Source organism: Gossypium arboreum, chromosome 6, assembly GCF_025698485.1.
Source record: "Gossypium arboreum isolate Shixiya-1 chromosome 6, ASM2569848v2, whole genome shotgun sequence".
In the NCBI taxonomy this organism is placed as follows: domain Eukaryota; kingdom Viridiplantae; phylum Streptophyta; class Magnoliopsida; order Malvales; family Malvaceae; genus Gossypium; species Gossypium arboreum.
In genome coordinates this window covers 122105210-122177298 of record NC_069075.1, presented here as the reverse complement: position 1 = coordinate 122177298, position 72089 = coordinate 122105210, and the positions used below count along the sequence as shown (strand labels likewise).

Genomic DNA, 72089 nt, shown 5'->3' with positions numbered 1-72089 from the left:
ATGCCCGAGGAAATACAACAATACAAATTATAAACCAGTTAGACTATCAATGCTTCTATCTAACATCAAGATTAGAAAACATTCCCATATAACAAGAATTTCTTCAAAAGATCAACAGCCATAGAAATTTTTCTAAGAACGGATAAATACATAGAAACTCAGAATAAACTGTTAAATCTGTTCAGCTGTAACTGTCACACTCAGATATTACACATTTCAATTATCATTTCCCACAACTAGTTCTGCCATCACAAATTTCATGTTAAACCTTTCACTAAAGAAGACCAGTTCGGAATAAATTTTGATTTACACTTTTCTTGACCTTGTACTTGAGTAATTCAATTTACCAAAGTAAATTCATTCTCTAACTGGGACAGTGCATAGCTCCAATAATCTTTATGTCAACCTGATACTTTTCTAGCTCTGACTTTACTTATCAACTCATTCTCAATCTCTAATCATACTTATAATTATTCTATCATTGAACTCATTGGTTTTTCAATCGGGAACTTATTTAGTACAAATCTCATGAAATTCCATTATAAGCATCACTTCGATAAGGGGGAGGGGTTGTAAGGCCTCTGACTCGACTTTCTTATATATATACATATGACACAGCTTTCATCATAATAGCAACATCGTCAAAATCATGTCATTTATTTTAGGCAACACAACATTCATGTTGGTTTACACCAATTTTCCAATTATCCCATTCAACTTGTCAAGTAAGCCAAGTGCACTACATCATATGAGCATTAAGCAAATACAGATATTTATCACAACATAAACTTTCATATCACGTGTTATCACATATATATCATAAACTTTTATTCATACTTTTCTGAATTGAGACTTATCATAATCATAATTTTACTCAAATACCTTCAATCACCTTGAACATGGTCGGTGCAGCTCGGTTGGAGAGTACCTTTTGTCTAAATAAGACGGTGCTCTTACGCGTCGGGAGACATCACACTATCATGGATCTGTGGCATGTATAACTAGACTTTTACACATGCTAAGTTAGTCTGAGAACCGAATAAACCATAGCTCTAATACCACCAAATGTAACACCCCTTACCCGTATCCAAGGCCGGAACAGGGTACGAGGCATTACCAGACTTAACCATACACATAGATGAAAGCCGGGCCATAAAATTTCATTTAATTCAAAACTTTTTGAACACATGTATAGACTCATATTTAAAGACATATAACGTGGCATAAATGAGCACTTACACATCCATAATCATGCAATAACATGTCATTCAATTTAAACATATTTGCTTACCATACTGTATATAATATACAATCTTACATTAACTAGAACTAGACATGCTAAATCTTATTCTCATTTTATACCATCATAATATAGTTACCAATTTGTCCATTAAACATCCATATTCAAGGCAACATTACTCATATCTATTTAATTCATGATCCACTGGCCTACATTTAACTTACCTAATGTATTACCAATCATGCATAACAAACAAAGCTAACTATATCATCACATCAAAACATAGGACATGGCATGATTAATTAAACTTTAAACCATAATGGATAAGGACCACAACTCATGATCACATGCGATAACTCAATGCAGACTAATACGTATGGTCAAAGCCATAATAATAATACATATCATAAACCAACTTCCTATACATGTCACTCACTTGATATTTCTAATATTTGAATTAATTCTCCAAAAAATAATAGTTTGAAAGTGTGGTGTTGCCGCCAACGATCTCCAACCCCGAGCCGACTTGCCAATACTAAAGAAATGGAGAGGATGGGTAAGCTTTACGCTTAGTAAGTCCATATGAAATTAATAAGAAACTACTAACATGCTTTTCAAGATAAAACACTATAATTGTACAATTACACATGTTCAGGTTAAGTTGTTTTTTCGAGTTACAATTACTAAATCATTCATATCTGGAGCTACAAAAATAAAAATTTAGTTTTGTTAATTTTACTTGAAACTAGACTCATAGACCTTTCTCCCATAAAATTTTAAGAATTTTTAGTTTAGCCAATTAGCACAATTTATTCATTAAAGTTTTCACGATTTTGCTGTCCAATAGTTCTGACCTCTCTTCATTGAAAATTATTTATCTCATATTTCGGGACTCGGATGATATTCTCATTCATTCCTACTGAAAGTAGACTCATTTAGGATTCTATTCATATAAATTATAACTCATAATTATTTTTTTACAATTTTTAATGATTTTTCCAAGTCAGAATAGGGGATCTCAAATTTCTTTTGAAACTGTCTCACAAAAATTAGAATATCACATAATATAGAACTCTTTTGCTAACCCTGTTTCTTTTATATGAAAATAGACTCATTAATATTTAATTTCATAAATTTTTTGAAATTATAATTCAACTTACGCAATTTTTGGTGAATTTTCAAAGTCACGCAACTGCTGCTGTCCAACACTGTTTTACTACTAAAATTCACTCTTACATAATTTCACTTAATCCATTTTGTCTTATCGAAGTTCACTCAAATATCGAGCACATTGCTCATAATTTTCATAAACTTATACCTGCACTTATTCATCATATAATCATGTTCACATGTACTTTTACTTAATCGATTTTCCCGTTGAACTATTCTTAATAATAACTGATACTCAGTTGTCTGCACATTTTGTCACACTTGTAGACAAGGTTATCTGGTACGCATAGCAGCCTGCACTTAGTACTACACATGCGACCAATTATCCGGTACATGTAATAGCCTGTACTTAGTACTACACACGTGATCGAAGTTATCGAGTACGAATAGTAGCCTGCACTTAGTACTACACATGCGACCAATTATCTGGTACACATAGTAGCCTATACTTAGTACTACACACGTGACCTCACAATAGATCATTCGTATCGTTTCTATTCCGAAGGCTCAACCAGGAAATTCCTCACTTTCCAACATGTTACAAATTTATTCATAGTCTTTTTTCAATTTGCAATTTATAACAAATAATCATTCCATAGGCAGCCACATTTCATATGATAACAAAATATAATAAAATAAAAAGAATCGATAAATTATTTACGTACAAACTTGTCGAAACCTCATCAGGTACAACTGTGTAGCAATTCATACAGCCCATCTAATAGTAATTTAACATTCAATTCATGTAACAATAATTTATCATTCAATTTCACATGACACAACAAGCATCACATTTTCCATATCATATAAACCATCCATCAACTTCTCCTAAACATATTAAATCATACAATTTATGCCATAACAATAGAAAATTACAATTCAAGTATGGTATTGCATTATTATTAACACACGAACTTACCTTATATACGAAAATGGCCATTTTTACCATTTTGTCCATAACTTGGTATTTTGCCGATTTTAGCCTGAATTTCAATTTTCCTTGCTCTATCATTAAAATTATAGCCTAATTAGGACTCAAATTATTCAAATTGACCCAAAATCATATTTTGGAAAAATTACAATTTTGCCCCTAAATTTTGTCAAAATTACATTTGTGCCCCTAGGCTCGTAAATTAAACTTCATTCTATTTCTTATGTTTTATGACATGCTGACCATTTTTCCCTTCTATAGAAACATCAAATTCACACTCTAACATGTACTTATGAACATTAGGTATTTTTACCGATTATGTCGTTTTACTCGTTTTCACGTAAAATCGCTTAGTAAAAGTTGTTTAACACAATTTTAGGCTTCATATTCTACCATAAAACATCAAAATAAACACATTTCACCTATGGGTATTTTTCCAAATATAAACCCTAGGTTAAATTATTTCTAGAATAAGCTTAACTAAGTTATCGGAATTTTAAAAATGTAAAGAACTTTAAAAACAGGGCTAATGAGCACTTACAATCGAGCTTGGAATAACCTTAACCATAGATTCTGCTGGTAGAAACAGTTGAATGAAGAAGATGATAGCTAATTTGGCTTATTTTCTTTTTTAATTCTTTTAATTATTAGTTTACCAAAATACCCCTAACTTAAAAATATTTTATTACACCCATTTCATGTCTATTTTTTGTCTAGAAATTGACTAATGGTCTAATTACCATTTAAGGACCCTGAATTTAAAATTTCATTACAATTGGACACCTCTAGTATGTAGAAATCAACTTTTACACTTTTTACGATTTAGTCCTTTTGACTAAATTAAGTGCCCGAATGTCAAAATTTTCGAATGAAATTTTCACAAAATTATTCCGTGAAATCGTAGACCATAAACATATAATAAAAAATAAAATTTTCATCGTCGGATTTGTGGTCCCGAAATCACTGTTCCGACTGGGCCCAAAATCAGGGTGTTACATACAATACATAGAGGAAGAGCGAGAAGACGATATTCACACTAATATCGAGGAGATGGCTGAAAATCAAAATAATCTGCTACCTCATGTGGTTGCTGCAAATCCAATAGATCAGAATTCTGCTCCTCATACTTTAACAAGAATTGAATCGAGTATAGTCAGGCCTACTGTTGCTGTAAATAATTTTGAACTGAAACCTAACACGATTCAAATGATACAACAGTTTGTTCAGTTTGATGGTTTACAGGACGAAGATCCAAACACTCATTTAGCAAATTTCCTGAAATTCTGCGATACTTTTAAGATCAATGGTGTTTCTGATGATGCCATTCACCTTCAGTTATTTCCCTTTTCATTAAAGAATAAAGCTAAACAGTGGTTGAACTTGTTACCTCGAGGGTCAATCACCACTTGGGAACAAATGACCGAAAAATTTTTACTTAAATATTTTTCGTCGGCTAAAACGACTAAATTAAGGAATTATATCTCTTCTTTTGTGCAGATGGATTTAGAAACACTTGATGATGTATGGGAGAGATACAAGGATCTATTGAGAAGGTGTCCTCACCATGGGTTGCCTCTTTGGCTACAAGTTCAAACTTTCCACAATGGTTTGAATCCCTTAACTAGACAAATGATCAACGCAGCTGCCGGTGGAACCATCAATAATAAGACACCTGAAAAAGCTTATGAGTTCATAGAAGAGATGTCACTGAATAATTATCAGTGGCAAGTCATGAGGACAAATCTGACAAAAGCAGCCAGCGTTTTTAACGTCGATTAGGTTGCTATACTTTCAAATTAGGTAGAACTTTTTAATAGAAAAATTTATGGTTTACTTGGTTCTACGCAGGTTCATCTAGTAATGTAGTGCGATGCAAGTGGAGGCGGAACGAGCAATCCAGAATATCCACCCTACAGCCCCAACATGGAGAATGAGAAAATGAATTATATGGGTTATAATCCTCGACCTCAACATAATCCTTACAGTAACACTTACAATGCAGGTTGGAGGAACCACCCAAATTTCTCATGGGGAGGCCAAGGAAATCAGAAACCACCACCTCTTCCAGGCTTCCAACAACAACCTTACCAGCAAGAGAAAAAGCCGAACCTTGAGGAGATAATGACAAAGTTTATTTCAGTGGCAGAAACCTATTTTCAAAACACCAAAACTGCACTAAAGAATCAACAAGCGTCGATTTAAAGTCTTCAAACTCAAATAGGGCAGCTTGCTAAGTTGATCTCTGAATGACCACAAGGTGGTCTACCAAGTAACACTGAAACTAACCCAAGGGAGCAACTTCATGCCATTACTGTGCACAATAATGAAGGGTTAGTTGAAGATGAACTGAAACCGAGGCAAGACAATGTGGTAGATTAAGGTAAGGTTGATGTAAGCAATAATAAATAGAAACTGGTAAGCAAAGAGTATAAACCTCATGTGCCATACCCCAATGCGACAAAGAAAGACCACACGGACGAACAATTCTGTAAATTCCTTAGATTATTAAAAAAAATTACATATTAACTTACCGTTTATTGAAGCTCTTTCGCAGATGTCAAACGCAGTGAAATTTTTAAAGGAGATCTTGGTTAATAAATGCAGGTTAGATGATACGTCGCATGTAGAAATAAACACAGTTTGCTCAGCCATTCTACAGAATAGGCTACCCAACAAGTTGAAGGATCTAAGGAGTTTTACGATTCCTTACTTAATTGGTAGTTTAACTGTTAACAATGCTTTGGCTGATTTAGAGGCAAGTATTAATGTCATGCCCTATAAAATGTTTAAACAACTAGGACTTGGGAAACCCAAACAAACTAGGATGAGCATTCAATTGGCAGATAAAACAATTAGATTTCCTAAGGGTAATATTAAAGACGTGCTTGTCAAAATTGATAAATTTATATTCCAAGTTGACTTTGTTGTTCTAGACATGGACGAAGATACTGACGTACCTTTAATTTTCAGAAGGCCCTTTTTAGCAACGGCTAGAACTATCATTGATGTTGGCACAGGTGAATTGATACTTCGTGTAGGTGATGACACGATTACTCTCCAAGCTCGTGATTCGACTAAATCATCTAGTAAGCAAAGTAGCTATACAAGTTCTATTGATATAAATAGCATTTTGGCTTAAACTTCTTTTCAAGAAACCCCTAGGAAGAACGTGATGGAGCCACATCCTAGTCCATGTGACAAAAAAGAACGAGTCATGAGGAACGAAGATTACAAATTGATGAACTAGATGAATGGCGGACACATGTCAAGGAGAAACCAAAAGTACACGAGGAATCAAAGCTACGCCATGATGAGCGTAGGAATGAAATAAAGTAATTTAAGGTTATGGACAAAGTATTATTAGATGAAAAGAACCCTCGAATTGCTACTTCTGAGCATAATACAAACGGAGCAACCCCCCTCACGATACTAAATATCTTCCCACATGGTACAGTCGAGGTAACACATACTGAATTCGAAACTTTCAAGGTAAACAATACTCGACTCAGACCTTATTTTGATAGATTTGATAGCAAAGGTGAGGAGTTTCAACTCCTTAAGCCACTGTGACCACACGAAATTGAGACAACTCGAGCTTAGACTTTAAATAAGCGCTTCTCGGGAAGCAACCCGAGCACTAACACTACTAACCCGTTTATTTTTTTCTATTTTTTGTGTTTTTATGTAGGAACAGTGACCCACACGGCTTGGACACACGGGCGTGTCCTTAGCCGTGTAGAAACAGGGCTTAATTCACTCAAAATCAACATACATGGGCAAAAAGAGGCCACACGAGCGTGCGACACGGCCGTGTGCTGGGCACACGGGTGTGTCTCAGGTCGTGTGAAAACTGGAGCTAAATTTTCAAATTTTAAATAAGTCAGGGAGCTACACGGGCAAGGCACACGGGCAAGGCACACGGTCGTGTGTTCAGACACACGGGCGTGTGGGAAACCACACGGACATGGGAGAAGCGAACAATATTGCATACGACCGTGCGATACGACCATGTGAACCACATGACCTAGGCACACGGGCGTGTCCCAGGCCGTGTGACGAATGGGCATTAAATTTTCGTGACAAACATGGGCTAAACTCTATCCACACAGGCGTGTGACACGGCCGTGTGGCCCAACACAGGCCTTGCACGACCGTGTCCCCTTTAAAATGCCCAACCCTAACTTTATTTTTGTCTTCTTCTTCTTCAATCTTTCCCCCAAACCCTAACCGTCACAGCTTCTCACCGTCTGTCCCCTATTCCGGCCACCATTACCGCTGGCCAACGCTCTCTTCTCCCTTTATCCCACGTACGCATCTTCCCCTTCACCTCCCCCTTGTGCACAAAACCCCAACCCCCTTCAAACCAGACCCCCCTCGCCCGACTCTTCTTCCTCTCACCCTCACAAATCCAACCCCAACTAGACCCCACCGTTTCGCCGTCAACCCGTGACACTCCAACCACCATCACTATCACCGTCCGTCCCTTATTATTTTTTATCTCTTGTTTTATTATTATTATTAGAATTATTATTATGTTATGCATTTTATTTATTCATATTTATCTTTTATTTAGGTTTTTCTCTTTAATTTAGTTTTGCTTTATCATGTCGTTGAGTTGATGTTTATGTTGCTGCAGATTAGTTTAGGTTAATTCTATTAAGTCTAAATTACTGCTGCTATTCTCTTAGAAGCTCCATATTTAGTTTATCATGTTAGTCATATCTGTCTCCTGCCAAATCGTATAGTCTACTATTCGTTCTTTTGATTACTTCATCACTCATTATCATCCTTTAAATATAGTTGAAGATTTAATTAGCAACTACTTATTTAGATCCATAATTTGTTTACATTGTTATTCATTCTTTACTTGCTATTTTATTGTCTAGTTGTTTTCTCATTTGGATTCTTTTACTCTTACAGGCTTATAATGATGAACACACAAGGCAAGAAGACTGTCGTCCCAGCTTCGAAAAAACAGAAGGGTCCCGGTGCAACCTCCTCGAGCGCCTCAACTGAAGCTCGTCATCCGCTGCTTCAATTCTCGTCAAGGCCACAGGACGACTTGTTTCAACTTTTGCGCGTGAGACTGGTAGAAGTGGGTCGCTGTATAGATTGGACCGCATTGGAACAGGTCAGATTAGCTAATGAGGTTCGTGCTTTTATTACCACTGCCCCGTGGAAACGGTTCTTTGTAATTATCGAGCCCACTTATTCAGAGCTTACCTTGGAGTTTTGCACTACTTTCCATCTACAGCATGTGATGACTACCCATGACGAGGCCGGTACTATCACTTTCTGACTTGGCTGCTTAGTATGACATATGAGCGTCCCTGAGTTTGGCACAGCTTTGGGCATCTACACTAATGAGTTTATAGGTTCCAATAACTTTCTTCGCCTCCACCGTCACATCTATCACTCATCTTCGTGCTGTTGGACCGATCTCACAGGTAGTCAGATCTGTTATGACGCGAGTCGCTCAAAGGCGACATCTCTTTCTCTGGCTTTACGATACATCCACGCCTTATTAACTCACACGTTGACTGGCAGAGAGAGAGTACAGGAGTTGTAAGCACTACTGATGCATACTATCTTTGGAGCATGGCGACTGGTCACATCTTTGATTTGGCATACTTCATAGCGCTTGCTTTTCGCCATCAAAAGGACCGCCATAGGAGGGGTCCCATCTGTCTTGGTCCCTACGTAACTCGTCTCGCTCGACACTTCAGCCTCTTTGACACTCCAAAGATGTCATTGACACTCACACTAGTAGGCTAGATGGCTCCTCAGGAAATTTCTAGTATGATCCACATGAGGATGATAGAACGACACCGTGGATTCGACCCTCCTCAGTACATACATGTTCACTCTGATGACTAGGATGAGCCAGATGACATTACTGATGATGTCCCTCCACCTCATGAGGACCCACACCCACCGCCACCATCGAGTCATCGACCTCCTGCTGCCACTTTGACCGATTTATCCGAGCGACTCACTCACTTCAAGCAACAGTGTTTTGCGAGGTTCAATAGTATCAAAGAGACTCTGCAACAGATTTGCCAGCATTTCCTCATCACACCTCCATCACCACCACCTCAAGATTCATCTTTCGATGCGGACTTTTGAGTCCATTTATTTTTTTTCTTTTTTTTTCTTAAGACTTATGTTTTATATTTTGAATTATGTTTATCTTTATGGTTATTATCAAGTAATCCCTTAATTCTCTTCCACAGTTGTGTTTATTTTCTTATTAGTAACTTAGAATCATGCCTTTCATTAGCCTTATCTACAACTCTAGCTTTCACTATTCCAAGGATTTCATCCAAAATTTAGGGCAGTTTCGCTTCTCTCCCTCTCTTCTGATATTATGGTTATATAATTATTATCTATCTTCGTACATTGAGGACAATGTATATCTTAAGTGTCCTTGAATTTTTATCTTGTTCTCAAATAATTTTCTCATATTATTATTAGAGTGAATTCTGATTGATTTATGATATTTATTAATATGTTTAAATTTAATCATAGGGAATTATGCATTGATTGTTTAAACTTTAAAGGCATTAGAGAATCAAGCATGATAAGTTGACTTTTGAGAATTAAAATTGCTAGGTTATTTCCCTGAATTGAGGTATTATCTTGAAGTTTTGAATTCACAGGATTGACATCAAATACCCATAATTTTCATGAGATTTTTGAGTCTTTTAGAGCATATATCTTTCTTGCTCACTGATCTTATTTATAAGTGTGTCAACATTAATTTGCTACTCTAGAACTTGCATCGATTATACATATCGAGACCACACCTTTGATTTGATATATTAAAATGATAAAGGCACTTAGGTTTTAACCCATTTACTCCACAAAAAGCTTACCTACATAATTGACTCCTAGTGAACCCATTTGAGCCTTAACCATTGTTTCTTGATTTTCCCCTTAATGCTAACCCACAACTTAACCCTTTTTGATTCGTTAAGAATTTCCCTTTTTATTGATTCCCTTTTTTTCTAGATTTGAATTGATTAGTTACTGAACTATGTTCGTACATTTCAGTTGCTGAATTATTCCTTATAATGTACTTTCCATTTTTGTACTTGTAATTGTTCTTAAAAAAAACTCGTATATTTATTGTCATATTATAAAGAGCTTGGATAAGTTAAAATTATTATAGTAAGAAAAAGCTCACTTCATTAGTTCCAGATAGCTTTAATTTTGGCACTTGTTTTTAATTTAGTAATTTGCTTTAATATTCTAAGTTTCGTAACTTATTAAATTAATCTCGATTCTAACCCTTTTTTTTAGAATCTATCCACACCTTTAACCCAAGCCCCATTACAACCCTGTTAAAGACCTTTTAATTCGTGTATCATCTTAATTATAGTGGTGGAGATTTGATTTTCATGCAAGCCTATGGTAATAACTTTTCATTTTTGACTATTGAGTGCTTAATTATTGAACCTTAAATACTTCGAGTGATTTGAGTGAATCTTTAATAAGAATGTCAACTCTTGTCAATTTGGAATTAAAGGTGATTACTTAGATAAAGGGGGATACCTATGATTTTATGATAGAAATGCTCAACTTGGATTGTTTGAAACTTTGATGTCCTTTAAGTAGAATTCTCAATATGTGATTATCTGTGAATTACTTTGAAACATTATTGATGAGAATTATAAGTTGAGAAGGATTTATTTTAATTGAGAGTTGAGGATTTTGCTTGAAGACAAGCAAATGCTTAAGTGTGGGGATATTTGATAAACCATAATATATACATATTTTTTACCCCATGTTTAACATATTTATAGATGATTTTTTTCCTTAGTTTCATTGAATTCGATGCTCCTAATCCCTTAAATTTATGTTTTATACTTAGGTGAGCATACGAAGGCGAAAAGAGTAAGAAACGAGCCAAAAATGGACAAAATGGGCCAATTCTGTGTTTCACACTGTCTAAGCACTTCCACACGGATAAGCTACACGCCCGTGTGAGGCACACGGGCAGGCTACACGTCCGTATGTAATGGGTGAGTCGGCTAAAAACCAACTCAAAATTACAAACAGCTGGAGCACATTAACATGGGCGTGCCACACGACCGTGTCCCTGTCGAGCCCAAGTCTAATTCTACTCGAAAAAGGCTAATTTTGAGGGTTTTGAAGCATTCCAAAGGCTATATAAACACCCTAGAAGAGGATTAAAAGGGGGATGCAGAGTAGAAGGTAGAAAATACTCAAGGATAGCCATCGGAATCAACTCAGAAGCAAGATCTACTTCAAGACTGAAGATCTCCATTCAATTTTCTTAGAAGTTCTTTGGTTTCTTTATGTTTTATTGTTTTCCCAATTTTGAGATGTTTTCCATTATTATGAACTAAACTCCCTAAATACTAAGGGAGATAAAACCTAAGACGAATCTTATTACTATTTGAATTATATGATAAATACTTGTTCTTATTCTTAATTGTGAGTTCTAATTCTTGCTTTAATATTCCAGGATATTAATTCAGGTTTTTCATGTGCTTATTCAGTGGAGCAAAAGTCCCTATTTAAGAGTAGATCATTCATAATTAAGCAGAGTTGCATGCAATCCTAGAGATAGGATGACATAAATCTGCCGGATTAGAGTCAAATCTAATAAGGGAATCCATAGATCAAGTTAATACGATAATAGGGGTTTTAATTAGAAAGAGATTTCGAGTAATCAATCTAGAGTCAGTTGTTTTTAGTCTCGAGAGAGATAATAACATAAACTAGGGATTTCTACGAATTAAGTCAAGTGAATAAATTGTCTAATTCAAAAGTAATAAGTGAAGTCTAGGTGAATTCTTCCTTGGGTATTGTCTTCTCCATCGGTTTTTCTAAAAAGTATTTTCCAACTTTAATCTCTGTCGTAATATTAGTTAATTAGATAATTAGTTTTAGTTTAAAAACATCCTTTAATTCTTAGGTTAGATAATAAAAAAGATAGTAATTACTAGTACTTTTAGTCTTCATGGATGCGATATTCCCAGTCTCACCATAACTATACTACTGTTCGATGATGCGCTTGCCTTAGTCGAATTTTGTTAGTTAGTTTAGCGACCATCAGTCATTGCAAAGTTTTCAACAATAAGTGTACAAGATGAGCACTCCTGCATACATGAATGTTGTTAAACAAAATCTCCTGACTATTTTATAAAAGAGTAGATTTAAAAGCATATATTAAAAGGAGGGAGGGAGCTTCACAAGAAACACACATGGAAAATAACAAAAACCAACTTATTTTAACCTATAAATTACATGGTGTGAGGATATATAAAAATATAATTCACACAATAATTTACTTGCATTTTTAAGGTGCTTAAATATGTAATATAATTCACACAATAATTTACCCTATGTTGATTATTTTTATAAATTGCTTATTAGATGTGTCTCCATTGATCAATATTCATGAAGATCCCTAGGCTACTTGTGAACTTACTAGAACTAGGATGCGTGTGATCATTAGAAATAGGAGTAAGACTCAGCTTTTATAAAACCATCGACCATATGAAGGTTCTCTTGGTTCAAGTGAATCCTAGATTAGACATGACAACTAGTTGCTATTGTCTATACTTATAAAAAAATGATTAATTGAAAACTGGATGCAAAAACTAAATCTAGGTTCAACTATTAAGCTGCATTTGTAATGCATAATGTTAAATTAAAAAAGGATTAAGGAAATACAAACCGTATTGTGTCTAATATGTAGTAAGATAGGAGAACTTTTTTCATTTAACCATTTGTATATGCTACAATCTGGTAAGAATAAGGGTATTAAGACAGCAGTTTATGGTAATAATACAAAGTTCTATAGAAATAAGAAAATTCATAGTTGCTAACCAAAACAAAAAACATGAAAAACCTCACATACTTGCTAACTAGTTATATAAAATTGACATCAGCAGCAACCCATAGTTAGGAAAGCATGCAAATTCATAATCTAAATCCAAAAATCTGAATTCCATGTCAGTTAATGAAAAAAGCACATATGAACTACCCAAATTAAAATGTAATAGAAAATTCACAGAGGCTGGCGAGTGAGTGGCTGCTAGGTAAAGTGGCTAGGCGTCGATTGCTCGGTTATAGCCTCTGAGAAAAGGGGGGCAGAATGGATTTTAGGGTTTCAAAAAATCAAATAATGTGGATGGTATATCTTTAGAGCAGAACTGAGAGGCGTCGGAAGTCCAGGAAGTTAAAGGAAAAACATGAGAAAGAAAGCAAAGAAAAATCATGACGTGTAATTTCGGATTGAGAAAGAAAACAGGTAAATCGGAGGCAATGCTATCGAAAATGAAAAATGATCATTGATTTCTTTGTGAAAATAGTGTCGTTTCAATAAAAATTAAATAAATTAGTAGCGTTTATAGAAAAAAATCCGCTATTGTTTTACCTTTTGTGGTGTTTTCGGTCCAAACGCCACTAAAAACACCGCTAAAAGCTTAATTTGCTATAGTGGAGCTATTGCTGTTTTCTCTACAAGCAATCCTTAATGACATGCTCTAGCAACTTCTTTCTTTTTAACAATCAGCGGATTCAAAAATTTAAAACAAAAAACATACCATTTGTTGAGCCTGGCCTTTCCAAGAAAACAACCCTTCAAAGATCATAAAAGCTTTAATACTAATTGTTGGCAATTTGGAAGAGCAAAGAAAGAAAAACAGACATAGAACAAGGCAGCAAGATGCAAAAAAATATTTTTACTTGCTCACAAATGTGCAGCAAGGGAGCTTATGGCTTTTAGCTCATTTTGCTCACTCATTCAATAAGAAAACAATACATTTATAGTCAAATACATCACCAAATACTACCTACTACCACTAAGTAGCCTAGTAACTTGATAAATATTACTTGTACACACAAACAAGCCACCTAAAACTATTCATTCAACACCTAAACATATCAAGTTGTCATCAGCTTGCTCATTTTCAATAAGTTTAATTACAATGTAACTAAACAAAAACCTTGTTATTAAAGCAAGGATACGTGATTCAGCATGTTTACAAGCTGCATGCACTTCAACCAAAAATATCACGGCAGCATGATTGACCAATTTTCAACACCTACCAACAATAAAAGAAACCATCGAACCATATTTTTGGAATGTATGGTAGTATTTTAGTTTATAAGTGTCTTTTGATTGTTTGATTAAGCCATGATATAATAGTAAAAGCTTTCAGTTTAAATGAAATCTTAATTTACATGGGATTTTAGGGTATTCACTACCCCGACAATCATTAATTCCTTTGTTTCAGGTGCTTTTTAAATAAGTAAATGGCTAACCATGAAATGTGTTTCATTTCCGTAAGTGGTCGAACTCCCAACCACAGACATCAATCCATGATTGAACTAGATTGAATCCTAAATTTAATCTAGAGATAGTCCTTATCCGTCCACTTATATAAAATATCTTTTTCATTGTGATAATGTTTATATTGAAGGGAAAGAATGAGATGCTTGTTTAATAATTTGATTTAAGCTTATATTCTTCTAAAAAAGGGACTTGATACTGAATTTCATAACCAATGATTTCTAAGGAAAGAGAAAAGATTGAATTGCCTTTATTATTTGCATTATTTTAAGTTGAGTTGAAAAATAGAAGTTGACATTATTTTAGGGTGGGTTTGGATGGGCAACGCGTTTACCTGTGATTAGTATAAAAATAGCGGTGGTGGTGAGATTAGATACTATAATAATACTGTAGTGTGAGACAAAAAATAAGCTAAATGCACTGCAACGCATCCCACCACCCATCCAAATCCACCCTTAATATATTAAATAAACAAATAAAAGCTTCACTTCTTGTATAAAAAAGAAATCTTGAATTTTCTTTTAACACATTTCCTCCCATTAATCCAGAATTGATGTTAATAGGTGGGTGTGAGCAAAATAAGGCTGGCATTGGATGAAATATAATAGAACATTTTCATAGAATGTTCAAATAATTTCAAAAAAACAAAATGTAACAATCAAGTGGAAGCTCATACAGTTGTCAAATTTATACAAATATACACAAATTAATATGTTGAACCAATTCAGCGCCCTTACAAGCAGAAAATACAGATTACAGAGTCATTACTCAAACTAATCATCAACTTGCTATTCCTATCGTTCAAATCCATTTTTGAGTTAATAGACAAATGGATGTTGCTGGCACACGAAACAAAGTTAGGAATTGATGTGGGTAGGTGAGGTCAACATAGATTATCAATCGTGCAACAAGAAATCTTACCGTATATTAATCTTACCATAGATTATCAAATTGTTTCAATTGATGTTAATAGATTTTCTTTTTCCTTTCAATTGTTGCAACTTCAATATACAAAATAAATTTTAAGTCTTTATGTTGACGAGTGTAGAATGAATCTGAATCAGAACTAGAACCATATCCATATTGCCAAAAACGAATGATGTATTTCCTGGTAATTTATAACCATACATAATTTCACTGTATTTTTAATATCAAAGAATAAGCATGAAAAATAATCCCAGAGCATTTACAATTTTCGATTTGGAAATCAACACACACACAGTCCCCTTAGAAGGAGGAGATTACATTTTTGGGGCCTAATCCTTCCCCATTCTCAATCGTTCATAATCCTCTTAAAGGTTACAAAAGCTGCAAGGGTTTCCTTTTTTCATTCAAAAAAAGAAAAAGAAGGAACCCCTGGGTTTGTGTTTCAACAGGAATTTTATGTCTTATAACAAAGCAAGTACATCTGCTGTTTTAACAACTGAGAGCTTGCCATTTCAACCATCTGACGAGGAATTCAAAAAAGTACATATCAGCCCCATGTGGAAACTGACAGGATCACAAAATGTAATAAAAGAGTGGATAAAATGGTATTACCTCAAAACCAATCTTTTGGTACAGTTCAAGAGCAGGTTCATTGTTTCTATGAACATGCACATAAACCAGTTCCACACCTGCAACCAAATGACCAACTTAGAAGGAGAGTTTTCCCACTGATTTGGATCAGATTATGTGATTCTAAAGGACAAGCTAGTGATTTTACCTTCTGATCTCGCTGATTCAATAACAAAATACAACATATTGCTAGCAATGCTTTGTCGACGGGCTGATTTTGCTACACATAGGTTGGAAACATAAATATATCTATTCAGGTTAGTTCTGCTGATGCTGCAGAACAGATGCTTTTCACGTTCCTGCAAGAGGTTAGGTTCACAATTATCTTAACATATAACCTATTTATTTAGATCAATGAAGGAATAGTAAATATAAAAAGAATGTGCACTGTACCCCGGGAAAAGACTCTCCATGCAACAAATGCCGAATGCTGAAATCAAGGGTTCCGACCACACTTTTCAGCACCGTGCGCTTGACATTTCTCTCCTCCTTCCTGACCTGATAATTTGATTTCAAAGCATTGTTAGGACTCTTCATCTAAAGAAAACAACACATGAACTGTATGTAATATCCCAGTAATGAAGAAAAACAGAGAAGCAGAAGCTATAAATTAATGTAATTCCCCACCCAAAAGGGATAACAAACACATGAAAAGGAATAAGAATCTGGAAAAAGAGACGTGCTGTAAAAACATCATACCGTGACAACACAGGTATATGTCTGCCCATGTTGCCCACTGTATCGCCTTTTTATGGCATTGAACTCCTACAAGGTAAGCAAACTTTTTAAGCATATATTTAACCAATTTCCATATGTATGATTTATGAGCAACTACGAGAAGCAGAGTCATTCTCTCCTACCTGCTCAGCAAATTTCCTTTTGAAGTTATCAACGTATCTGTACAATTAGGAATAGCTAAAATCAGGTGTATCCACTACCCATATCGCGATATCCACTCATACACATTAGCAGGAAAGAAAAGCATCAATTCATGAATGCTGCATTCACTAAGAGGAGTGAGAATTGAATCCAAAGTCCATTGTCAACATCTTAATAGAATTATCTTCTTTCAATCCAGATAGACCTCCAACAGTAAACCTTTGAAACAATTCAATTCACCAATTACATATTTCTAAAATTAGGTCAAATTTTTGTTTTTTTTTTTTTTGCATAAACGAGCCACATCTTCTGCGTCTTTATCTCTCTATTCCATAAATAGGTACTAAATAAGGCCTCAATGTCAATGATTCATTTCTTTAGATAAGTCAAAAAAACAAAAAACAAATGGGTGCTCGTTCACTTCAAGAAAATAAAAGAAGAATAATTTAAAAAATTCCAATCTCTACCTTTCACCTGGTCGATCCTCCCAGTGAGTTTCAGCTCTAAGCCATGCCGCTGTCTATCACAAAATGAGAACAAAATCATCAGCACCAAAAGGGTCCATTTGATAAAATATAAAAAAAATGAAAGGGAAGAAAAAGAATACAAGGTCAGGTTTAGGAAAGGCGTGTATGTATACCCATAATTCTTCATCAAGAACGGCCTCTCTTGCAACGAATTTTCCAAATTCCAATCTGCTATCTTGGTTCAGCTCCTGATCCGACGGTTGCAGACGGTCAAACCTTAGGTTAGACGGCCTCGGGTTTTCAAGCTGAGGAATTGAAGACGTTTGCAGCTTTATAGAAGATTCTTCCTTTGGAACCTTTTCGGTTGATTTAGAATCCATTTTCCTAATCAATTATCCAAAACAAGTCATTAAATTTATAAAAAGGTACGATACCGAAACATAAAAAAAAAATGAAAACCCTAAACTCGTTCTTTTAATTAAAAAAGAAAAAAAGCAAATAAACCAGCTTCAAAAGCTAACTTTTCCTGGAGAATAAGAAGAAAAAAACTCACATAAATGGAGAAAGGGAAAGTCTTTGAAATTTGTGGCGGGGTCTGGATCCATTGGTAGAGAAAGTCAAGAATTCTGTTCTGTAAATCGAAATGGTTGACATGGTAGCTAGATTCTTTTTCCCGGAAAATTTCTATTTTCTTTCTTTACTTGAAAGAGGAAAAAGGGAAAAGAAAATCCCAACTGAAATGACAGACTTGCTTTGGAGTATATATATTTGAAGTACGGATAACGTAATGGAATTAGAAGTTTAAAAATCAAAATAGGAAAACTGAAGTGAAAAGGAATCACAACCTATTATATTATAAATATAATTATACAGGAATCACTTTAAAAAAATGTGTTGAAGGAGGAACAGAAAGTGGCGACGCGTTCAGTGTGCAGCCGTGGGCCACTGCCAATGAGCGGATAAGACGAAATTATGTGAAACAATAATTGTGGCTCGAGATTTTGACACGTGGAAGGGGCTTGATGTGGCATTAAGTTAAAGGCTCCAATTGCCTGGCAGGTCAATTGCTTTTTTTTTTTTTTTTGGAAGAGAGAGTGGAAATTTTGAAATACATAGTCACATTTCAACTATCATAAGCAAATAGACAGAGCAAAGCACACCGTTTTATGGAAAAATTATAAATGAAACCTGAATTTCTTTAAAACGCGGATTCTTTCTTAAAATATTAGATTAAATAATGGGATTAAGTCAAAATAACAAAAAAGCTTCCAATTAAAAATGTTTTTAGCTGATTTAGGGGAAAACGCTGATATCATTTTCCTTTTGGTACTTTTTGTTAGGGTTAGAGTTTTGTAGATTCTAAGGTTTAGGGTTTTGTAGGTTTTCTTTATATTTTCTAAGTTTTTATATATTCTTTTTTTATATAAATTTTAGATGTATAGTTAATAATGATTTAGTGCGATATTTAGAAGTATTGTATTTACATCAATTGTATATTCGAATTATTCGAATTGTAAAATTTAATTCGATTCATAATCAAAACTCGAATTACTCAGTTTGATTAAATCTTAGTCTTTTATGCAGTCGTAAATCAACTAAAAATCTAACTAATGCAAAGTAAGTGCGCGTATCAATTAATAGTATAGTTACGGTGAGCAAAGATATCATTCCCATGAAGACTAAAAATACTAGTAATTACCGTCTTTCTATTATTTAACCAATAAATTCGAATGATTGATTTAAAACTTAAATTAACTACGAACGTGACAAAGAACAAATTAGGAAACTAATTAAATAATAACCAAAAAGCGAAACAATACCCAGGAAATAATTCACATAAATTTCATTTGTCATTATCAATCTAAATTATGCAATTCATTCACTTAGTAACTTGATCTGTAGAAATCCCTAAATTATGCCAATATTTCTCTTCAAAAATAAGAGCAACTGACTCTAAACTGATTAATTGAAATTTCTTTCTAATTAAAACCCCTATTATTGCATTAACTCGATCTATGGATTCCCCTATTAGATTTGACTCTAATCCAGTAGATTTGTATTGTCCTATTTCTAGGATTGCATGCAACTCCACTCAATTACACTAGATCTATTCTTAAACAGGGTTTATTCCTCCTTTGATTTAAGCACATCAAATATGGATCAATAATCTAGAAAATATCAAATCAAGAATTAAGCACACATAATTGAGAACAAGATCTAAGTTTTATTACGTAAAATAAAAATTGAAAGACAGAATTCATCATAGGGTTCATCTCCCTGGGTATTTAAAAAATCAGTTCATGCTCGCAAATAAAAACATCTAAAATACAATATATCCAAAAGAAATAAAGAAATTCATTATAATCTCCTAAGAAATCAACTGGGAGTCTTCAATATTTACAGAAATCTACTTCAGAATCGATTTCAATGGTGTTTTTCGAGTTATTTTCTTGACTATTCTCTGACGACTCTCCATTATCTTCTTATTTTTGTCATATATAGGTTTTAGAATGCTCGAAAAACCTAAAAATCATGTTTTTTTCACTGTTCAGAGTGCAATTCATGAAATTGACACGGCTTGACATATGGCCATGTGGAATGGTCCAGCCCGTATAGCCCTTGTACCTTACTTCAACTTTTCGATTTTTGATAAAATATGAATTTAAAGGATTAGGAGCATAAAATTCACCATTAATATCGAATAATAACCTAAAAACGCATTAAGAATGAGATTATAATAAGCTATAAAAGTAACATATTTTAATCACATTCTTGATGCGTTTTTGGATGATTAATTATGAAAATTAGTGAATTTGATACTCCTAATCCTTTAAATTCATGTTTCTATACTTAGGAGAGCATTTGGGAGCAAAAGGAGCGAAAAAAGAGCCAAAATCGAAAAAATAAAGCTGTTTTCAGGAGCCACATGACCTGGGCATTTCCACACAGGCTGGGCACAACGCTTGTGTGCCAGCCCGTGTCAATTTTGCACCCTGTTTCCCAAATACGTGAAAAACCCAATTTTTAGGCTTTTTGAGCATTTTAAATTCTATAAATACCAATTAGAAGAAAACATAAGGGGGTAAGCAAAGAAGATCAAAGAAAACACTCGAAGAATGCCATCGGAACTAACTCAGAAGTGGATCTCCATCAAGATTGAACATCTCCTTTTAATTTCTTTCGAAGTTTTATTGAATTTCTTTATGTCTTGTGGCTATTCTGACTTTGAGATGTTTCTATTTAGGATTATGAACTAATTCCCTGAACAACTAAGGAGGATGAAACCTAGATGAATCCTTTTATTCAATGTATGTTTTACGCGATAAATCATTTATTATTGTTCTCAATTATGTGTGTTAATTTCTTCTGTTAATATTTTCAGGATATTAATTCATGTTTAATGTACTTAATTCAATGAAGCAAAAGGCCCTGTTTAAGAGTAGATCTAGCATAATTGAGTGGAGTTACATGCAATCCTAGAAATAAGACAACATAAATCTATCGGATTAGAGTCAAATCTAATAAGGGAATCCATAAATCGAGTTAATGCAACAATAGGGGTTTTAATTAGAAAGAGATTTTAATTAATCAATTTAGAGTCAGTTTTTATTACTCTCGAAAGAGATATTAACATAATTTAGGGATTTCTACTGATCAAGTAACAAGTGAATAAATCATTTAATTCAAATTCATAATAATAGGTGAAGTCTAGGTGGATTCTTTCCTAGGTATTGTCTATCTCATTGGTTATCTTCGATTATTTTCCTATTTCATTCTCTGTTGCGTTCTTAGATAAATTAGTTTAGTAATTTTAGATTAAAACACAATCACTCCAATTTGTCAGCTAAATAATAAGAAGACGGTAATTACTAGTACTTTTAGTCCTCGTAGATATGATATTCTCTACTCACCATAGCTATACTATTGTTCGATATGTGTGCTTGCTTTTGTCGTATTTTTAGTTAGTCTAGTCACTATCAGACCAAAACATGTTACTTTTAGCACCTATCAGTTTTTATTTTTTTTCAATTTTTTTTATTGCAACTGAGTTTTGATTATTATTTACAGTGCATTATTTTTTAACATTCATATAGGTTTAAAAAATATATCCTGGGATATCTGATGAGTGAGTGGGAAAAAGTCTGGAGTCGAAATTACCTACGTAGGACACAATTTCAATGCACTATAAAAAAAAAACATTGAAAGCGTGTCCAACTGGACGAGCTTTCAGCTGACATGACAGGAAAATGCATCTAGCTGGATGCGCTTTCAGTGCTTTTTTTCTGGCAATGCACTGAAAATGCGTCCTACGTGGAACGTTTTCTCTCTGGTAATTTTAACTCCCCACTAGCCCAGGAATTTTTTTGAATCAATTGTCACTCACCCCCTAGTCTATAAAAGTAATCTATTTCAACATTGAGTAGCATAAGGCATTTACGAGGAAGTAAAATTGTAAGAAGATCAGAAGAAGAGAAGTTTGCACATAAGGCATAATTTGGAGCTACCACGTAATTTGCATAAAGTAAAGATCGATTTTTGTTGTTCCTATTTAATTACAACACTATTTTTCTGCATAATGTTTTTGTTTCGAACATGTGGAATAGATTATTTCATTGAAAATGAATGGACGAATTAATGCAATTGTTTATTACGACGGTGAAGTACGTGACACCAAGAATAAGGTCGTTTTTTTTTTATCAAAGAACACAATGAGGTTGGCTTTTAACCTGAACATACAATTGCCGGAACTGCGTGGAAGAATTAGGCGAAAAATCATCGAATTCAACTAGATGAGAGTATTGTCACTTAAATATCAATTTTGTGCTTTAGTCGACCCCGTCAGATATGACATTTTCAATACCAAAGGTGTGAGGGGGTTGGAAGTGATGGTGCAAACGCATATTGATAGTGGATCACCATTTCTTGAGTTACATGTGGAGTTTACAATGATAAATGAAGGCTTTCGAAGGTCGACATACGTTCCAGTTTGAGAGGCTAGAACGGAAGAATAAGCCAAAAGTCCAACAACATAGTTGTGTAGTAGGTTCACCACTTTGTTAGAAAGTTCTCATCTTCTTTGCATTCATCCGTAGTTTATTATGATCGGTTGCTCATTGGTTGTTATCGTGTATCCTTTGATCTAAGAATAAGTGGTTGCGAATATAGTCTACCTTGGTAGAACAATGATCTTGGAGGTGTTTGCAACACCATCAGCATAGAGGCATAACTATATTGTGTCCCATACTCCGACGACATAATGATTGGACTCTCAGTCGGTGCCCCAAACATAGATGACCTATACATTGTAGTCGGTGTCATCCCCATTTGAAATGTTGATGGCATCAGCGTGTAATATGCCAGGGATGAAGGTCCAAAAACTAAACTTGGCATTGAAGTAGAAGTAAAAAATGTGGTAGAATAATGATGCTTATGTAAAAATGACGGAGTTAGTATAAGCACTAAAATAAGTTGAGTCATACTGACCGAGGGTGGTGCGGCCATCGGTGTCAGTTCTTACGGAGGCGTAGACAATGAACCCAACTTGCCAGACCTTAGATGTCTAGGTGCCCATCATGGCCTCCTCGTATGTTGTTGTTGACCTCTCGTCTCTTTCGCTAGTAGGTATGGCTTGCCATGGACCCTAAATCATGGCATGTACTTCGGATTGCAGGCTAACTCTAGAGCGATAATGGCCTCGTGAGTAGGTAAAAACGTTGTACCTATTATTCCAAATGTTGATATATTGCACATGGAATGTAGGCCAATGCTTATTCGCTCTCCCCCACAAGTCCATATGATGCAGATCTTCGGTGTCTTGAGGTGTCAGTGGAATCGATTGCCCAAACCCAAATTGCTACAACACTCTATCCGACTCATAGATCTCCACAATAGAGTGCACTACTAATGACACATTCACGTGTCAAATGTAGGGATTCAGCAAAAATTCAGATCGGATGCATTCTTGAATTGTCGGATCGGAGTATGGCATCCATTCAAACTATGTTAAAATAATAAAATTTTAGTTATATATATGCTACTAATTTTTAAATCAACTATGTTAATATTATATAATTTAAATTTAAAAAATACATACATTCACTTCCGATTATTGGTCTAACAGAACTTGTATATCTCGAAGCTCATTTAGTAGTCTCGCATAACTCGGCCTATGGTTCCACTTATTGAAATAATTTATTAGCACAATAATTTAAATTTTAAATAATTTTATTTTGGTAAACATATTGTCTAATGAATTTTCCTTGTTACAAGTGGGAGTGTAGAAAGATAGTTTGCTTGGGGACGTAAAAATGGCAGTCGGTACCATGCCCATGGTTGCAGTAGTAGCATGCAACCACCAATTTTAATTTTTTATGGTTTTATCGCCTGACATATCTCCTGGTACAATGTCGCCAACACGATTACCCCCAACTAAGTTTGCCCGCTTCTCTAAAGTTGATGAGTTTTAGCAACCACCTTAAATGAACAAGATTTCGTGGCTTATAGAGCATTAGGAGACCTCCGATGATCATAAGGATGTATGCTCGAGCATGTTGTTCTCTTTGGACTTCAGTTGAATCCTTATTGAGCCTACCAAAATTTCTTCTTAACCAATTCAAATCTATTCGAGCTTTATAAATCATTTCAAGAACTCTCCTCAAAAGTTCCTCCCATACATCTCTCCAATCAGCTATGTAAACTAACCTAGTCACTACCGACCCATCCACCAGTAACCCGAGCTGTAATTGAACGTCCTCTAAAGTGATAGTACGCTCACTGCATGGAAGATAGAATATGTGCATTTCTGGTTGCCACATTTCCACTAACGCACTTATAAGTGTCGGGTCCAATTTACCCCCTTACCTATAAGGGCCACGTGCAAAAATCCAACATCTCTTAAGTATGGTTCGATTAAGGGTGATAGAGGAGCAAGTAGATTATGAATATAAGTCTCCAAAATTTGATCTGTCATCTATTTATAAAAAAATACAAAATATTAAACTCCAATATAACAAGAAAATATTTAAATTAAACTACATAAAATATAATAAAAAATCCTTACCATTTGCAATTGATCGACCAAAATGTACTTGTCATCAAAACGAATTAATTTTTCCACAGCTAGTTTCGAAAAACACGAAATAAATTGTAATAGAAAAAATAATTTACGAAAATCTTAAGACAATTTGAATAAAAAAAATAGAGTTGAGAGAGAAATAAAATTTGAGTGAGAAATTAATAAGGAATTGAAAGAAATTTGAGAGAGAGTTGAGATTGAATTGAAAAAAAAATGAAATGGGGGTTTTATATAAAAAATAAAATAATCATTGGTGGAGGGGGGAGTCGCTGGTCCCAACGACTAACTAAATAGCCGTTGGAGGAAATAGTTGTTGGGAGTGACCATTTGGAGAAAACGCTTTCAACTGGAAGCGTTTTCATTATTTCGGTCTAATCCTGTAAATTTTCAAAAAAAATGGCTTAATCTAGTAATTTAAAAAAATGGTATTTTTATGTAATTTAGTCCACGATTAATGGAAAAAAATGTGGAATGAAAAAAAAACTTCGTTTTGGTTCACAAAACCAATAGACGAACAAAATTGCCTTCCCAGCCTCCTAACTTCTTCTAAATTATGTCTTATTAAAAAAAATCATTCTCGAAAATTGAAATAAAATAAATCAAGAAGGTAATCTATCGAGTAGGTTTCGATTCAATTAAGCTTAATTGAATAAGATCAAGATTTCATTATGTGCTTCTAATAGTTATTTGAGATTGAAAAATAAAAGTGATTAAATGAAAAATTGTGCGTTTAGATTCTTAGGTATAAACTCATCGCTAGAGAGAGAGAGCATCAATCACTACTTGTTGCTATTAATAATTTTATCAATTGAAACTTTTAGTGTTAAAATTGTTAATATTACTGCTCTGCTAAAGAAGCCCAAGGCATTTCCATCTTGGCAGGTTTAGTTCTCAGAAGTTGATGAAAAAAAAGTATTAGATGCCGAGGGTGATGACCTTCTCGTAGTCTCTTTTACTATCACTTCGTTCTATATGGAAAGGATTCTCATATATACGGGGAGTTCAATAGACATCTTTACAACCAAGGCCTTCCACTAATTGGACATTTAATGATTCAACTTTGAAGAAAGCTAGTATTGTCTATGGTTTTGGCAACCAACAAACCGTAGCCAAAGGCTCGATCACCCTTTCAATAACCTTAGGTGATGATAAGCATACCATTACAGAAATGGTCAAGTTCCTTATTGTAGACCATCTAACCGCATACAACGTCATCTTTGACAAGTCTATCATGAGAATGGCCAGGATGATCGTGGCCACATTTTGTATGACTGTCAAGTTCCTTACCCTCTTCAAAGAAAGGTAAATGAAGTCTGACTAGCAAATGGCTAAGCAATTCCATATTGTCTCACTACTGTTGATAGAAGAAAGTCGTGCACTCCCTCTTCCCTTGCCATGTTATAGTGGTTCTCAGTCTGAGACTGTAACACCCCTTATTCGATTCGGTAATAGATCCGGATAAAGAATATTACATTAACATTTTTAAAATTTTCCATAATATTCAGACACTTAATTTATTATCATTGAACTCAATCTCAACCTTTAAAATTCAATTTTGACTTTGACATCAAAATTTATTCATATATTCGTCATCCAAGCTTATTTCGTAGCCTTAAGATTTAATGTAGATTATTGTTATTAATTCATTACAAATTCATATACACAACTCAAACATTCCAAACCACATACAAATCATAACCATTCTTAACTTACCAATTTCAAATTTCTATTATTTAATTTCATGCATATTTATTTATCAAATATTACATGGAATCAAGTATATAATTATTATGTTCATATTTATACTTAATGTTTCAAAATTTACAGATAGTCCTTATACTCAAATTTTATAGTTTTTTTTACAAAACAGTTCCTAAAATTCAAATTTTACAATTTTATGATTTAGTCCTCAAATCTCAAATTTACACAATTTTACAATTCAACCCCTAAAATAAGATTTTCTTATTTTACAGTTCATTCTCAAACTCAAGTTTTAAAATATTTACAATTTTGTCCTTATTTTTGTTTTTTTCAAAATTGAACACTTTATTCATTGATTTTTTAATTCCATACATATAATTAATTCCAATCATTTCTAATCTATTTAATATAATTAATCAAACTTCAAATCATCCTTTACTTGATTTATTAAATATTCTATTTAAATTGATCAATTATTATTTCTCATTTTCCTTAAGTCCCAATTTTCCTTATTCCAAATAATCATCATATATTCTTTTCATACAATAAATTTCTCCATCATTCTAACACATGAATAACATAGTCATTCATCAATGTAAATTCACAACTTTAATTTCTCATATACTTAATAAATTTACCAAATCAATCCTAAAATCATCCATCATTCTCCATACTTATAACACAATATTTCCATTAAATCGACATATTTGATCTTTATAAATTTGCATCAAATTATACACTTCAACTATTACATAATAATAATTTAAACAATTTGCTTTAATTTCTCCATTAATTATGCACATACCATGCTCTTTTCCACTTCCAACATCCATTTTAAGTTTCCACAATTGATTTCCAATAATAAATGACTCTCAAATTATTTTTGGATTTGAAATTTCACTTTAGGCTCTGTTTGTTTACCAGTAAAATATTTTCCGGAAAGTAATTTCTGGAAAATGATTTACTTTTCTGGAAATGATTTACTTTTCTGGTGTTTGGATGAATCTGTGTAAAATATTTTCTGTCGTTTGACAGTTTCTTGAAAATATTTCATAAAAACTATTTTAAAATGAAAATATATATATTTAAGAATTTATTATCTTTTCATTATTTAATTGAATTTATTATATATATTAATAAATTTATATTTTAAATTGTTTTTACATATATTGCAATGAATTATTTATAAATAAATAAATCAAATTAAATATATAATAATACTTAATTATTAAGCTAGAATATTAACCATCATAAATTGAAAACAACCAAAGCAAATAAATTATTTCTAATTGTGTTATAAAAAATAAAAAACAAAGATTGAATAATTACAAATTATCTTTCAAACCACAATTAATACTAGAAATTAATAATATTATCCAAATGTATAATCAGTAGTACACCACATGATAACAACAACATTATCCAAGTGCATTAGTGTTAATGCTTAGAAATTACAGTAGCTGGGAACAAAGACCATGAAATTAGTATAATTAATATATTTGTTCCATATTTTCTGAAATGACTTAAAGTTTTTCTAAAATGACTTAAAGGTTTTTGTCTCACTATGAAAGAAGAAATTACATCATAGCACACTTGTTCACACTAGCCATCCCCTTTAGGACGTGCACTATCATTTCTTCTTAATTCAGTGTATATGTAGGACATATTTTAATTGCCAAATGAATCAACAAACTCACTACACTTATTGACATTGACATTCAAGAAATCTAATGCAATCAAATTAAAATAGAGTAAAATAAAACTTAAAAAGACAAAAGGTAATTAACAAACAGACTAAACAAAAAACATTGATTTCAGCACATGTGAACCTTGCTCACACCTCGTCTTGCAGTTCGCCAAAATCCTTAATAGCTCACAACTTGGGTTGAGTTTGTATCTTTGATAAGCTCGCAACTTTGAATAAGCTCATAACTGTGGATGAAGTCATAAATTTGAATAAGTTCGTAGGTACGCGATCTGATTTCGTCATTGTATGAATGGTCACTTCGCAATATTGATATTTAAGAAATCTAATTGTGAATATAGAATCAAATTAAAATAGAGAAAGCATATCATGTTAACGCATAATTAAAAAAGTAAAATAAAACATAAATGACAAAATGATATTCTATAATTGAAATAATATAATAAAAGAATAGATGGAAGGAAATGTCTTTTCTAAATAAGTAAAATAAGTTTTTTTAAAGACTCGGGAAAGACCATATGAAATTAGAGAATATAAATATAGGCCAATGAATCAACTTTCGCATAGCATCTCTAAAGCCTACAACCCTTAACTTATAGCAAATTTCTAATTTTGTTTTCCTTAAACATTGCCTCCTTTCATAGCTTGTTCCTTATTAGGTTCTAAAAATGGGAAAGTTTATATGGTTGTGTCAAATTCATAGTCTCCTCTTTGAGTTGTTATTTCTTTTCGTACTTGATTGTTCTCTGAGTTTTTCTTCCTCATCTCTTAATCTAACTCCTTCATGTCTATCAGAAGACACTTCAGCCTTGTTCCAATTCAAGAACAATATGTCCAATTCAAGAAAATTTTTAAAGATTTAAACTAGAACTAGATCCAATATAAATACTAAAATACACATCAAGGACCAGATATGGCTAGCTATTGACATCAAGAAATTATAAAGGCAACAATATCATGTGTGAGACTGGCAACATATTATACAAGTCGAAAAACATAAAATGGACAAGATGAAATGTACTTTATTTGAAACAAAACAAAGAAAGGGAACTTTTACCTCTATTTTTCCTTAGACTTACATCCTGATGCAAGGTATCCAACAAGATTCTGTTTCATCAATGGTTTTGTAGCAATCAAAGCATCCTCTATGGGAGGGCTTGTGTAACACCCATAACTCGTACCTGTCACCGGAATAGGGTTTCGGAGCATTAACAGAACATTCAGAACATTTTCTAATTAATTCATGCAAGTCACTATTTATTAACCGAGATTATTCATAACGTCCTTAATTGGACCCTCAAAATCCTATATGAACATTAGAATTGAATCGGGACTTAATCAGGACCTCTAAGAATTTTTCGTGAAATTACAAAATTTTTCCAATGTGCAGAGCTCACACGCCCGTGTGGTCCAAGGGACACGTCCGTGTGATCTTCGGGCACGCCCGTGCTAGAGGCCGTGTTTGACCCTGTGTAACTCTCTGACTTGCACACACGGCCATGCCACACACCCTTGTGCTAGGCTGTATGGTTAATTAATTTAATTTGAATTAGGTGCAGGTTTCACAAGGCCAAGACACACGCCCCTGTTCTAGACCGTGTGACACATACGGCTGAGACACACGCCTGTGTCTCTTCCCTTGTGTCTAATTCTGAGCATTTTGTTTTTCAAAATTAAGGTGCAGGGGACACACAGCCTAACCACATGCTCGTTTTCCGAGGCCGTGTATCACACACGGTCTAAACACATGCCGTGTGTTTGTCCATGTGGACAAAATGAAGCCATTTTCTAGCTTCATTTCTCACCCAAAATCACCCAAAAACCTACACATAGAACACTCAACCAATTCCAACCAATTCAAGTATTTAAAGTAGGCCAATTCATCATTTAACAAGTCATACCACTACATGCATAAATGATTATAAATTTACCTTGGATTAACTTAGGCAATAGCAACCTTTGATAGCATATTCATAACATATCCTATGTGAACATAACATCATAATATATTTAATCATACCAAAATAAGCCATCATTAGCCATTCCAATGGCTAGGTTACAAAATAACATTTTCAAGCCACTATTGGCCAAGTTTCCCTATACATGCCATTACACCAAAATGATTTCACTAAATATACCCAAAATACTAGTTGATAGTATGACGATACTCCACGATCTTCCAACCTTCATGAGCTTTCAAGCACTATAAAACAGGGGGGAAATAAAAGGAGTAAGCATTACATGTTTAGTAAGTTCGTATAATAGAAACTAAACTTGCCGATCTTTTTTATTAAAATCTAGGCATACAATGTTATGTTTCCATCCATTTGTCTAAATGGCCTAATCACATACATTTAATCAAACATGTTAGTCACCAACTATTCATATAAATCCAGTAACATAAATGAGCTTATCAAGCAATGTTCTTTCAAGTCATTATCTTTTTATCTTAAGATTTTCATGTCAAGTCAAGAGTTATATGTCCATTGAATTATTGAAATTCTAATGAAAGCTCAAGTAGTACACTCGAGGTGTATGATTCATTAATCCGTTAATTCTTATCGAGGGTACCCCTTAGGGTACTTGACCAAGGAACACACTCACGAGCCACATGTCGTATAACAGAATTACCAATCCAGGCTAAATCCTTTATATAATATGCATGCTCACAAGAGCTTAATTAGGGTTACCAGTCCAGGCTAAACCCTAATCATATCGTGTGCTCGAAAGGTATTATATTGGGATTACCCGTCTGGGTTAAATCCTTTTTATAACAAGTCATTGGGATTACTCATCCGAGCTAAATCCCGTCCGCAACAAATGCAGGATCCTATTTTTTCGAGAAAGCACACACAATCATCAGAATTCAACATCCAATCGGACTAACCCTTTATCACCATTTCAAGCTTATTTTCATTTTTCATCATAACATACAAGTGAAGCACATCAACATAAATCATATTACATACAACACAAAAACTAATTAACATAATTACATGTCTGATTAAGTTAGTTACACAAACTTACCTCAACACTTGTTCGCGTAATAATCTACTAATCTGAAATCTTTTCTTTTCCTCGATCTAACCTCAAGTTTGTTTTGTTCTGATCTATATAAATGATTTTAATCATTAATTTCATACATTTCATACTTAGACGGACTCAATTTACATCCTAGGAAAAATTACCATTTTGCCCCTAACTTTTCCAAAAATTCCATTTTCGTCCCTAGGCCCAGAAAATGAAACTTGTACAAATTGCTCCCTATTCCAAGCCTAATCAAAGTCCCATTACAAATTTTCCAGCACATATTTACATAAAATTTCAGAATTTTTCCTTCACAAGTTTATATTTTAGTCTCTAAATCAAGTTTTCATAAAAAATCACCTTGTAAAAGTTGTTTATCTATCAATAATATTTCATTTTCTACCATAAATTTCTAATTTCCAGCATAGTACATCCATGACCCATTTTCATTCCTTGATAACTTTTCAAATTAATCCCTCAAAAAGAGAGATTAAGCTATCCCGGTTTAAAAAAAAACTAAAATTACTAAAAACAGGACAAGAAAACTTACCCAATTAGGCCTTGAAAGCTTCTTTTCTCTTTCCTATGGTTTCTATGTATTTTAAGGTTGAAGATGATGAAAATAAAATGATATAATTTCTTTTCATCTTTCAATTAATTAAGTATTTTGGTATTTCCAATTTAGTCCCTTGTCTTTTTCTATAATTCCATGGATGAGTCACCATAAAAATCTACATACTTTTATTAATGGTATAATTACCATATAAGGACCTTAAGTTTTGAATTCCATCGCTATTTGATCTTCATAGCTACTAGAATTCAACTTTCGCATTTTATGCGATTTAGTCCTTCTCGTAATTAGGCACTAAATCGATAAAATTTTCATATCAAAAATTTCGCATGTCATTTCTATCATATTACGGGCCATATGGTAAAATAAAAATAAAATATATTTTGGATCGTATTTGTGGTCTTGAAAGCTTACCCAATTAGCCCTTGAAAGTTTCTTTTCTCTCTCCTATGGTTTCCATGTATTTTTAGGTTGAAGATGATGAAAATAAAATGATATAATTTCTTTTCATCTTTCAATTAATTAAGTATTTTGGTATTTTCAATTTAGTCCCTTGTTTTTTCTATAATTCCATGGATGAGTCACCATAAAAATCTACATACTTTTATTAATGGTATAATTACCATATAAGGATCTTAAGTTTTAAATTCCATAGCTATTTGATCTTCATAGCTACTAGAATTCACTTTCACATTTTATGTGATTTAGTCCTTCTCGTAATTAGGCACTAAATTGATAAAATTTTCATATAAAAAATTTCGCATGTCATTTCTATCATATTACGGGCCATATGGTAAAATAAAAATAAAATATATTTTGGATTGTATTTGTGGTCCCGAAACCACAGTTCCGATTTCACTGAAAAATGTGTTGTTATAGCTTGCTACAACAATCACACTATTCCTTCTTTTGCTTCGAAATCCCAGAGTTTCTAGAGGAAAGAACTACACTACCCTAGCATTTTTGCATAATAAAGAAGAAAAATTAACCGATTTTTCCTTCATTATAGAAGCCTTAACATTGTTTGCCACACCAAAAGCCACACTCTGTCCGGTTCTACCCCATGTTATATTACTACGGATGTAATAAGATGAGCCTGCCTTAGAAACAAGCGCCATCAATCTGCCCCCTTAAAACACACAATAACAGAAGCCTCTCAGTTTACAAATTATAAAACCATAAATTTCCGTTATCAACATCCATGAGATAGTCAAGCATTGAACATTACTTCTCACAGAAATGCAAAGTCTTAAGCAACTAGCAATTCTAATTTCAAAACTAATTGCAACTAGTAAAAGAACTAAACTAAAATTTCTTCATTAAAACTTGTTTTAGGTAGTACTAACCACAACAAAAAGGTTTTCTCAAATCTATAATCTATAATAACAACCACACAAACACTGAAAAAAAAAGGAACGCAGCTTCAATTCCAAATCAAATTCACAGCAAATTAAAACAACAAAAAGAATAAAGAAGAATTAAAACAGATTAAGTGAGCCTTTCGAAGTGAACGACGCCTAATTTAAGTCAAAATACAAATCTAAAACAAGTTAAAAAGAACAGAAAAAGGATTAAAACGAGTGAAGATTATCACCTTGGTTGTCTCGGACCGATTCAAATCAAAATTCTAGGTTTTAATTTTTAGTGAAATGGAAAAGATGGATACAAATGGGGAGGGTGACTCCAAATATATATGCCGACTGGTGGTGCAGTGCCGATTTTAAAAACGAAAGGTGAAGATGAGGACAATCAAATATGAACACCAGCGTCTGGTATTGAAAATCGTTGTTGGCTAACGGCAAGCAGAAGATCAGGGTGTCAAGGATGGGGGAAGGGGAAAGGAAAGAGAAACGGGAAGGGAAGATCAGGGTGTTGAGAGTTGTTGGCTTCTTTTCCTAAAAATGTCTTACCGAAATAAAAATGGGTAAGACATTTTCCCAAATTAAAGGCTTCTTTTCCCGTGTTTTGTAAATCATTTTACCTTAAGAAATTATTTTCAGCCAAACAAAAACTAGAAAAGGCTGAAAAGCTTTTCCGAAAAATGTTTTATTGCCAAACAAACGGACCCTTATTTTCAAAAAAAAAATTAATAATTATTAGGCTAAAAAATATTCTTAAATAAAAAAGGGTCAAATTGAATAAAATAAAAAATTTTATGTTTTTTTCTTCTCTCTCACTTCTATACACCTCATGTTGGGTTTATATAAAGAAGAGAATGATTTTTCTTCTATCTTCTAAATGTTTCTTCTATTTTATCTATTTCCTTTATTTATCATTTAATTAATTAAACTAATGGTTATAATTTAATATTTAAACGTCAATTCAATTACTCATATTTCTCCCATCAAAGTATCTCTTTTATTTTAATTAAATGCTCAAAACAAATATTTGATGGTAAAAAGACCAAAAATGCACTTTTAACTATTTTAAATTTTAGTTGATTGAGTTTTAACTCGATTGGTATGGGCATTGTTGCCAATTCAAGAGGACGTAGGTTCGAGTGTGATGATACACATTATCCTCCTATTTATAGGTTAGGGAGGGGTTATGGATAGTTCTAGGCATGGTATTAAATGAACAGATATAATCAGAGCCTATAATAATATTATTAAAAAAACTATTTTAAATTTTAAATATAAAGGTAATTTGATCATTTCACCATTTTTTACAAAAAAAAAAATCATTCACTTTTTGTCGTTTAGCCTTCCTCCATTGTAGAATAATCTACATTTTTCTTTTCCTTTTTTTTCAATTTCATCTATTTATTTTATTTATTAATCAAAATTCAATAAATTTCACTTGTTTTGTTCATCTTTCCTCCCATGGAATTTACAGTCTTGATCTTCTTAGTCAATTTGCTAACTGAGAGATCAAGTTTACCCACGGCTTTCGTCGATATGAATAAATCAAATGCCCCCTATCAATAAGAGCACTCCTCCTTCGGCCTGCAATGTCAATGTCCACAAACATTAACCATTTTTGCTTGTGATCATTATTCGCTATAGTGGAATTGAGTATCATTGACCCAAGCTTTAATAGCCTACCCTTCTTAGGCTTTGTTTCTTCTTCTTTGTTGATTATGGTGAACTTGGATCGTTGTGGGCAGTCCCGCACCTTATGCAGACCACAACATAATAAGCATTATATTCTTTTCCTTCGATTTATTATTAGGTTTCCCCTTCTCATTTTATGGTTTCCCATTGCCACCATTATCATTGTTATTCTCATCATGTCCTTCTTCATATCTCCTACCATTGCCCTTCTTTTTAGGCTTGGAAGACTCGAAGTTATTTTTCCTTGGAATAAGCTCAATTAAGGATGTTGCCACGATCATGTCTTTAGATAGTTCTTGGGCCCCTTGACATTCCAATTCTTGTTTAGCCTACAACTTCAACCTATCCATCAAAAAGAAAAATGCCTATTTCTCACTCAAATCTGTAATTTGGAGCACCAATTTTCTAAACTCCTTCACATACTCCTTAATTGTGCCTTGTTGCAAGAACCGGCACAACTTAGCTTGAGCCTCCTTCTTAGCATATTGGGGGTAAAACTACTCCTTGAACTCTTTTTAAAACTCCTCCCAATTCCTAATTCTAGTCCCACCTCGCTTTTCATTTATGGACCTATGACGCTACCATAAAAAAATAACATTAGTAAAATGCATAAAATCAGTATTTACCTTAGCATTATCATTTTTTATGCCTATCGTACAGAAGTATTACTCCATTTCCCACAATAAGTTATCCACATTCCTCGCAGACCTTGCTCCCTTAAACTTTTTTGGTTTGGTGACATCAATCTTATGGATCGGTGTTGCACCCAACACATTTTTACCTATAAGAATTCGTTACACCGTGAGCTCTCCCTTGAGCTCCTCAATTCTCGTATTCAAAGTCGTCACTGTGGCTTTTTTTTCTTCCTTCATAGCTATCATCCCAGGTTCAAGAGCATCATTCTTTTCTGTTAGCTTACCCATAGTGGTATTAAGGAGCACTTGCAATGCATCCATATTGGAACTAAAGGCCTTCACAATATATTCCTTTAGTTGCTCTTTGATTAAGTTTAGCTTATCGGTGTTTCCTTCACATCACTCATGGATTCCTCGAGATTGACTACTCGACTTTCCAAAGCCGACAACATATCCCTCGAACTACTACTTTTTTTACCTTTCCAATGGGTCTCTTTAGGCTCAATTTGCTTGTCTACTTCTTTTGTTATCACAACCGACGCCTTCAAACTTTAGCTCTGATATCAATTATCACAGGGCTAGAACTTTAGTCTTGCAAATCGCACGGCCTTAAGCAATTCCTTAGCTTCAAATTCACCTAAGTCTATCTTACTCTTAAAAGTGAGAATTCATAAAAAATTATCTAAGGCATCGAAATAAAGAGGAAGCAAATTCAAAGTGAAGAAACAACGAAAGAACTGAAAAGGCATAAAAAACAATGCACACAATGTGTTTGAGTAAACGCTCTCAAATATATTCAATAACTATGAATAAAATGATTACAAATGATGGGGAATACCTCTATTTATAGTTGAGCTCTCCCAGATCTAACGGTACAATTTAAATTACATTGACAGTCAATATTAAAACCTATCTACAATATGAGAGTCCTAAGGGATTTAAACTCTATATAACCTTATCCCTTAGGATTTACAATATTCACCATGGTAACTCTAGTTTTACTGGAGTGTTCCACTAGGCCACTAAAGTTTCAAGTAAATGTGTTTCTCCATATGTTCCACGAATGGGGCCAGTTCAAGTGGGTCAAATAAGCATCATTTAATTAGTTAACCTCCATGGGGCATTCTGTGTACACTCATAATGGGCTTTAATCCGTGGCCTGTGATATTAGTAGTAAGAGCTTGATAGCATCTTGAGGGAGGCCATTGTATAACCCCCTGTCAACTAAGGATCAATTGTTATACCTCAACAGTTGGGACCGAGTAGTGAGCTTATGATCAGTTTGAGTGAACCCCTCAAGAGCACCTCTCAGAAGATACACTTGGAACCTTAACTCGAAAGAACCCTTTGTGTTAATAGTCAAAAGGGCTCCACTCATTAGTCGTCACATCAGACTCTAACTACTATGTCCCACCCGAAGTGATTGAAAGCACATCATAACACCACTCTACCTAGACCTATAATAGCAAACCACTTGGCCACTTGCTTCTGACCTTCCTATAAGGTTTTAACATGTGGCACCTCAGGACTGACACTAAGAGTATACAAGGCCCCAAGCTTGAGACCAACACTTAGACTCTTCTTCCTCTCATTCCACCTAGACCAACTCTTACCCTGACTTTCTTTCATTTCCTACCATCTTCGACAACCTTTTACAACAGCTTTTCGCCTTGTACTAAATGAGGAAAACCTGACAAGAATAGGGTAATCTTTTTCATAAACTTCAAAAGTATAAATAATATTTATAAGAAAGATATATAATAATTCCTAAATATATGAAAAGATATATAATATATTTAGATATTCCTAAAAGATATCCCATAATAATAATATCCTAATAGAACCACCCATCCTTGTTGCCCACTTCATCCTGTCTTGAAATACTATCAATAATTACTATAAAGATATTTTTTCATTTGATATTTCAAGTAAAAGCTTATTTATTTTTTATAAATATATTTATTAGCTAGTTTTTATAAGAAATTCCAAAATTTTCATTTGGTATTTCAAATTTCAAAATTTAATTAAATACAACTTCTTGCATACGCTTTATTAGAGTAAAATTTTATTTTCCTATATTAAAAAAAAAAAAACAAATTCCTTTGTTATGAAATAAAACAGATGTTGTGATTGGTGTAAATTTTTTCAGTTACGTTGGATCGTAAAATCAACCGGCTGAAGTAGGACTGCTTAAATCCATGTCTACTTAAAATCATTTAAGAAAACACAAAAAGCTGAATTGACGGAACAACGGTAATACTAAAATTTTAATTGGGTAGTAAAATATGTGAAGTAGGGTGAAAAACAAAACCAAAAAACATTGAAGAATCATCAAGGTAAAGTGGGAGGCTTCATCATATTATACATATTACATAAGAAAAACTACATTACACATAAATCAGAAACCATGGCGATAAAAGTGAGACAAATCCAATGGCCACCACAGCAGTGACCCCAACAAGAAACCCACAACTAGGTTGTTTTCCTCATGCCTTAGCCCTCAAAATCAGTTTTCACCCACTGACGGTACTTGCTCTTCGTCTTCTCATCCAACTCCTTGGCTTTAATCTCCGCAATCCTGGCAGCATTCGCCATGGATTCCTCTTGCACCCTCGCTAACCTCCTGCTCCTTTTCTTCGCAGTCGCCTCTCTCTCAGCTTCTAACCCCTCATATTCCTTCACCCAACAGTGATGGACCGTGCAGCTCACCGCTAACACCATCAATTGCATCACCAACATCGCCATCAAAATCCCACATTCCAATCTCACCAGCACCTTTGCCTCTTTAATGTCCCGCGGAGATTTCAGCATCGAGAGACTAGCTTTCTCTCTTGTAAACAACGACAGTACGCTTAAAACTTGGCCTATCAAGGAGGCGATGAGGAGTGAAATATGGGTTATGAAGCAGAAGTGGGTGAGCTGAGAGTAGAAGCCCAAGAAGGAGGAAAGAAGGGAGATGGAGGAGACCATGAGGAAGGCTACACCCAGTGAAGTTGGTGGCATTTTGAGGAGGATAATGGGAGCAAGAGAGGCTGCAGAGAGGATAAAGAGGATGAAGTTCAAGGATGACAGGAGAAGATTTGGGAAGGAAAAGGAGCTTCTAAGCTTAGAGAAAGCCATTTTAGATTGGTTTTTGGGTATGGATTTGTAAGGTTATATATATAAGAAGGGTTGCAAGATACAACGGCTATGATTCTAATGCAGTATTTAGCTTTTAAATGATTACTTTTCCCTCTACATGCTTTCAAAATGATTCTAATACTACAGTGTTTTGCTTTTAAATTTTGAATCCAGGTTCCAACCCAGATATCATTCCCTTAACATGCAATTTTTCATTTTACTACTTTCATATTTAAAATAAAATTTATTAATTTATTTTTTTATTTAATATGTATTATTATTTATTTTATCCTACATATTTCATAACTAATGTTCACACATGTATATAGAATTTCTAGTTTTATTTTACATATAATTTATATAGTATGAAAATTAAATTAATTGTACTATAATATTGATATTAAAATATATTGTGCATGTTTAGATCAATGGTATTCAAACTGATCAACCCGCTAATTCGTTGATCCAATTGATTCGACCAGTCCTACCAATATAATTAAAAAATCACTAGAATTCATAATATATATATATATTAAAAACCGGTTCAAACAGTTCATAGTTCATACCATTTCGCAGTTCAACCAATCCAATACCATTCTCTAAATCGATACCCAAACTAGTTCCGATCCAATCGACCAGTCCAATTCAAACAATTTCTACACAATTTCAAATGCTTTTATCTTAACAATTTCAAGGGCTTTTCATAGCTTGGATGAGCTTTTTTATAGATTAAGCCCTATGGCTAGGTTAAGAACCTGCGGTGCATTCAACAGCAATATCTACACAATACCAGATTTGTACAGTTAAGTAGCAACTGCTGCACCAGCTTATTTTTGTAATAATGTAAATGGACTATGTAGCCAACAAGATTGTTGATATACAAGGCTATACCTTAAATAGGTCCATTTAGAAGCTTGTTCTGCTTCACTGTGGATTTTAAAACAAAGTTTTCAATCATCCAAAGAGAAAAAAGAACATGACAAATCAGAAACCCCCTCTAATAACCTCAACAGTATAAATAACCTGATTTACCAGTAATTTCACCGGGAGACTCCCCTATGGAAGTAACTAACATATAAAAAGGCAAGTGGCGGAAGACAATAAAAGGAGTATAATGAAAGCCATTTCCTTACGATCTAATTTCAGGGAACTATTTGATTTCAAAATCTGGTTCATTCATGCCCTGGCTACTTAATGCTATACAAACGAGCCACCGAGTTGGAAAACCATCCCATCAGTTTCAATTCATGCTGGCCCTGCTAAGATTGATGTTTCAGAACAAAACTGTTTAGTATAGAAGAAAATAAACCAAGGATTCTAAGGGTCTATCATGTAAAACAACTCATCATACTACGTGAAAAAGAAGCATGTTTGGGTAAGACAGGTAGCAGAGGTAAAAACACAGAGATCAAACAATGGCAGAAAGTTCCCAGTACTTTGAGTTTTAACAACAGAGATACAAGTCTTTATGGTCTTGACAACTTCATATCCTACAAATTGTCAGTTATATATACCATGTCAAAAGCCAACCTTAAATGCACCTAAAAGGATCGTGAGATAATAATCGTACCTGATGTTTTGACGACCAATCATGTGGCAGTCACAATGGCCTCAACTCTATCTAATGATGCTTGCAACCGCCCAGAGTTCAAGTTGAACAATGCTTCATCGGTACCAAGAGCTCTGTTAAATTCAAGGTATTAACGATAAGTTATGAATAATCACGAAATCATGTCTTCATATTAAATTGTGAAGGAACAAAAATGTCACTATTAACAAGGAGAACCATGACAATAACACATTTCGGAAATTCTGAGTCATGTTTAAAGCATATGAGTAATAACATCAATGAATATTCTAGATGTGTCCTAATAGCCATTGACTTGCAGTTTCCTTGGAATATCTACATACAAGATCAAGGAAATCAAATATGATTCTTCTATTAGACATAAGCTTATTGCTTCCTCCATTTTGTGAAATAAATATTCTTAAAATACATGTTCAAGGAACTTGCCCAGTAACTTCTGGAAGAACATAATCTGCCCTCCACCCAAATCGAAAATCCAGGCCGGGAACCAAGCCAAGGGTTGTCTTATTCCGAATCCGAGAAATTCCGTCTCCACCAAAACAGGTGGTGAGCTTCCATTTCCAACCAATTGCATTCATCTTGAAATTGTGGCCTATGCCAACCTATTTCCAAAACATTTTAGCATAACCATTGCAAAATCTAGGCAAAATCATGCATGAGAAACAAATAAATTCACCTACAGCAATAAATATCAGATTTGGAATAGACTTGTATATTCTATCACTAATAGAAAGTTTGTCTGTGTAAAGTAGAGCAGACCTGGAGATTAAGAAATTTTGTGACGGGGATCTTTTTGGAAATAAGGCGTACATCTTGTCTTATAGGCTCATATGCAAACTTCCACCTCCGTTCAGGGGATAAAGGCTTCAGCACAAGCTTAGTTTGGAAATCATTCATAGGGTCATTGAAGAACTGAACCAAAACTAAGATGCAATTACTCAACAGCTCAAAACAACAACAAACTGTACAGGATGATATACATTATCTTTTGTAAAATAAAAAAAAAAAATACCCCTTTTCAAGTAAAATAGCAACATTTAAAGTTGAATTGGCTAAAAGAAAATTCCTTTCATGGGCTCATACCCCTGAATTGGCACCAATATAACATGAATGGAGGGAGCAATTTAAGACTGAAAAAAAAAAGTGCAAAGAAAAATAACCTCCAAATTGACACCAACTCGAAACCCCTGAATTTCTTTTCTAAACTTGAGGAACAACTCAGAAGGAATCAAATTTATGTTATATAGCTCATCCCACGAAGTGGGTTCTTCACCATTAGGTGGCGGCTCCATGTTCAACCCACCAAACTGGAGAGAAGAAAATTCAGTTCCCAAGAGAAACCATACAATAAAAGTCAATGTTAACTCTCAGCAGTACTTCCGTACTGGAAAGATTTGAGTTGAAAGTATACTTACCTATAAGATAGGATTGGATTATACTAGAACCATGATTCAATGGGAAGAGGAATCGGCAATTTTAAAGGAATAAGCTTTTTGAGTTCTTGTTAAGTGTGTGTGTGTGAATTTATTCGTGTTTTAGAAAGAATGCCGATGGAATCCTTGTCCAACTTGAGCTTGGGCCAAGGTCCACCTTATTCAAAGACGGTGTCAGTTCCTCAGGGTCCAACAGGATTTATTGATTTATAGGCCCTTATCTAATGGAATTTAGTTACGTAGTTCATTCTCCGTGTGAAAAGTAAAAAGTTTTTTAAGAGGGAAGGTCATGCCATGCCGTGCCAAGGCATGCATGCCGCAGATCTCTTTTCAGCAATGAAAGTCAAATTTAAAACCAGTCTCGGATGAAATGTCAGGTTCTTACGAACTAAACCAACCCCATTGAATCTCAAAAAGGAATGTCGGATTCCTACCAAGTTAATCCTGTTGAATCTTAAAAATAGTATACAATATCAGAGCATTGACCACTACCCAAGTCCTGCATGGCCTTTTTATAAACATCATTGTCCACAACTAATGAGATATTGTAGTGGTCCGTGGTGCTCTCGTTGTTCTGACAAGGCCTGCTTGTCTTCACTGTTTAGTCAGTTTCTTTTGTCTTTTTTTTTTCCTTTATTTCTTTTCTTATTTTTTGATTGCTGTTAGACCATGTTCCGTGACACTTAACTTGGATTTGTTTCTTGGGGAGTTAACGCTTCTCCGAAGCAAGCTTCGTGCACCCATCTAGGTCCTATCTCCTCTTTGCTTCGGCTTGGGTGATGGCGACGACTAGTTTGTTGTGTCCCATGTTTATATTTTGGGTTACTGTGCGAACTTTTGCTTCGATGGGTTATCTCGTTCTGTATTGTGGTCTTGTTTTCGTTCTCTCAAGTTGTTCTTATAATGCTCATACATGTATTAGCTTAGTTTGAATGAATGATTTCCGATTTTTTCCTTAAAAAATTTGTTAGCAGCAGTTACACATTCCAGCTTTCCATGTTCCAATTGTAACTAGATGATTGTGCAAGATTTTGACCAAAAATTCTTGTCTTATTTCGGATTTTGAGTAACAATTATATGAATATGATTATTTTGTTTACACTGTGAGGATTATAAGTCTACAAAAGATTTATTTAAAATAGACTTGTTTATGTGTTGATGTACAAATCAAATAAAGCACTTATTTGTTCATTAAAAAAAAAAACATTTGTATGAGGTGTATTTTGATCTTGTGGAAATTGTTTTCACATTTAATATATAACTAAGCTTTCAAGTGGAAGTTTTACTGGGACAGTGACACTAATGGAATGTATAAGTGTTATAATTTAATGAGTGAGTTGAACTTAAATCATATATTATATCATTGATTTATAATATATAAAAAAATTCCAAACTTAAGTAATTCTTGTGTTAATCAGTACTATTTTATTTTTTTAATTGTATTTGTAATTACAACTTTACATACAATTAACAATCATCTCAAGACTAACAATATCAAATAATAAGTTTAATATTATTAAATATATAAATTTTAAAAACAAATTGAGTAGGGTTTAATATTTAATTTTTTTATTATATATTCAAATTCCCCTCTCTCTAACCATCTATTTATTTATCGAAATAATTGTGTCAGTCTTAGGTCATGGTATTGGTATTGGTATTTTAATATGCTTAAATTTGTGACCTTCTCCATATACTTTTATTCTAATTTGATTTCTTTGTTATTATAATATCATTAATTAGTTTAAATAACTAATGCTCTTAACTATTATAGTTAACATCCTTACACATATATATATATATATATATATAAAAGACCAATTCCAACTCAATTATTTTTAGAATATACTTTTAAAAGACCAGTTAACAATATTAATTATTTGAACTAAATAATAGGGTAAACTACTTAGTTGTTCATAACTTTTTGACTGCTTTTATTTTAGTTATCCAAATAAAATATTTACAATTTAGTTATTGTCATTAAAGAAAATTTTATTTTAATCATCCAAACGTGAAATCCTTAACCGCAGCGCACAGTAGCATTTTTGACCATTTCTTTGGCACTCACTATTGTTGATCATCTTCTTCCCCTTCGTGCCATCCCCTACTTCCACCATTCTTCTTTTTCTTCCTTTGCTCCCTACTTCCAGCCTCCGTGCCATTCTGCTTCCATCAAATCTCCCCCATAAAAATCTGATTGAAATGCTAGAATGGTTATAAAAATATTTGTGACTTCATTATTGTTTGACCCCGAGTATAGGATGATTTGTTCTCCAATTTCAATCACCAGGAAATAATCATGTATGACACTATCTAATATTATTATTTTTAATTAATTACATTTGTAATTGATTTTATAAATGAAGGATTTAAGGTATATTTCTTTGTTTGTGTTCTTTTTAATGTTTAATGGATTTCAAACAGGTGGAATTGCTTCTGCTATTGGAAGATTTAGTCCTTCATTATTGCTTGACCCAGAGTACAGGAGTCATTTCAATCACCTTGCATAGCTTCTCGAATTGGAAGTGAACATGTATGCCATTATCCTCCATTCGTATCATTTAAGGTGCATTTGTTTGCTTCCTCCTCAACTACTTTTATTTACATCCATTTGCTTGTTTTGTTTGGTCTTTCTCTTTATGTTCAGTTGGATTCGACAGCTGCTTTTTCTTCTCAGTTCAGTTCTATAGGCTCTAACTGTGGAAATGAGCCTCCTCTGCATTCAGAAGTGAGACCTGCCACCATGGATTCGCCAGGACAACCAGCAACTTCTCAAGATTCCTATGTACACACTCGGTCTAACGATGTGGTTATTCTTGACTTCTTAGGTTTTTTTTTTTTTTAATACATGCTTCATCTAGCATGGGGCTTCGAAGATGATGAGCTTGCTTGTGCAATTTCAGTGACTCATGAATCCATCCATGATACTGACAATCATCTTCAGAGTAAAGATTCCTTGTATTCTGATGAGTTAGGTATTATTAACCTTCTAGTATCACAAAAAATTCTGCGTCTCAAGTCAAGGATCATGTTAATGTTTTCCTAATTATATCGATTTCATTTTTTCCTTGGAAAAGCGGGTCTTTATCTCAAATAAAGAGCCTGTAAAACAATTACGTCGGAACCCAACATTTTAGCCAGATTTCTAAAGGCAGTTCGTATCTCCTTTCTCATGTGCAAAGTGGTCCAGGTAAAAGCATTATTTATGGTTTACAAGCTTGATTGAAATGCTACAATGGATTTCTGTAGTAGCAGAGCATTTCAATCAGATTTTAATGGAGGAGAATTGATGGAAGCAGAATGGCGCGGTGGCTAGAAGCAGTGAGCAAAGGAAGAAGAAGAATGGTGGAAGCAGGGGGTGGCATGGAGGGAAATAAGGTGGTAAACAGTAGTGAGGGTAAAAATTTGGTCAAAATGCTAACGTGGGGTGCAGAGTCAGTTAGGGGTTAACAGGTGAGTTACTGAAATGAAAATTTTCTCTAATGACAATGTTTAAATTGTAAATATTTTTATTTGAGTGACTAAAATGAAAGTACTCAAAAAGTTGGATGACTAATTAAAAAATTTACCCTAAATAATATAATAAAATATAAAAACCAAATTATGTTAGACATTAAAGGATAAATGTTAAATCTTAAATTTAGGCATGGTAAGAGATTAAAACCAATGTTGCTTGAACTAGACCGAATTAAGAATCAAAGACTGGTTCAAAAAGTGGATTTGAATCAGTTAGGCTGGGAATCAGTACGAATTGATTGATCCGGCTAAGAAACTAATTGAATCGGCGATTGATTAAACCAAGATTTTTGAATTTTTTTTATAATTTTGAATTTTGAATTAATTTTAATCAACCTAATAAATCAATAGCCGGACTGATTCAACCATTGATATGATTTAAAAAAAAAACATTGACTAAAATTAAAATTTGATCACTTTTATATAATGTGAGAGAGAGAGAAAACAAAGGGTGTTATAGATTAGTTAGGTCAAATTCTATTATGAGTATTTGTATTATGTGTAAATTATAGATTAATAGTTGCATTTTAATTTGGCCAATTTTAATTTATGCATATTTTGACTTTTGAAAATTTAATTTTGACCTAAACGATAGTAGTTAAATTGTGTTGTTTTTAAGTATTAAGTGGAAATAATAAGTTAATATAATATTATACATATTAACCTAATAAATTTATACAGTTTAGGTTAAGATTAAAATTTTAAAAATTGAAAAGTATAAAGGATAAAAATGTCTAATTTATGGACTAAATTAGTTGGCCCAATGTTAAGTTTAGTTGGGCTTCTTGATACTCTTGCATACAGAAAGATTACCAGACCATTGTTTTGGTCTATCGTCGACCTTTAAAACCTTGAAGTAACTCGGTTCAACTGCAAAAACCCTTCATCTTAAAGGCTAAATCCTCGCTCTCCACCATAGTTGCTGTCATCCAACACTAATGTCGGCCACAAATGCAAGTAATGGCAGTAGAATCGAAACTTACGAGGACTTCGTGAAAGTCCATGATCTGCTTTTAGCAGCATCGGGGCTGCCCCAATCACTTCATTTTAAACTCTTCCAGAAGCTAACATCGGAAACTTTTGATGGCGGAGCTCACTTCCAGATTGAACCCTGCGAGGAAGGCCGTCAGAGACGGTTATTGTTAACCTCCGAAACCATGGCTAAAGACTCCAATGTTTTCCTCATCGACCATGCCTGGACATTTCGTCTCCCGGACGCCTACAAACTGGTTCGATTTTTTTTTTCTTTTTTAAATAATCAGAATTCATTTGAAGTTCTTTTTTAGTGAAAACTGATATGTTCTGTGATTGATTGCAGTTGCAGGAGGTTCCGGGGTTGGTGCAGCGGATGGCTGCTCTAATGTGCGTGGACGTCGAAGACGACGGCGGTTCAGAACAGGCCGCTGAAAGTGGCGGGAAAATGACCGCCGAGGAAGTTTTGGAGAGCGAAATTCGAAACGCGAAAGAGACCGGAGATGGATTTGTGAGATGGTTGGAGCTCGAGGAGCTTGGACTTGACGACGCCAGCTTCCTTTCTCTCAACTTATCCACTAAATTTCCGGTTAGTCAACCATCATTCTATCATACTTTACCTTATTCCAGGTCACTTTAACATATGAACTGTTCTGTTTTGGTCGCAGGATTTATTGGCTCTTAGCTTGTGCGGGAACAAGCTGGAAAACCAGGAGAAACTTGTCGAGGAAGTTACTAAATTTAAGAACTTAAAGGCTCTTTGGTTGAACAATAATCCAGTTCTTGAAAAAAGGTTTTGTCTTGTTCATTCTTGAAGAAGAAAGTATTTAAAGTTACTTTCGGTTTCTGTTAAATGAGTATCTGTTTTTGTGTATAGTGACTGTGGCATGGAAGATACAATTCTTCAAGGATGTCCCAAACTCGAAATCTATAACTCTCGATTTACCCATAATTTTGGTGTGTGGGCATTGGGATTTTGTGCTGATGTGTATGGGAAGGATAATCCTGCAAGTAGTCATCAGGGAAACCTTCCTTTGCAAAGTGTGACCTCACTTGACCTTTCGAATAGAGGCATCCATAATCTGATCAATAAGGTCTAACACGCATTTTCCCTCCTTTTACAAAATTAATCATAACATGGAAACAAGATGCAAGATGATTCTGCTTTCTCTTTTTCAGGCGTTCTCGCCTTTTGAGATGCCAAATCTTTCATATTTGAACATTCGAGGCAATCTGATTGAAGAAAATTCAGTCAGTGATTTGTTTGGACTCTTGAAGGCCTTTTATTGCTTACAATCTTTGGAGGTATGTTTGTTGGAAAACATTGCTTTTGTATTCTAATGAGAACACATGGTGCTACAATAGGTTTGAGACAATTGGAAGGTCATATTTCATCTTAAAATAATTGATCTTGCAGGTGGATATACCTGGCCCACTCGGAGATAGTGCTGTGGAAATTCTTGAATCACTTCCCACTCTTTCCTCATTGAATGGTGTTGATGCATCCAAAATCTTAGAATCTGAAAAGCATATTGTTGATTCAATGCTTCAGCTACGTCTGCCTGAATGGACTGCTGAAGAACCTCTTGCTGATCGTGTTCTTAATGCAATGTGGTTATATTTAATGACTTATAGACTCGCAGATGAGGAAAAGCTTGATGAAAATCCTGTATGGTATGTCTCTTACATTGATCTTTTGTATCTTAGACCATGTTTGATCATTTGTTGAATTTCTTGGAAGCAAGGATCAGTATCTAGGCAAGGTTTAAACATTAAAAACCACAAAGGTTTGCTTACAATTGGAAATTTGGGGGTGTCATTATGGATTTTTGGCTTACCTACTGTCACTGGATGAAATGATAATGACATATTACATGCTAGGGGGTCATCGTTTCTAAGATGCTTTATAAATTAATTATATTTGATTATCATGAAAATATTTAAGTTTTATATTCCTTCGCAGGTATGTTATGGATGAACTGGGTTCAGCTTTGCGGCATAGTGATGAACCAAATTTCAGGGTGGCTCCTTTTCTCTTCATGCCAGAGGGGAAACTGGCATCAGCAGTGAGGTCTTTATTATTCTGTTCAGCAGTTTTGTAGTTATATGGTGTTGTACAAATTTTTGCAAATTCGGAGCTGCATGTCACTGCATATTGATTCATCCATTTGTGGAGTACAATTTTTCTGCTCTTGCAATAAAGGTATTTTGAGGTCCATTCATGCAGATTCATGAGACGTGTTAACTTTCTTTCTCAGCTTTTCAATATTATGGCCAACTCAGAATGTTAAGAGAGGTGATGAGTGCACTCGTGATTATCTATTTGGCATTGGGGAGGACAAGCAGCGTTCTGCCAGACTTACAGCTTGGTTCTACACGCCACAGAAATATTTTATTCAAGTATTTTATCCCATTGTTGGATTTATGTCTGTTTCCATTTAAACTGTGGTCTGCTACTCTGCTTCTTGGTTTCTTAATAATTCACTTCACTTCATGCAGGAATATGAGAAGCATTTAAATAAATTGCAATCAAAACGTTTACCTTCTCTGTCTATAAAATCTTCTGCAACTACTGTTGTACATCGCAGTGATGGGAGTGCATTACGTGTTTACACTGACATACCTCAAATTGAAGAATTTTTGACACGGCCAGAATTTGTTATCAGTATGTGCTATTGTCCGTGCAGGGCTAATTTTGCAAATGTTCATTTTTATGCAACAAATCATAAATCTGTTTTGTGTTGAATATCGTGAGGTTATGAATTCTCGTTATGCTTGCAGCAAATGAGCCAAAGGATGCCGATATCATATGGACAAGTATGCAGATAGATGAAGAGGTGAAAAAGGCTGTGGGAATAACAGATCAACAATACATAAATCAATTTCCTTTTGAGGCTTGTCTCGTGATGAAACATCATTTGGCAGATACCATACAAAAGGTTGAAATTGCAAACTTATTTCACATTTTAATGGTCGCAACAGGACCCTGTTTTCAAGAATCAATTCTTTTTTTTATTAATTATGATACTAAATTGCATACTTATATTTTTCCACGACAATTGTATTTCTTCTGATATTCTAAAACTTGATACAAAGATTAAACTCTTCTCTTAACTGAGGTCAACTGACTCTAACTTGTCTTTTCTTTCTTTGTAATAGGCACAAGGATCTCCTGGATGGTTGCAACCTACTTATAATCTTGAAACACATCTATCTCAACTTATTGGTGACTATTGTCTGCGCAAGAGAGATGGGCTAAACAATCTATGGATCTTGAAACCTTGGAACATGGCACGAACTATTGATACAACTGTTACTGATAATTTATCTGCTATTATCCGTCTCATGGAAACTGGTCCAAAAATATGCCAGAAGTACATTGAGCATCCTGCTTTGTTTCAAGGAAAAAAGTTTGATCTTCGTTATATTGTACTGGTTCGCAGTATAAATCCTCTGGAAATCTTCCTTGCAGATGTCTTCTGGGTAATGTACTTTCTGTTTTCTCAATGAGATGCTCACGCCATTTACAGGATGAGTTTCCTTTACAGGTCTTTCCTTGGTTAAATATTTTCTGCCCTTAAAATACCTTAATTTGTTTTTCCTGTTTATTTCAGGTCCGGTTGGCAAACAATCCGTATTCCCTTGAGAAGCATAGTCTTTTTGAGTACGAGACTCACTTCACTGTTATGGTATGTAGTAGCAGTTTCTTTTGGCAGCTTGAAAAGAGTACATTTATTTCTGCTTGCCTATGAAATTAATGCATTTTCTGTGGAATTTAAAAAGAAAGTGGCAAAATAAAAGTACTTGATATCCGCAAGGCAAATGGGACCTTTAAATTAAGAATAGTGTTACCTTCATATTTTGCATGTAATTTAATTGTTCTATGACTTTCAGAACTATGGTCGGAGGTTGAATCACATGAACACACCAGAGTTCGTTAGGGAGTTTGAGAAGGAGCATCAAGGTACATGTGCTTGCCCCGATTTGTTCCTTTAGGTTGGCCTTCCCTTGAATAAAATGAAGGTGCACAATTTGGAAGGCAATATTTAACTCCTTTTTCTATTGACAACTTATGTGTTTGTTACAGTTAAATGGCTTGACATCCACCAGAGAGTAAAAAGCATGATAAGATCTGTCTTCGAGTCGGCTGCATCACTACATCCAGAGATGCATGATCCAAAGTCTAGGGCAATGTACGGTGTGGATGTAATGCTTGATGCCTCTTTCCAGCCTAAGTTATTGGAGGTTTGTTATTAAAAGTTTCATCCTTCCGTTTATATTATCGAAGAAGGCTTAATAAGTTGCTTTTCATGATTAGTGGTGATTTTCTCGCCCAAGTATTACCACCCTATTTTCTGAAAAGGATACGCCAACTTTTTCATGCAGGTTACCTACTGCCCTGACTGTATGAGAGCGTGCAAGTATGATACCAAAGCGATATGTGGTGGAGGCGAAACCGTTCGAGGTCCTGACTTCTTCAATTTTGTGTTTGGTTGTCTCTTTTTAAATGAAACTATTCATGTATGCCAACTATAATTCAACTACTACACGAAAAGGTTCATTTGTATTGTTACAAGCATTAAAACATAAAAATTTACACCTGTCTTTGTTGTGTACAGCAGATTTGCATCTTACATGTCTTTGGATCCTTATTGTACATGAACCCATCGGTTTCAACTAGACCATCACCCCGAACAACTACAACAACATTTGTAGACCATAACTAGAAGCCTTCTATAACACAGAAATGACATGATCCAACACGGTTCATCGATTGGATCAAGCAACAATTGGGTATGATGCACAAGTTGCCACACCTACCATGAAATAAAGGGGAATCAATTAAATGCTAGATGTAATTATAAGATATGGTATTAATTTCTGTATTGGTTGGTAAAAGTATCATGAAGGATATTATATTAGGAGTTAAATTGTATTTTATCTTTTCTACTTAAACAACGGACAAACTAATCCCTATACATTAGATGTAAGAACAAATTGATCATTTTTGTTAAAAAATTTATCCATTTTTACTATTAAAAATTGATCATGCAGAAATGATCAATTTGTTCTTGCATCTAATGTATAGGGATTGATTTGTCTATTGTTTTAGTAAAGGAGACAATGCAATCTGACTCCTAGTACTAGTACAAGAGTTTCCATGATACTTTTATCGTATTGGTCACTTTTAGTTTCTATCTTCTTCTTCTTCTTCTTCTTCTTCTTTTTTTTTTTTTTTAATTTGAAATTTCATTCTTTATCCAAATGATAATTGAATTAGAATATAAGAATAAATTCACAACTTAGAAAATTTTGACCAAAAGATAATTTGCTGTGAAATATTGAGACTTACCGCACATGTTTTTGCCCATCTCCATCTTGAAGTAGCCATTGTCACCCCATTCTGCACCCCATGAGTTCTTAATGAGCCAATATGGAACGCCATTTTCGACTCCATACCCAACTGCAAGAACAGCGTGGTTCACATCCTGCCATATATCACTATTGTTAGCAGTCCATACTTCTTCTCTAACGTAAATTATGCAAATAATAGTGAGGAAAATACTTACCATGGGTGTGCTGCCACATGTTTTACTGGTATAAACCCCACTTTTGTAAAAACGGAAACTAGTGACAACTTCAAATGCCACACTAACAGGCCGGACCATGGCAACTGCATGCTTTAATTCATCTTCAGCACCCTGTGATATATAGCACGGATTATATGCTTATTTATACATTTTTAGATTCAAAAGACAGTAGAAGGGAAATGGTGTTTGTGAACTTACCAAGGTAATGTTGACAGAGTCAAGGACTTTAACACCAACACTTTCAGAAGAGAATTTGCATAGACCATTTGTTGCAGTGTAAGGGTACGACTCCTCTGTATCAAGGCCGCCGTTATATTTGATGTACTCAAAGGCTTGGGATGGCAACCCACCGTTGCAACCGAAGTTGTTAAAAGCTCCAGCACAATCCACAAGCTGCTGCTCAGATAGGGAGATCCCTTTTCCAAATGCCTGATGGTAAGCTGCCTCAAGAGCTCCAGTGGTACTGAAAAATATGCAAATGCATTACAACTAGGATTTTTTACAAGCTAAGTTAAATAGTTTGGTTGAAAAGGCACTTGCTATATCATCATCGAAAGCTAACCTGAATGTCCAGCAAGATCCACAAGAGCCTTGATCTTTGACTGGGCTAACTATGCCCACTCGCCTCCAGTCTTTCTGCACATATCACATAGCACAAGAGTCAAGTAGCTTTATAGAATATCAGCCCTAAAATCTAATACGGGTACGTGTTTGACATAAGTGTATTCAACTTTTGAAGGGAGAATCTATACATACTATGTCCGAATATATAGTACGGTCAAAGGTACCTCAAAATAATGAAAAATTCGGATAACATAGTAAATATCTAATTAATTACAACAAAACGTAGTAAAAATTTTGTATTTCCATGTGAAAGTACCGAATCAGGAAGGACGACATCAGTGAGCTGGTGATTGCCCTTTGTGGTAGCAGAGCAGTTTTGAGCAGCCCCCAATCTGTGTTTCTGGAACTCTTCCCAGCTCCAATCAGTAAACTCTGCAATAAACGAAGCAGTTCACGAATAAAGTAAAAATCAAAATTAAAGTAAAATAAAGCCAAGTTTTAGTTGAAAAGGTCAAGCGGGAAGTGAAATATGAAAGATCATTAATTCACAGATTCATCAAGTCGACGTGTCGGCCTAGAGTTGGTCTGTAACCAAACATACTGGAAACTGAGCTCAACTAAATCAGATCATTCACAGCTGACAAAGTCAACCTATATACGCTTTGTAATAAAATATCAGTTGGGTATCGGCATCAGACACCACTGGTTCTCCGGCAGACCGCCGATATATAGTGAAATGAACTTAAGGAAAAGAAAAACAGTAGTAACTCACGATTGACAGCAAGAGTATAAGGCAGTCCCTTCTTGTTAGTGGATCTGATTAAATCCAAGTTGTCTTCGAAAATCTGAAACCGTAGCTTCATCTCCTCCACGTTTTCATACCTCTTCCCATGCCTACAAAAGAAAACCCAGAATTTTTCATCCCAATTTTCACAGTTTTTTTTTTTTGTTTACCTGGAAAACAAAAGTGAGAAATAAGACGAGCGTCTCTGATGAAGGAATGATGGTTTACTTGTATGCAAAACGGGCGAAGGAGAGAGCATGGCGAGTGTGACCGATGACACGAAGAACGGAGGATTCGAAGCCGGTGAGGCCATCGGATACCATCTGAATGGGGTTGGAGTCGTCGAAAGTTGATCCAGCGGCAACGGAGCATAGCAGAAGGATGATGGAGGTCACGAACGTCAACCGAGCCATGATTAAGTTTTTCTTCTTTGTTTTCCGGTTGCTGCTATTGTTCTGTTTTTGTGGAGACATTTATAAGGACCACTGATTAACCTCATATGTCTTTTTCATTTAAATGAACATAAATAATTAATGTATCTAATAAATTATGTCTTTTTCAATTCAACATAAATAATTAATATATTTAAAAATTGATAATAAATTATGTAATGTTGACAATTATTCTATTTACCACAAGCTCTACAGCCAAATTTTGGAATCTAACAAGGACAAAGAGAGATATGGGAGAAAATGAGAGATGAATGCATGTTCCGAGAAAATAAATTATACCATAGAAAACCAAATATAAAAAATTCTATTAATTTTATAAGGGACATTTAAGGTGTTTAGCTATAATGTTTTGATTTTGGTGTCCTTAACGCAGTAATTTTATTATATATGATAAATTATTGAAATGATGAAATTGATTATTTATGGAAAAAATAAATATTACTTAGTATATTTATGTTGTACTATCGTTAATGGTTTTTATTATTAAAGTAATTATTCATGAACATAAACAATGTTATTTATGTTGACTATCAACACCAACATTAATTTATTGAAAAATATATTTTGTCAATATTTATATTATAAAAAATTAACTTTGGTGAGTAGTCTTTAGGTAATAAGTTAGTCTTAAGTTTCATGTTAGTAGGGGATGAATCCCATATTATTTAGGAATAAAAAACCAAGGGATTCTGAGTTTATATAAAAACTCATATCCCACGTTGCTTAAAAAAAACGAAGGTAGTGAAACCTTTGGTCTATATAAAGACTTATATAGTAAATGTTAAGTGCACCAAACCAAATATTGAGTATTCTATTTGGTTCTTTAAATTCTTCCTATATTTTATTATTTTGGAGGTGTAGCTAAATTTTAGTTTAGTGCTGTCGTGGGCTTGGGTGTTCTACAATTGGTATCAGAGTTTGTTTGAAGAAGTGAAACTTTTCCTAATATACCCTGTGGTTGTAGCATTGTCTGATCTTCCACATCAGAAAAGAAATTCCTATAGCTACTTAAGATTATTCTTGGTTGCTTAGTTGTTGGAAGGAAGTGTGGTAGTGTGAAATTGCATGTCTAGAAAATTCCCATAACTACTTGGTGCGTTGTTCATGAAATACTTTCACTCTTTAGGTATTTAATTGTGAGAATAATCAGTCGATACGATGACAGACCTGCAAGTTGTTGGTGGAATGAAGAAGCTTAATAACAACTATAATACATAGTCAACTTGCATAATGTCTTATATGCAAGGATAAGAGCTTTGGAAGGTTATCAACGGTAATGAAGTGACACAATTGAAAGCCGAGGATGCAAATGACACGCTAAGAAAATGGAAAATAAAATCTAGTAAAACAATATTCACGTTGAAGATTACGGTTGAAGATGAGTTGCTGTAGCACATTCGAGATGCCCAAACTCTCAAAGAAGCATGAGATACATTGACAAGTTTGTTCTTTAAGAGAAATGACACAAAGCTTCAACACCTTGAAGGGAGAGTTATTGTTGATGGTGCAATGTGACATAACAATCTCACAGTATTTCTACAAGGTGAATTCGTTATGCCAAGAGATTGGTGATTTGGATCTATAAGCTTTGATTGAGGATACTAAGGCGAAGAGAATAATCATCCATGGTTTGAGACCAGAGTTTAGAGGCTTTATTGTTGCAGTACAAGGATTACAAACTTAGCCATTAATTGTTGAGTTTGAGAATTTGCTTGTTGGTCAAGAAGCGTTAACGAAGAATATGGGAGAAGCTCCACTAACAGGGGATGCGCAAGCGCTCTGTGCCAACATGAGCAATTGGAATTCCAAACAAAAAGGTAGATCAAAAAGAAATGAAGACAAGGTGAAGAGTTTATAAGATAAAAAGAGTTCTTGTGTAGAGGGAGTTGTGAAGTCCCATGTTAGTAGCAGAAAGTTCAAAGGGAGCTGCTACAATTGCGGTAAAAAAAGTCACAAGGTGCACACCTGCTGGTTAAAGAAAAACCTTGTGGAAGGTAATGTTGCTACCTCAATATAGTGAAGAAGAATGGGATGTTGAGGCACTGTTTGTTACGAAAAAGGAGAAGGCTCTTACACTTGTGACGTCCGCCAACAATGAAGAAGAATGAGATGTCGAGACACTGTTTGTTGTGGAAGAGGATATGACTCTTACAACTGCAACATCTAATCAAGTTGATTATGAGAGTGATTGGAATATTGATTCGGGTTGTTCAAATCACATGAAAGGGGATAAGGAGAAGTTGCAGAATTCGTCGGAGTACAAAGGAAGCCATGTGTAGTTGACTGCAAACTTGTTTCCAAAAGGCTTGTGTGACACCAAGCTTAGAAGTTTCTATCGTTAGTTTGGTGTGGTGAAAGTTGGTGGTGAGGGGGAGTGTTGAGTATCAACACCAACTTATTGAAAAATATATTTTGTCAATGCTTATATTTTAATAACTTTAAATTTGGTGAGTAGTCTTTATGTCACATCCCAAAATTAGGCCTATAAGAAATAGGAGAAAAATTTAGTTTTTATTTTTCTCTTAATATAGGGTAAGAAAATTAGAATGCCTTAAAATTAATTTTTATTAGAAAGTCAACAAGAATGAGTTTGCTGGTTTGGTGGTAAAGCCTTAGCCTACCCCTAAGTCCAAAGTTTGAACCCCTTAGTGAGTATTCAACCAAAGTATTTTTATTCCTTTGTTTTTACCCCACCAAAAGTGATGAATTTTAAAATAGCCCAACCTAAAAATTATTTTTTTTTAAATTTAGACCTTGGTTTAAAATTTTTCCTAATCCTACATGAATTTGTAAAACATATTCCAATCAGGAAAAATAAGAATAATAAATAGCCAATTTCAAAACAAACCCTAGAATTTCATCTAGCAAAATTTCAAGAAAACATCCATAAACATTCTCTTTTCCAAATCAAACTTTTGAGCTAAAGAAGTCAAAATTGTCAAAATCATCCCTCAAATAGATCTTCAATCTCCTCTTCAAAACTAAGGTTTTTAAGTCTTTAAAATCGGTGTGAGATCTAAACCTAAATCTTGTGTATAGTTGAATTTTACATGAAGTAGAGAACTAGTTTAGGCGAACCCTAGGAAGAACCCCCTGAATGTGCATGACTGTTCGTGAACCCTTATGCAAACCCTTGCATGAAATCCCCATAGGAGAAGCCCTTTGATGCATGCGAACCCTTATGTGCACCCCCTACTTACATGTGCGAACCCTTGCATGAAAACCCTCATAGGCAAATCCTCTTGATGCATGCGAACCTTTATGCGAACCCCCATGTTTGCATGTGCAAACCCTTGCATGAAATCTACTATAGGTAAACCTCTTTGATGTATGCGAACCCCAAAAATGAACCCCCATGAAATATGTGAACCCTACAGGTGAACCCCTTATATGTGGAATCCCTTAGCATTCGAACCCTTATAGGTGCGAGCCCATGTTAAGCAAACCTATATGTAAAACCACATAGGATTAGATACGCATGTTTTTAAGAACATACATGGGAACACTTATGATCTACCTGCGAACCATTGTTTATGCGAGCCAACCTGTATGGTTAGTACATGTGAATTCTCATGCTATTACCTGCAAGCCCTACTGATTAATACACGCAAACTTATATGATATTATACGCGAGCCATGTTATGCGAACCAGGTGTTTATTATATGCGAGCTCATATGTATGCAAACCTTTGGATTATGCAATCCTATATGCGAACCCTAGGTGTCAGCGAACCTATATAACTATGCGGACCTAGGAATATGTGAACCAATAAGCCATGTGAACCCTAGTTCATGTGAAACCCTTTATGTCATGCGAAACAATGTGTGTGTGCTAAATAACTAGGCCTGATTATTTCACATAAAAATTCTTTACATGTGACATTGTTGTTTTTTTTTTTTGTACAAAAATTACATGTGTATGTGAGAATATGATATGTATGAATGCATGAATAAATACCATTACATGTTAAGTATGAATTATTGTATGCAGCATCAAATGATGATAAAAAGCATTACATGCTAAGTATATATGCTTAAATACATGGAATAGGGTTAGGAGGATGAATGAGTTTCGTAGGAGACAACGACAACTTAAGTCCACATCGAAAGTCAGTACTGTATGAAGTAGGCGATAATGTCATCAAAACTAGATAAGTCAGGATGGTAGTTTAAATCACTATTGAAACTAGACTAAATCGGTATGATAGTTTAAAAAACCATCTAAATCGGGCAACTGAGATGGTGAATTATTATAGTAAATAAAAAGTCATTGTCATAGATAACAAACAAACGATCATCGTCATTGGAAATCAAACCTGGGATGGTCAGTTATTAAAGTGGGTTTTGGAGTATCGAGCAATGCTCGAAGGCAGATAGGATGGAATGGGTAGGAATTTAATCCATTAATTTCATTTGCATTACCCCATGTAAAATTTAATTATACATTATTTTTATTTTTTAAAAAGTTCCATGATGAATGCCTAGTTTACTTCTATACTTTAGTTATAAGCCTTATTATTTGTCAATTATATGGAATGATTTAGAATTTAGTCTCTCACTAAGCTGTTGTAAGCACACTCCCCATTTTCTTCACCTCTCAATTAATGTAGAAAACTAGGACTTGGAATGGCATCAGAGGATCCTTAGACTAGCAAGTTGTTTTTCCCATTACCTTATTTTAAGTTTTATTGGAAGTTTTCTTTAAATAAATTTATTTGTGGGATTGTAATTTGTTAACTATTTTTGCTTTTATATCGTCAAGTATAACTATTTAGCTTATCCATACTAAAGCATGACATTGTGTAACGTCCCCCTACCCGAGACCGTCGCCGGAGTCGAGTAGGAGACATTACAAAACTTATCTTAGCACTTAAACAGTTTTCGTAGTAAACTATCCATCTGCGTCACGGTCTCTAAAAAAATCATATCTCGAGTTACAAAACTCAAAATATAATTTCGTAAATTTTCCCTGAAACTAGACTCATATATCTACTTATTAAGTTTTTTCTAGAATTTTTGGTCAGGCCAATTGGTACAGTTTATTAGAAAAAGTCTCCCCTGTTTCAGGGTTCGGGTACTCTGACCCTTGTGCACTACGAATCAAATTTCTTCCTGTACAGAAATCCAATGACTATTCCATTTGTTTCAATTAAAAATAGACTCAATAAGGAATCCATACAAATAAAGTTTGAGTCCTAATTCTTAATACAAAATTTATGGTGAATTTCTAAAGTCAGAACAGGGAATCCAGAAATTGTTCTAACCCTGTTTCACCAAAACGTAAATATCTCATAAAATACAACTCTTTTACCTATTTTATTTCTTCCATATAAAAATAGATTCATTAAGCTTCAATTAAAAATTTTATTCATTATCTAATTCGCTTTATACTATTTTTGGTATATTTTCAAAGTTGGACTACCGCTACTGTCCAAATCTGTTTTAGTATAAAATGTTGATAACTAAGTTTATAACATCTTCATTTCTTCTCTCTACAATATTTACCAACACTTCCTCTTATTACTCTTCACTAACATATCAAAACATACCATACTTAAGGTTTTGGTAACATTTACAAAACATACCAAAATATCACTTCACAACTTAGATACTTTCAAAATGACCAAAAGACATCCTAGGTACAATGCCATTTTCCAAAAGATAGAAACTTCACCAATTTGAGTTTGGGGATCGGCTTATGTTGAGTCCTTATACTTTCGTACCTAGCACGTGCAATCAAACAAACCGCATAATCGAGAATACTCTCGGTGGTATTTCTATAAACAATAGCTTAATCAACTTTAAAACATGGTAATTCAAACACATTATTGCTATTATTCAATATCAATCAAGACTTTAATAAACTTTACTTTATTTACCCTTATTAACATAACTTTCGGACACGGCGGATACGGATCCAACCCATACTCGGGATAAGCACATAGTGCTTCATCGAATAAATCCGAACTTTAACATTATAGTACACAAAGTACTTCATCGGAACAAATCCGAAACTTTAACGATGAGTCGACACATAGTGTCTCATCGACTCAATGTCGGAATATCCCAATACTTCCAATTCCTATGACATGTCAACTATATCCGACTAGCCCGACAATCATTAATAGGGTATTCAAAATCACATTCATTTCAATATGGTAAAAATACTTACCTCATTCACATTTTCATACAATATAAATATCAAATATAGCAATAACGATTAAGCTCGGTTTATAGAAATACAAACTACTATTTATCGAATTTAATCGATATCTTTGTTCACTTTCTCTTTTCCTTCTTTGATGACGTATCCGTGCTACGTTTGCTACTAACAATCATACAATTAAAATCATCAATATATTAATTCATAAAACACATTTTCACTTTCTACCAAACTTTTACAAAATTCCAATTTCATCCTTTTTCCATTACTAATCTTTTTTCTTTAACTTAAGCTTCATATTCTCTTTTAATCAACTCATTAACAATTTCTAACTCATAAAATTCATTATAAAACATAAATTTTGAGCTCTATTCAACTTAGTCCCTATTTAAACCTAACTTAGAAATTCCTTTAACTAATCACTTCTAACTTCAATTTCTATCAATTTAACCCATAAAACCTCAATTTATTCAACTAAATCAATATCTAAAATTCTCTATTTTTCTTCATTTTAACCTCATACATGTAGAACTTTGAATTAGGCATCCATAAACATAAAAATCATAAGAAAATGAGCTAAAACAACTTACCAATCAAACTTTAGGGCCTTAATCCTCAAATTTCCCTTTTTTATTTCTTTCTTTCTTTCTTCTTTCTTTCACGTTTGCTCTCTGTTAGTCTTTCTATCTTCTTTTTCTATTTTATCAAATTTACTTATTATACTATTATTAACCTATAATAAATATAAAACTAACATGTGTAATAGCTATAACATAAAATATCTTATAGCTATTATACATATATACCAACTATTACACACGTTATTCAATATTAACACACACATGGAACTTAGGGTCTAATTACTAGATTAGTCCATTTTACTTATTTAATCTATAATTAAACTTTTATTCCTTATGCAATTTAGCCCTTTAAACTAAATTCAAGCTACTTCACTTAATTAAACACTAAATAACCATTCAACTATAATTCATAAATATTTCTAATAAATATTCATGAATAAATTTCACGGAAACAGTACTCAATACTCAATTTCCGATACTGTAACTTTCGGTTTATTACAATTCTCTCCCCCTTAATAAATTTCGTCCTCGAAATTTACCTGAAAAAGGATGGGGGTATTGAGATCTCATCGTTTCTTCCGGTTCCCACGTAGCTTCTTCAACATTGTGACTTCGCCATAGCACTTTTACTAAAGGAATATGTTTATTACGTAATTCTTTTACCTCTTGTGCTAGAATCTCAACTGGTTCTTCTTCATACGATAAGTCAGGTCGAATCTCTACATTCTCGGTCGTAATAACATGTGAAGGATCCGATCGATATCTTCTTAGCATAGAAACATGGAAGACATCATGCATTTTCTGTAGTTCGGGAGGTAAGGCCAATCGATACGCTACTGGTCCAATTCTCTCAATAACTTCGTAAGGCCCAATAAAACGAGGACTTAATTTTCCTTTTTGACCAAATCTTAGAATTTTTTTCCAAGTTGAAACCTTTAAAAATACTTTATCCCCGATCGAGTATTCAATATCCCGTCGTTTCAAATCTGCATACGATTTACATTTATCAAAAGCGCTTTCAATCTTTCCGAATTTTCTTAATCAGTACTTTCCATTTCTTGAACCAATTCAGTCCAATCACTTTCTTCTCATTCGATTCATCCAACATACGGGTGATCGGCATCTTCGTCTATACAAAGCCTCATACGGTGCCATCAGATACTTGATCGAAACTATTATTATACACAAATTTGGCTAGTGACAAATAATATTCCCGATTAGACTCAAAATCAATCATACAGCTCAAGCATATCTTCTAAAATTTGTATTACCCGTTCAGATTGACCATCGATGCGTGGATGAAAAGCTGTACTAAAGTGAAGTCGAGTACCGAAAGATTCATGTAATTGCTTCTAAAACCTTGAAGTAAACCTTGGATCTCTGTCAAAAATTATTGATTTTGGAATACCATGTAATCTAATGATTTCCCGAACATAAACCTCAGCAAGTTTCTTTAACGACCAATCGGTTCTCACAGCTAAGAAATGAGCTGATTTCGTAAGTCGATCAACTATTACCCAAATAGTATTCTTTTTACTTGTAGACGTCGGTAATCCCGTCACAAAGTCTATCGTTATTCGGTCTCATTTCCATTCAAGAATATTGATGGGTTGAAGTAATCCCGATGGAACTTGATGTTCTGCCTTCACTCGTTGACAAGTCAAACACTTTGCCACATATTCGTTATATCCTTTTTCATTCCGACCACCAATACAATTCACGCAAATCACGATACATTTTCATACCTCTAGGATGAAATGCAAATGGACTATTATGAGCTTCTCGAAGAATTAACTCTTTCAACTCAGAATTATTCGGAATGCAAAGTCGATTCTGAAATCTTAGATAACCATTTCCATCAATGCTAAAATTTTCTGTTGTACCATTCCGAATCATCTCTCTTTTCTTTAATAACTTATCATCTTCTAACTGTGCTGATCTGATTCGATCAAACATTACTGGCTTTATTCTTAATTCAGTCAAAAGGCTTCCATCTTCAGTGATACTAAGTTGTGCAAACATTGTTCGTAATTTAATCGCAGCTTTTCTACTCAGTGCGTCGGCTACTACATTAGCCTTCCCTGGATGATAGTCTATGACACAATCATAGTCTTTTAGAAGCTCTATCCAACGCCTTTGTCTCAGATTCAATTCTTTTTGTGAAAGCAGATACTTCAAACTTTTATGATCCGTATAAACATAGCACTTTTCACCATAAAGATAGTGCCTCCAAATCTTCAAGGCAAAAATTACAGCTGCTAATTCTAAATCATGAGTTGGATAGTTGGGTTCATGCGGTTTCAGTTGCCGTGAAGCATAAGCAATGATTTTCCCATTCTGCATCAGTACACATCCCAGTCCACTCAATGAAGCATCACTGTACACTACAAAATCTCTTTCTGGTTCTGGTAAAGTCAACACCGGTGCCTCTGTTAACATTCCTTTTAATGCTTCAAAACTTTTCTGACATTGCTCATTCCAAACAAATGGAATATTCTTCTGTAGTAGCTTGGTCATCGGTAAGGCTATCTTTGAAAATCCGTTGACGAATCTTCGATAGTAACCAGCCAATCCGAGAAAACTTCGTACCTCTGATACATTCTTAGGAACTTTCCACTGAATAACTGCTTCAATCTTCTTTGGATCCACTCTAATTCCATCCGCTGATACGACATGACCAAGAAACACAACTTCTGATAACCAGAATTCACACTTGCTCAATTTTTCGTACAATTGCTTTTCTCGTAGTATTTGCAAAACAATCTAGAGATGTTGCTCATGATCTTTTTCTGACTTGGAATACACCAAAATATCGTCGATAAAAACTACTACGAACTGATCCAAGTATGGTTGAAAAATCCGATTCATAAGATCCATAAAAGTAGCAGGGGCATTTGTCAGTCCAAATGGCATCACTAAAAATTCATAATGCCCATACCTCGTACGGAATGTCGTCTTCAATATGTCGCACTCTTTTTCTTTCAACTGATAGTATCTCGACCTCAGATCAATCTTTGAAAATACGGAAGCTCCTTTCAGTTGATCAAACAAATCATCTATTCGGGGAAGTGGATACTTGTTCTTGACAGTCACTTTGTTGAGTTGTCGATAATCAATGCACAACCGCATCGACCCATCTTTCTTCTTAACAAATAACATTAGAGCTCCCTATGGTGATGTACTAGGTCGTATAAAACCTCTGTCCAATAAGTCTTGCAACTGTACTTTTAATTCTTTTAACTCAGTAGGTGCCATACGGTACGGAGGTATTGATACGGATCAGACAGGTAGACTTCAATCACAAATTCTACCTTTCGATCGGGGTAATCCGGTAATTCCTCGGGAATACATCGAAAATTCACATACAATCCAATTTTACTACATCGACTTTCAACCTAATCCGAATTAATCACATATGCTAAGAAAGCATTACAACCTCGATGAAGAAGCTTGCTAGCTTTAATGGCCGAAACAATACGAATTGATCCACTAGTCCGAATACCATTTACTTCAATTCTATCTTCATTTTCATTCTGAACAATAAACTTCTTCTTATAACAGTCTAAAATCACTCCATGTTCTAATAACCAGTCCATTCCCAAAATAACATCAAAGTCGCCAAATGGCATAATCAACAGATCAACAGGGAATATTCTATCTTGAATCATTAACGAACATCTTCGACATATATGGTTCACTAAAGTAGTTTGTCCCAGTGGACTAGACACTTCTATCATAACTTTGGACAATTCAGACTCTAATTTTTTTGTCTCAACTACTTTCGTATTAACATATGAATGTGATGACCTAGGGTCTATTAAAGCATAAACGGGTGCTGAATTCAATAAGAATATACCTGTCACTACATCGTGAGCATCTTTCTCTTCTCGAGTCCTCACAACATACGCTCGAGCTGGAGCTCTAGCTTCAGATTGTTGTGTAGCACTCTCACTAGTTCTTCTAGTACCACCTCTAGCAAACGAACTACTTCGGCCTGATCCCCGGCCTCTGGAAGCAAATTCAGATCTTTGCACTACTGTCGGTGTTGTTCCAGATATCTTTGGGCAATCTTTAATAAAGTGATCGGTAGCTCCACAATGGAAATAACCTCCAGTCAACTTTCTACACTCCTCTTTGTGTCGGTTTCCACAATGCTCACATATTGGAATTTCAATATTCTGAACTGGACTTCGGATACTGCCAGTAGACACAGTAGTCTGTCTTTTCCAACCTCTATCACTCCTTTCCGATCGAAAACTAAATCTCCAATTACCTCATGATTCCTTTGACCGCTTAGGCTGCAGACTTGAACTAACCATTTCGGGAAGTTTTTTTGTCGAACGAGCAACTTCAGACTTTTTATCCCTTCCGAGAATTTGTTCAATCATCTTAGCTCTTTCCATTAAATCCGCAAACTCAGTGATTCTAAGAGGCATCAACTTTAGTCTAAATTCATCACGTAATCCTCTTAAAAATATTTTACATCGGTCGGCTTCAGTCGGTACAAACTCAGTGGCATATCTGTTCAATCTCAGAAATTCTCATTCATAATCCACTATGAGCATCTCACCTTGTTTCAGTGTTAAGAGCTCTTGTCTTTTGTCCTCTATGTACATTTCTCCTAAATACTTCTTTTGAAACTCTTTTTGAAAGAAGTCCCAACTTATCTGTTCCTCAAGTACATTCTGAATCACCGATTCCCACCATACTGAAAGCTTCATCTTGCAAGAATGAGACAACACACACTAAGCTTTCTTGTGGTGTACATTCAAGTTGCTTGAACTCTCTTTGTAGTCTTTAACCAATTTTCAGCAATAGTCGAATCAATTCCCTTCGCACCCAAAAATTCTGTAGCTCCATATTTTCTCAATTCTTTAATTGGAGCTCTTCGGGTAATAGGGATAGAGGACGTAGCAGGCATAGTTCTTATCGCTTTTTGAAGGGCATCGGCGATTATTCTAAAGACTTCAGTATTATCACTTCCAACATTCGGTTGATTTCCTACTGGATTCACACTTGGAGTTGCAGACTCCGATTCATTCATATTATACGGTTCATCATCCTCACTATTCATCTCTTGATCAGTATACTCAATGCTTTTATCAGACATTCTTAATGCTATAAAACAAAAATATTCAATAAACATATCAGCATCCAATCCCAACTCAAATTTGACTCAGTAATGGCATGTACCTCTAGATTCACATTGACATTCGATTTAGTCCTAGAATTGACTAAACCTAATTAGCTCTGATACCAATCAAGCTTGTAATGTCCCCCTATCCGAGACCGTCGTCGGAGTCGAGCATGAGACATTACAAAACTTATCTTAGCACTTAAACAGTTTTCGTAGTAAACTATCCATCTGCGCCATGGTCTCTAAAAAAATCATATCTCGAGTTACAAAACTCAAAATATAATTCCGTAAATTTTCTCTGAAACTAGACTCATATATCTACTTATTAAGTTTTTTCTAGAATTTTTGGTTAGGCCAATTAGTACAATTTATTAGAAAAATTCTCCCCTGTTTCAGGGTTTGGCTACTCTGACCCTTGTGCACTACGAATCAAATTTCTTCCTGTAAAAAAATCCAATGACTATTCCATTTGTTTCAATTAAAAATAGACTCAATAAGGAATCCATACAAATAAATTTTGAGTCCTAATTCTTAATACAAAATTTATGGTGAATTTCTAAAGTCAGAACAGGGAATCCAGAAATTATTCTAACCCTATTTCACCAAAACGTAAATATCTCATAAAATACAACTCTTTTACCTATTTTATTTCTTCCATATAAAAATAGATTCATTAAGCTTCAATTAAAAATTTTATTCATTATCTAATTCGCTTTATACTATTTTTGGTATATTTTCAAAGTTGAACTACCGCTACTGTCCAAATCTGTTTTAGTATAAAATGTTGATAACTAAGTTTATAACATCTTCATTTCTTCTCTCTACAATATTTACCAACACTTCCTCTTATTACTCTTTACTAACATATCAAAACATACCATACTTAAGGTTTTGGTAACATTTACAAAACATACCAAAATATCACTTAACAACTTAGATACTTTCAAAATGACCAAAAGACATTCTAGGTACAATGCCATTTTCCAAAAAGATAGAAACTTCACCAATTTGAGTTTGGGTATCGGCTTGTATGCTGAGTCCTTATACTTTTGTACCTAGCCTACGCACGGAAACAAACCGTCACTGAGAATACTCTCGATGGTATTTCTATAAACAATAGCTTAATCAACTTTAAAACATGGTAATTCAAACACATTATTGCTATTATTCAATATCAATCAAGACTTTAATAAACTTTACTTTATTTACCCTTATTAACATAACTTTCGGACAACGACGGATACGGATCCAACCCATACTCGGGATAAGCACATAGTGCTTCATCGAAATAAATCCGAACTTTAACATTATAGTACACAAAGTACTTCATCGGAACAAATCCGAAACTTTAACGATGAGTCGACACATAGTGTCTCATCGACTCAATGTCGGAATATCCCAATACTTCCAATTCCTATGACATGTCAACTATATCCGACTAGCCCGACATCATTAATAGGGTATTCAAAATCACATTCATTTCAATATGGTAAAATACTTACCTCATTCACATTTTCATACAATATAAATATCAAATATAGCAATAACGATTAAGCTCGGTTTATAGAGATACGAACTACTATTTATCGAATTTAATCGATATCTTTGTTCACTTTCTCTTTTCCCTTCTTTGATGACGTATCCGTACTACGTTTGCTACTAACAATCATACAATTAAAATCATCAATATATTAATTCATAAAACACATTTTCACTTTCTACCAAACTTTTACAAAAATTCCAATTTCATCCTTTTCCATTACTAATCTTTTTTCTTTAACTTAAGCTTCATATTCTCTTTTAATCAACTCATTAACAATTTCTAACTCATAAAATTCATTATAAAACATAAATTTTGAGCTCTATTCAACTTAGTCCCTATTTAAACCTAACTTAGAAATTCCTTTAACTAATCACTTCTAACTTCAATTTCTATCAATTTAACCCATAAAACCTCAATTTATCCAACTAAATCAATATCTAAAATTCTCTATTTTTCTTCATTTTAACCTCATACATGTAGAACTTTGAATTAGGCATCCATAAACATAAAAATCATAAGAAAATGAGCTAAAACAACTTACCAATCAAACTTTAGGGCCTTAATCCTCAAATTTCCTTTTTTATTTCTTTCTTTCTTTCTTCTTTCTTTCACGTTTGCTCTCTGTTAGTCTTTCTATCTTCTTTTCTATTTTATCAATTTTACTTATTATACTATTATTAACCTATAATAAATATAAAACTAACATGTGTAATAGCTATAACATAAAATATCTTATAGCTATTACACATATATACCAACTATTACACACGTTATTCAATATTAACACACACATGGAACTTAGGGTCTAATTACTAGATTAGTCCCTTTTACTTCTTTAATCTATAATTAAACTTTTATTCCTTATGCAATTTAGCCCTTTAAACTAAATTCAAGCTACTTCACTTAATTAAACACTAAATAACCATTCAACTATAATTCATAAATATTTCTAATAAATATTCATGAATAAATTTCACGGAAACAGTACTCAAGACTCAATTTCCGATACCGTAACTTTCGGTTCATTACACATGGGTTATTTTATGATAATTACATGCTACGTCAATTTAGAGGACTATTATTTAAATTAAATGTTTCCCTTGTTTTTCTCAAAATAAAAAGGGTTTTCAAACTTTTCCAAAAACCTTAAACGTTTTTAAAAATGCCACTAGAATAATGATAAAATTACGTCTTCAAGTAAAGTCGGCTTAGGAATAATGAATGTTTTCTTGATAAAAAAAAAGAGCAATTTCCTTATAAAGTAAACAAGTAGCTTTTAGGATCACTTCGGTGATTGAATGTAGCACTTTCGACTTAGCCGAAACTCCTAGACTAGGTTGGGGGTGTTACACTTTAGTTACAATGTTTAGTTTTAAGTTTTATGTTAGTAGGGGAATGAATCCCACATTATTTAGGAATAAAAAAGCAAGGGATTAATCATATATTGCTTAGAGAAATGAAGGTAGTGAGACCTTGGGTCTATATAAAGACTTATGTAGTAAATGTTAAGTGCACCAAACCAAATATTGAATCTTTTATTTGGTTTTTTAAATTCCTCATTTATTTTCTTATTTTGGAGTTTTAGGAGGTGTAGCTAAATTTTAGTTTAGTGGTTTCTTGGGCTTGAGTGTTTTACAATTCATTATATTTATGTTGTACTATCATTAATGGTTTTTACAAGTAAAGCAAAATGTATAAGCAAATATTGACTCATTGATTACCAAGGTCTAACTAATATTAAGTTTCATTATATGGTTAAAGTATAATGCAAGAAGAAAACTTATATTAGTAGGTAATGTAGATTGTCCATAGCCCGTAGAATCAAATTGAACAAATGATTCCACTAATAGGGTACTACTATGCCATATATAAGTTCAATTAGGGAGATAGCTTGTTGTGGCGAACGAAGCAAAATTGAGTCCTAGATATGTGATTATCTAGATTGACAATAAATAGGGCAGTACTTAAGTTGAAATAATCCTAGATCCGTTTATAAATTTATTCACTTGTAACCTTCATGGTGTGACTTACCTAAATTTTAAGTAAGTGTGTCTAGCTAATATGCTTTGATATATTAAAAACTTGAGCTCCTATAGTATTAAGGCTAAAAGTTGGTATGTTGAGTAAATAACTTGTGCATGATGTGACATCACTTACAGTGGTGGAATTCATAGCTTGAACCAAGAGTAAATGATATCCTCTCATTGGCTTTGTGTTAATTATGAAAATGGAACCAGCCAGAGGTTATTTGTCTAGGACAAATGATTTTATCATTACTTTAAGTAATGTTAATTTTCATTGTAAAAGATACAATGGTGACCATGAAATAAAATAGGTTGAATTAGGAGAACAAATTTAACCTAAAGGGATCATGTATATCCTATGAGAGTAACACACATATGACAATGTCATTGAACTAAATCTTGAAACTTGTATTTTTCATAATGGTAAATAATACGGAGTTCAGTCATGGTATTTTAGTGGAATGACTCCATAAGTAAATAATTAATGATTGATAGACGAATAGTTGGAACTTAATTAAAAATTATTTAAGCTCTAATTATATATGTCCAATCAGTCCCTCCACTAGCTCAACACAACTCTTTAATAGATTGAGTTTAACATGACTACTTGTATGGGATCGTAAACTATTGAATAGGGAAAAATGATTCACTAGATTTACTCATTAGAGTAATAGGTTTTTTCTTGGTTTAGTGATTAGATTGATTTAGGGTTAATTAATTACTTTGGATATCTATTTAATTGGATTAAATGATAAATCCAAAGTGGAGTTAAATTAAGGGCTTATGTTATCTAATTATTTGAAATGGACTAAAATTAATTAAATAAAGTTACACATGCATTTTAATACAGAAAGTTATCATGACTTTAACGAGATTAAAATAGAGTGTGTATAAATTGTTTAATTGGATAATTAAATTTGGTTTATCAAAAAAATTAATTAAGATTCCAAAATAAATATGTCAGACTTAAACCCAACAAGGGTCAAAGTAGCTTGACACTCGTGAGAAAATATTGCTTGTTGCCCAAGCAAGTATGTAGGTGACAACAAGAGTCCTTCTAGGACTAGGTCTATTGCTCGGTGTCGTTAAACTCAACTTATGACTCTTAATTTTATTAGTAGTTCCAAATAATTAGACTTATAATAAAATCTTTATAAATATCTCACATTGGTTGGAGAGAAGATTGATGAGAATCCTCGAATTGATGAGAATTGAAATTCCTTAGTTATCAATTCACTTATCCGACAAAAAAAAGAGATTTTGTTTAAGAATAATTTTTCTTTACAAAGTTTTTCATTTAGTACTTGTGTTTGTGTTTAGAACGATGCTCACACATTGTGTGATCCGTGAGTTAGAGAATAGTGGAGAAGATTCGATTGGTTGAAAGCGAAGATTGAAGTTATGTGAGAATTCAAAACCAATCTTGTAGGATTTTATAAGGTCAACTTTGACTGGACTTTTCAAGATGCTTTGACAAGATTTTTTAGGTGATTCTTGTACCCAAACTGTAGATATTCAATTCCTCTTCAAAATGGTTTTAAAATCATTTGATTTTGAGATTTGTAGCTCAAGATATGGTCGTTTTCATAAAGTAGTGCTGTTCCTTACGGGAAGTATGAGATGAATCGCTAGATTCCACAAGGATAACTTTGACTTGATTTTTCGAGACTTTCTAACCAACTTTTGGGGTGATTCTTATATCCAAATCATAAATACTCGAGTCCTCTTCGAAAAAGTTTTTGAATCACCTAATTTCGAGGACTGTAGTCAAAAGTATGATTGTTTTTGTAAATGAGTATATTTCCTTGTGGGAAGTTTGATTCCATCGCAAATCAAATTATATAACTTGTCAAAGCGAATCAGAACATAATTAGATAATAAATTATCAATATTCTAATGTTCTTTAACTACCATGTTGATCCTAGATGCATAATTTTTTTTTAAAAAAAATTTAATTTGCAATCCACCATGTTTTCTAACATGTGGCTCAAATGCATTTTTCAAGCTAAACTAGTTTTTTAAGTACAAATCAAGGCTAAATATATAACTTTCAATCTAAACCAACTTTTCAAATTAGCTCCTCAAGCCAAATCAAAGAATTATAAATTCTAGTTTTGGCTTTTCAAAAGCTAGTTTCGATGTCGACTAATAAACTTATTTTTATTTATATTAACTATAAATCATAAATATATTTAAATTAAAATTTATAAATACTTAATTGCTTAAAAGTATTTAAAATTAATATTTCATATATCATAAAGTTACCATAAATTATTTTATTATATTTGTAATGCCAAAATGATAATAATAACATCACACTGTGATAATAATAAAGACACTAAAAATAAGGATATTTTGCTTTTAGTCAATTATTCTATCACTTATGAAATTTTTACTCTATAATATCATATTTAAAATTAACAATTTAACGATATTTTTTGATAACAATACTAAACATATTAAATCTTAAACAAATTTTTTTTAAAATAAACACCTTCTTGACATTAGTTTAAAATACACATGATAATTTTAAGTGACATAAACTCTTCACTATACTTATTACTTAAAAACTCTTCACTATACTTATTAGTTAAGAACTCAATATGTCGCATTTAATCAGTTAATATGCTATGAAATTGGGTTGGATTAAATGTAACATTTTTGAGTTTTTTGAAGGGTTTAGGGTTTAGAGAAAACATAAAAAAATTACGCTAAAAGAAATGGAGAAGAAAAAAATAGAGGAAAAACAAAAGAGAATGAAAATATAGAAAAAAAAAAGGAAAGTTAAAAGATATAAAAAAATTAAATTACTAAAAAGAAAAAAATGTAGGGATCAATTATATAATTTAACCTAAATTTTTATTTGAAATGATGATTTAACGTACACGTCGACTTCATCATTACACCATTAATGACAATTAACGACTTAATGACTAAAATATTACAATACAATAATATAAGTGACTAAAACGTAATATTTTAAATATAAACGATTAAAATGTAATCAAACAATAAAAATAACTATTTTAATAGTTTACCTTAAAAAATATTATTTTGGTGAATAAAAAAATTGATATATTATTTGGAAAACAATTGTTTTTTTCTAAATTGTTTTAGTCAAAAAGCCTTTCCTTGAAAGGGTTGCATCTTTTGTTTCTACATTCAACCTGACGTATTTCCTTACGTCCAGTTATCAAACTTCCAACAACTAATCTTTTGTTTGCTGTCAACTTCTAAAACTTCTTTCGTCCAATCTATTTATTGCATGCAGACACCAAAAC

The 72089-nt window shown here is 33.8% G+C and overlaps 5 protein-coding genes and 1 non-coding gene across 11 annotated transcripts; 1 reads left to right on the top strand and 5 right to left on the bottom strand.

Moving 5' to 3' along the window:
* Positions 1-4805: 4805 nt before the first annotated feature.
* LOC128294876 (small nucleolar RNA R71) lies at positions 4806-4912 on the bottom strand. Its single transcript, XR_008285183.1, has one exon. It is a non-coding gene; the product is annotated as a small nucleolar RNA R71 (small nucleolar RNA).
* A 10841-nt stretch (positions 4913-15753) lies between these two features.
* LOC108471237 (uncharacterized) lies at positions 15754-18484 on the bottom strand. 2 transcript variants are annotated; one of them, XM_017772859.2, is made up of 9 exons: positions 18127-18484; positions 17747-17957; positions 17574-17626; positions 17088-17124; positions 16927-16992; positions 16621-16725; positions 16376-16526; positions 16210-16286; positions 15754-16117 (listed from the first exon to the last, which is right to left on the bottom strand). In XM_017772859.2, the coding sequence occupies exons 1-9, from the start codon at positions 18225-18227 to the stop codon at positions 16052-16054; spliced, it is 867 nt and encodes a 288-aa protein (XP_017628348.1). In that variant the 5' UTR covers positions 18228-18484; the 3' UTR covers positions 15754-16051. The 2 variants fall into 2 exon arrangements, with proteins under 2 accessions (XP_017628348.1, XP_052885421.1); XM_053029461.1 differs by lacking the exon at positions 18127-18484 and having other exon boundaries at positions 17574-17622; positions 17747-17818.
* Positions 18485-37579: 19095 nt separating this feature from the next.
* On the bottom strand, positions 37580-38522 carry LOC108472451 (uncharacterized). Its single transcript, XM_017773977.2, has one exon. It carries the CDS (start codon positions 38458-38460, stop codon positions 37834-37836), a length of 627 nt encoding a protein of 208 aa, XP_017629466.1. The 5' UTR covers positions 38461-38522; the 3' UTR covers positions 37580-37833.
* Positions 38523-39254: 732 nt separating this feature from the next.
* Positions 39255-41599, bottom strand: LOC108471182 (uncharacterized). 5 transcript variants are annotated; one of them, XR_001869468.2, is made up of 7 exons: positions 41464-41599; positions 41209-41355; positions 40808-40960; positions 40475-40650; positions 40031-40143; positions 39897-39950; positions 39255-39719 (listed from the first exon to the last, which is right to left on the bottom strand). XR_001869468.2 is itself a non-coding variant. In XM_017772789.2 (6 exons), exons 2-5 carry the CDS (start codon positions 41338-41340, stop codon positions 40050-40052), a joined length of 555 nt encoding a protein of 184 aa, XP_017628278.1. In that variant the 5' UTR covers positions 41341-41355; positions 41464-41599; the 3' UTR covers positions 39255-39719; positions 40031-40049. The 5 variants fall into 5 exon arrangements, 3 of the variants coding, with proteins under 3 accessions (XP_017628278.1, XP_017628276.1, XP_052885964.1); XR_001869467.2 differs by having other exon boundaries at positions 39255-39716; XM_017772789.2 differs by lacking the exon at positions 39897-39950.
* A 4172-nt stretch (positions 41600-45771) lies between these two features.
* Positions 45772-50787, top strand: LOC108473591 (uncharacterized). Its single transcript, XM_017775257.2, has 15 exons — positions 45772-46226; positions 46316-46558; positions 46638-46762; positions 46847-47063; positions 47149-47274; positions 47387-47643; positions 47933-48040; positions 48228-48369; positions 48469-48634; positions 48751-48908; positions 49129-49452; positions 49584-49658; positions 49864-49933; positions 50057-50214; positions 50356-50787. Exons 1-15 carry the CDS (start codon positions 45936-45938, stop codon positions 50503-50505), a joined length of 2610 nt encoding a protein of 869 aa, XP_017630746.1. The 5' UTR covers positions 45772-45935; the 3' UTR covers positions 50506-50787.
* LOC108473592 (thiol protease aleurain-like) lies at positions 50527-53414 on the bottom strand. The gene is made up of 8 exons (XM_017775259.2): positions 53137-53414; positions 52897-53018; positions 52441-52556; positions 52123-52196; positions 51759-52023; positions 51540-51671; positions 51323-51458; positions 50527-50786 (listed from the first exon to the last, which is right to left on the bottom strand). Exons 1-8 carry the CDS (start codon positions 53379-53381, stop codon positions 50749-50751), a joined length of 1128 nt encoding a protein of 375 aa, XP_017630748.1. The 5' UTR covers positions 53382-53414; the 3' UTR covers positions 50527-50748.
* Between the last annotated feature and the right edge of the window lie 18675 nt (positions 53415-72089).

Bases quoted from the DNA above. Each gene is read 5' to 3' on its own strand.
- LOC108471237 (XM_017772859.2), bottom strand. From the start codon at position 18,227: ATGTCAACCATTTCGATTTACAGAACAGAATTCTTGACTTTCTCTACC. The intron at 17,125-17,573 runs GTAGAGATTGGA...CTAATTGTACAG, and splicing joins GAGGATCGACCAGGTGAAAG to ATACGTTGATAACTTCAAAA. The intron at 16,527-16,620 runs GTACAGTGCACA...AACCTCTTGCAG, and splicing joins ATGGAGAGTCTTTTCCCGGG to GAACGTGAAAAGCATCTGTT.
- LOC108473591 (XM_017775257.2), top strand. From the start codon at position 45,936: ATGTCGGCCACAAATGCAAGTAATGGCAGTAGAATCGAAACTTACGAG. The intron at 48,370-48,468 runs GTATTTTATCCC...CACTTCATGCAG, and splicing joins CACAGAAATATTTTATTCAA to GAATATGAGAAGCATTTAAA. The intron at 49,934-50,056 runs GTACATGTGCTT...TGTTTGTTACAG, and splicing joins GTTTGAGAAGGAGCATCAAG to TTAAATGGCTTGACATCCAC.
- LOC108473592 (XM_017775259.2), bottom strand. From the start codon at position 53,381: ATGTCTCCACAAAAACAGAACAATAGCAGCAACCGGAAAACAAAGAAG. The intron at 53,019-53,136 runs GTAAACCATCAT...TTTCTTTTGTAG, and splicing joins TTCGCCCGTTTTGCATACAA to GCATGGGAAGAGGTATGAAA. The intron at 50,787-51,322 runs GTAAGTCTCAAT...ATTTCATGGTAG, and splicing joins GATGGGCAAAAACATGTGCG to GTGTGGCAACTTGTGCATCA.
- LOC108471182 (XM_017772789.2), bottom strand. From the start codon at position 41,340: ATGGAGCCGCCACCTAATGGTGAAGAACCCACTTCGTGGGATGAGCTA. The intron at 40,961-41,208 runs GTTATTTTTCTT...GTTTTGGTTCAG, and splicing joins GAGTTGGTGTCAATTTGGAG to TTCTTCAATGACCCTATGAA. The intron at 40,651-40,807 runs GTCTGCTCTACT...TTTTGGAAATAG, and splicing joins CAAAATTTCTTAATCTCCAG to GTTGGCATAGGCCACAATTT.
- LOC108472451 (XM_017773977.2), bottom strand. From the start codon at position 38,460: ATGGCTTTCTCTAAGCTTAGAAGCTCCTTTTCCTTCCCAAATCTTCTC.